Here is a 60948-nt window from a genome sequence, read left to right as displayed (position 1 = left end):
GGCCTCAAAAGCTATAATGAGGTCTGGGAGCATGTCATGGCTTCCAGATCCTCTCGATGTCATTGGGACTAAAGGGTAACTAGAGGTGCCCTTACTGGCTGCACTCCTTGTACCGCAAGGTGAGCTTAGGTGTTTCTGGGTGGGAAGGCTTTGAGGGATGGCAGTCAGGGTAGGAACATGAGTGTTTCCTTGCCCCTTTGTTCCCTTTTCTGTGTGTTTCCCCAGTGCCACGGTGGTACTCTGGCTAGGGGCACTGGAGGTGTTCTGTGCCCCATGTTGCTGCCTGTTGCTTGGGGTACTTCCTCTTTGGGAGGAGATACACAAGGCCCCCAAAGCTGTAATGAGTTCAGGGAGCAAGTCTTGGCTCCCTGATCCTCTTGATGTCATTGGGACCAAAGAGAAACTAGAGATACCCTTTGTAGTGCTTGTCTCCTGAGGTGAGTTTTGGTGTTTCTGGGTGAGCATGCTTTGAGGGATGGCACTCAGGGTAGAAATTCTACTGTTTTCTTGCCCCTTTTTACCCTCTTTGGTGTTTTTCCTGGGTGCCATGGTGGTACTCTGGCTAGGGGCACTGGAGGTTTTCCATTCCAACCTTGCCCCATGTTGCTGCCTGTTGTTTGGGGATTCTCCTCTTTGGGAGGAGCTACACCAGGCCCCAAAGGCTGACATCATTTCAGGGAGCAAGTCTGGGCTCTCGGATCTCCTTGATGTCACAGGGGCCATAGGGAGACTAGAGATACCCTTTTCAGTGGTAGTACTTGTCCCCTGAGGTGAACTTAGGTGTTTCTGGGTGGGCAGGCTTTGAGGGATGGCACTCGGGGTAGGAACTCCACTCTTTCCTTGCTCTTTTTTACCCTCTTTTGTGTGCTTTCTGGGGGCCATGGTGGTGCTCTGGCTAGGGGCACTGGAGAGGTTCTGTTCCAAACTTGCCCCATGTTGCTGCCTGGTGCTTGGGGTTTCTCCTCTTTGGGAGGAGCTACACCAGGCCCCAAAGGCTGACATGAGCTCAGGAAGCAAGTCTGGGCTCTCTGATCTCCTTGATGTCCCAGGGACTGAAGGCAAACTATAGATACCCTTTTCAGTGGGAGTGCTTGTCCCCTGAGGTGAGCTTTGATGTTTCTGGGTGGGCAGGCTTTGAGGAATGGCACTCGGGGTAGGAACTCCACTCTTTCCTTGCCCTTTTTTACCCTTTTTTGTTTGTTTTTTGGGTGCCATGGTGGTGCTCTGGCTAGGGGCACTGGAGGTGTTCTTTTCCAACATTGCTCCTTGTTGCTGCCCGTTGCTTGGGGTTTCTCCTCTTTGGGAGGAGCTACACCAGGCCCCAAAGGCTGACATGAGCTCAGGAAGCAAGTCTGGGCTCTCTGATCTCCTTGATGTCCCAGGGACTGAAGGGCAACTAGAAATACCCTTTGTAGTACTTGTCCTTTGAGGTGAGCTTTGGTGTTTCTGGATGGGCAGGCTTTGAGGAATGGCACTCGGGGTAGGAACTCCACTCTTTCCCTGCCCCTTTTTACCCTCTTTTGTGGGTTTTCTGGGTGCCATGGTGGTGCTCTGGCTAGGGGCAGTGTAGGTGTCATTTCCCAAACTTGCCCCACGGTGCTCTCTAGATTTGGGGGTTTCTCTACTTTCTGAGCTTGATATTTTCTTGCATGATGTCTGACCCAAGGACAAGTCTCTCCTCCCAGCTGCCTTTGAGGTCACTGAATGTGTCTGGGTACTGCCACGAGAACCCACAGTGGAGTTTCTCTGTTTGTCAGACCCACAGTAGTTTACGCTGCCCAAAGTTGTTGGGCCCACAGTCAAGGGTGGCATCGGAGCTGCCCCTGGACCTGGAGCTCCCACGTGTCCAAGCTGATGACAGCTGACAAAGCTAGGGGCTCCAGGCTTCATCCCACCAGGAACCCCAGAACTTGGTGGGACGGTGGCTCCAGGGGTGAGAGGCTGCTTACCCTGCGGAATGTGTCCTCGCACCCTTGGAGCTGGAGAGCTGGAGCTTGCTACAGGTGAGGGCCTGTGAGGACAGTAGGGCTTTGGGCCCTGGTGAGAGTGCCGGAAGCTCCTACCCAAGGTGGAGGGAGGCCCCAGATGTGGGGGCTGTGAAGGCAGAGTGGTGTTCACGGGTGTGACCCCAAAGGGGGCCACTGGCTGTGCAGCCAAGCCTGCCAATGTGCTGAGAGAGGGCCTGGGAGGAAGGGCCAAAGCAGCAATTGGCAGGCTGGGGGAGAGCGGACCTGTAGGATTGGTGATGGGAGGATGGCTCTGGGAAGAGACAGCAGAGCTGAACCACACTGGGGTGTGGGCCACCATGGTTGTGCTGCTGGGGGGATGGGGAAAGGTCTGGCTGAGGCCCACTGATGGCAGAGGCCTGGCCCCTCCCAGTGGAGAGGGGACCCCCCCATGGGTTTGTGGGGCCATGGCACAGCTGTTCCCAATGGCCTGGGTCTCACCCATCAGATGATGGTTGATGCGCTGCAGAGCTTTCCTCTTCTCCCTGTCTAGGTCCTCAGCAGTCACTGGACAGGCCAGTAACAGAGGTGGTGGCAGCTTCAGAGGTTCCCGTCGGCGGCATTGCAGGAGAGGAAACTTGCGTTTCCGTGGCCTACTGGTGTCTCCCGTGGGTGAGGACTTCTTCTTGGGCAATGGGTGTCCCGCCCTGCCTTCTGCCACCTTCTCACCCTGGGCCTTCTTTGGGGGAATCCCTGGGGATGAAGAACATCCCAGGGGCGGCTCCCCGTTGGATGGGTCTGGAGCCCTCCTCTTCAGGGCTCCGAGACCTCGCGTGGAGCTGTAGGAGCTGCTGATGGGGTTTCTTTTGGGGCAGGAGCTCATGCAGATGGCCCGGGAGCTCTCAGCTCTGTCTTGGGAGCTCTGGGTGCAGAGGTTTCTCCACAGAGGCCCAGGCCTGGGCACAAAGGCAGGCACACAGCTATGGGCCCCCAGGGGCCTAAAAGCAGATGCTCTTCCAGTGACCTGAGGGCGCCCCCTCTGATGTTCTCTCTCTACAGGGTGCTCTGCTTGCTCAGCCACCACTGGGCCACTGTCTCCAGGGGCTGTGATCACAGTCCTCCCTGGGCAGGGTTCTTGGGGTGCTGGAAGCTGGCAAGGAGCCACTTCCTGCCCCTGCACCCTACAAGGCGGCTGTCTGAGTCTGCAGCCTGGGATGCAGGAATTCATGAAAGCTGCAGTTGACAGCAGCGTCCTCCTCAGGAGACCTGGTATGCGGAGGGAGGAGGCAATATCCAAGTCTCCGAGAAGAGATCCAAGGGTCCGCAGGACCCTGGAAAAGCACCGAGCAAGCACTTTTCGCAACTGCTGAGGAGCAGTTGCAGGATGGCGGCAAGATGACCTGCCAGTGGTGCCACCAGCCCAGGAAGCCCTTAGTGGCCAACCAGTATAGGGAAGTGGGCGGGGCCCATGACCGGGCTTCTTGTGGGACCCTTCTGGCAGGTCTCTGCCCCTCAGCGCCGGGGACAGGGGTGAGGGACAACACTTGCTGTGGGAAGTCTCCATGGCAGACTTAGCGAAGGCGCTAGTGGGTAAGTCTAGCGTCCGTCGCAGTCGCAGAAGGCCTTCTTCGGCTGCTCAGCAGCTTCAGGCGAAACGGCTGTCAGACCTGTTAGACCTGTTGCCAGCGCGCAGCTGAGGAAGGAATGAGTGGAGAACACGGAGCGCGTGAGGAAAACCGTCAATACTGGGCAAGAGGCAGGCTTGCGCCAGCAACCGACACGCGCGTGCAAATTCCGCGTGCATGCAAATTCCGCGTGCATGCAAATTCCGCGTGCATGCAAATTTCGCGTGCATGCAAATTCCGCGTGCATGCAAATTCCGCGTGCATGCAAATTCCGCGTGCATGTGCAAAGTCTGCCTGCACGTGCAAAGTCTGCCTGCACGTGCAGAAGTCTTGCACCAGATGCGGAAGAAATAGGCAAGGGAACTGCGTGCCTGGTGCGTGTGTGGGTCCTAGGGGACTGTTGAGTGCTGACACTGGGATGTGATTCAGATCCGCTGGTCCGCTCCTGACCCAGTGAGGTTTCAGGATCATCTTGGAAGGTTTGTAGATGCTGGGTTTGAGGGGTGGCAGCTATGGCAAGGCCAGGGATCTCTCCCCTCAGATTGGTGCAAGGACCCTGCCCCTCCCCAGAGGCAGCCAGGATGGCAGCACAGATAGGCTGAACTCCAATGGACGTGGGGGCAGTCAGAGGGCTGAGAAGGCTCTTGCTGCGGGTTGAGCGTAGCTCTTGGGGCATGGGGTGATGAGCGGGTGTTTGATTGGCAGTACCGGCGCCTCCGGTACAGGGACAGGTCGGTGCCTCTTCAGGAGTGCTCTTCTCTGAAAAGGCGGGAAGTGGCATGGCCCCAATAGAAGCGCCCCCCATACCTCCAAGCTTGGAGCAGGGGGTAGCCTCCTGTTTAAGTGTTTAAGTATGTTTAAGTATGTTACCCTATAAAATTTAGGAGTCAAGAGTACTTGATGTTATATTTAGCAGTTAACATTTTAACTTTGTAAGCCTATTAGATGTCTCTAACAAACTTATTTAAACTTAATTCTATATATGTTAAATAAAATTTACTTATTTTTAAAATCAAAGATATCAGAGAAATGCACTGAACAGTATCAGTTTTTTTTTCAGTTGAGGAAAAATCCTAGAAACAATGGATGTTAGACATTTTATAGACATTCACATTTTTTCAACAACTGTTTGATGACCTAGAAACAAAACTGCATTGGTAACTTTAAAGACAATGTTACTTGTTGTTGTTGTTGTTTGTTCACCCAGCATGGACAAAAATGTCATGTACATGGTAAAGAATGGTTACTAATATCTAGATAATCAATCCTTGACAGAACACACTGTCCAAGAAAAATGGGAACCAAAAAGAAAACACTTTTACATTGTATAAGAATTGCCATTTTGTGTTGCCAAACATTCTAGGCTAAGCAACTGTTGATGGGTAGAGGTGGAGATTTCCCTGGGAGAAGCATTTCTTACATGATGTGGAGTCTCAGGGCAAAATGGAGTCTGATTGGTTATTATCCATATAGCCTGGCCCATTACAATATAATTACATGACCAGAATAACTCTATATCATGTGCAATCAGAAGAATGAGAATTTGTACTCCATTTAAGTATGATGTGTCAAAATGACATTTCATTATTACCTATAATGAAAATGACAAAATCAGAATGTGTCTCTAATTAATTAAACCTTCATAAGAACCATTATAAACAGCAGTAACAGCAATGTACATGCACGGACACATCCAAAACAAATGGCCACTTACACAGGTCGTGTTTTAACTCCAGATTTGAAAACCTGATGTTTTAATTTTGAGGTCTGGGATAAAAAAAAAAATCAAATTTTGGCCTCCTCATGATTGATTCTACTTCAGATAGGCCAACTCTTCCATCAGGTTCTCAGTCAGCATCTCCAGTTCAGCTCTGGCTAGGGTCAGCTCATCTGGCACCTTTTGCAGGACATTGATGTCAGCCAGGTCATTCTTCTATCTGAAATGTAGTTTAGGATTGCAATACACTGATTTGGACAAAGCCAGTGTCATCTCAGGGCTATCTGATGCACAAATCTATGTGACTCTTTTCAAATAGCAGCACTGTAGTGTGTGATATGTGTTCTTGCTTTTGTAGCTCCCTTCCTTCTCTCCGTGCCTTCCTTTTTTCAGGATCATGATTAAATTTTCAGTTGGAAGGAAGGAAAGACAAAAATCATGAGATGATGCTTTTTCACCAGCAATGAATCCCACTAGCACTGTGCATCCCAGGAAGGGATTCCACTTTGGCTAGCTGTTCTGGCCTTAAAAAAATAGCAGCCCCTATATTTGTGCAGTTTCTAATGGTGTCCTAAAAGCAACTGAAAATTAAATAATAGTTATCCTTTTGCTGAATTTTCTTCATGATTTATTCATTTTGAAACATTGGTACTTCTTCATTATATTTTGCCAAGATTTTATAGGTTAAAGGCCATCATCCTTGCAACTTCCTGTGTGAAAATTTTGTAATCCAAAAAGTGTGTATTCCTTATGTCAGGAAGTATGCAATATGGAGGAGGAGATGAAAATATAAAAACAAGTAGATGGATAAAATTTTAGGTGTATGTGCATCAGGAAAACAATTTTTGCACTTAACCCTTATCAGATACATTATTAGTTCATTGAATGCATTGAAAATTAAAGTTTAGGGCATTGGTAGAGTTATGTTGAATTGTAAGTCATTAAAACTATAGTGATCCATAGACTTAAGAGGAAGCAACTTATTTTACCAATGTGTAATGTGAATTGTGTTTGAGTCTAAATACTTTTTGGAGTGATCATCCTATTTCCATTTGTCCATACATCAAATATATGGAGAATGTGAACTTCAGAAGATTCAAAATATGTACTATCAATGGAGGCAGAAAAACAGGGAATAAGAGGACATGGTAGGAAAGGTAAATTATCACTTGTCTATTCCACTCACTTCATTCTGAATCCCATGCAGCCTATTTTGCATTGCCAATCTGCAAGATGAGCTAGGCATTGCCAATCCTGGCAGAAAGGATCTGGCAAAATAAAGGAAGTCATAGATAACAAAATTCTAATATGCTAGTAGTTTACAAATGTATTTTTGACACAAAATTTGAGTGGTAATGTTAAATGCTGTTTCACTAAGAATTACAAAAAAAGAAAAAGAAAAAAAAAAAAGAAGTAGTGTTAAAACTATAAGCCAAGAATGCAAAGTAAGGGATTATGGTAAAGCCCTACTTTCATTTCGGGTTCTGAAAACAACCCTTTAAGTTAAGTAGTATTATTCTCATTTTATAGAAGAAACTGAGATTCAGAGAATTCACCCAGTTAACATTTGGCAGAAGGAGAGTTCAAAGTCCTGGCTGCATGATGCAAATGGCAGTAACTGAAGAGGCTGTGTACAATCCTAGGTAAGACTTTATTATACATTAGCTTTTTCAATTAGTCCTTCCCTGCATGCCACTCTATTGATCAATGTTTCTACCCTTCCTTAATGTTACTTCATTTCTTCCCTTTTATTGATATGTTTTATTTCCTATTGTGGTTTCACACAACTGAATTATGGAAATAAAATGTTAAGAATAAATTTATCCAGCACCTCTTTTTTTCCCAGTAACTGAACAACCTTAAAAGGTTTTAATCCTCTAAACTTTTACTGTGTAAATGTTATTATAGTATTATAGATCTATCTTTTTGAGTTTTCTTTGAACACACACATATCAATTTTAAAATAGGACTTTACCTTGTTTTAACATACTCTAGCAGTTACTCATTACTTATGAAATCAAGCCTTTCAGTGTATGCCCTATGTATTCATGTAAGCATGTTTGTATTTCAGACACCCTTGATGATAGGTTAGCTGGGAATCAAATTCTACTTTGATTACTTTGGCACAGTTTAAGGATACAATAGAATTTATTCTGGTTTCTACTACTGGTATTGAATAATAAATAATACATTTATGATTTGTTTTTATAAACATATTATTCTTCCAATTGTTGTAAATTTTCTTGTTCCTAGTATTCTTTTTTAAAATGTCTTTTATTTTATTTTTTTATTTTTATTTTTTTATTGGTTGTTCACAACCTTACAAAGCTCTTGACATATCATATTTCATACATTAGAATCAAGTGGGTTGTGAACTCCCATTTTTACCCCAAATACAGATTGCAGAATCACATCGGTTACACATCACATTTTTACATACTGCCATATTAGTGACTGTTGTATTCTGCTATCTTTCCTATCCTCTACTATCCCCCCTCCCCTCCTCTCCCATCTTCTCGCTCTACCCCATCTACTGTAATTCATTTCCCTCCATGTTTGTTATCCCATTCCCCTCATAACCTCTTATATGTAATTTTGTATAACAATGAGGGTCTCCCTCCATTTCCATGCAATTTCCCTTTTTTTCTCCCTTTCCCTCCCACCTCATGTCTCTGTTTAATGTTAATCTTTTCTTCCTGCTCTTCCTCCCTGTTCTGTTCTTAGTTGCTCTCATTATATCAAAGAAGACATTTGGTATTTGTTTTTTAGGGATTGGCTAGCTTCACTAAGCATAATCTGCTCTAGTGCCATCCATTTCCCTGTAAATTCCGTGATTTTGTCATTTTTTAGTGCTGCGTAATACTCCATGGTGTATAAATGCCACATTTTTTTTATCCATTCATCTATTGAAGGGCATCTGGGTTGATTCCACAGTCTAGCAATTGTGAATTGTGCTGCTATGAACATCGATGTGGCAGTATCCCTGTAGTGTGCTCTTAAAATGTCTTTTTATAAATATTTTTTAGACATTGATGGACCTTTATTTTATTCATCTCATTTATATGTGGTGCTGAGGATCAAACCAAGTGCCTCACACATGCTAGGCAAGTGTTCTACCACTGAGCCACAACCCCAGCCCCCTAGTATTCTTAAATCTATAATATGCCTAATTGAAGACTTATTTTTATTGATCTTGCTTAAATTATGATTTTCAAACATCTCAGAGTCTGTTTTTGATTATCATTCCCAACCACATTTTTTTTCTAAGGAAAATTCTATTTGATATACAGCAAAATCTTATTTTGTCCTCTAATTTGCTGAACATTTACTTTCTTCACTTCCATATCTTTATGTATATTTGGCTTCATTGTCTGGGGTTCTGTCTTCCAACTGGTCTAATCTGTTGGTGATGCTTTCTATTGAATTTATAATTTGGTTTACTGAGGATTTCTGCTTCCCCCCTCCCATGATCTCTATCTCTTTATTGGTCTTTCACTTCTTGTATTTTTCTTTGATTTCTCTCTTTATACTATCCTTTACTTCACGTATCAGTTTAACTATATACAATTGGAGCTCCTTCTTGGACATTTCTTCTACTGTGTTATCAGTGGCTTCTATTGTTGGGGCATCTTGGTTTTTTTGGGATGCTTTAGTCCCTTGTTTTTTCATGTTGTTAGTGTGTTTTCCCATCTAAAAGTAAGGATCTAAGGCAGGATACATTCTATCCTGTAGCTATATAGTGTCCCTGAGGTTTCCAGCACTTTGCACCCAATGAACACAACGTATAGCCTTAAACCTAATAACTCCCACTAAGGCATCTTCTTCTTTCTCACATTGAACCAAAATGATGAGTTCAATAACTATCTATAGTATAACAGAATATTGTTAAAATGATTTATGATTTAAATGGTGAATGAGAGAAAAGAGGTAGTGTAGTATGCAGTATTCATGAAAGAGGAAGATAGAGGCTAAAAGTAAAATTTCACAGGAAGAGTGGAAGAGTAGCTGACAGAGATTGGCTGTAGGTTGGAGAAAAGTTGAAAAGAAAATAGGCAAGAGAGAGGAAGAATATGAACAAAGAGAAATAATTAAATATATAAGAATACATCAAAAATGCAAAACCCCAACCATATATCATTGTTCTCCACACACTGATGCATAAAAAACATTCTGTTACAAATATGGTAGAAAGATTAGTGAATCAGAAAATAACATAAAATAAAATAAGTCTTGCTGGAAAGTCAAACTGTCTCTGTCAGTGTTCAACAATTTCTCAGCCCTGTCTCTGATATCTCTTGGGATCACCAAACCCAGATCAGGCCTTGAAACCCAAGTCTCTCTTCCACCAATCTGGGCTTTAGATACTTCAGGATTGGCCATACTGAAGTCCCAAGATCTCAATGCTGCTCTATTAAATTTCTATTAAATTTATGATTTGCAGAGAGACCACCAGGATAAACTCATGCAAAGGAGTAATGCCAAGATGCAGCATCAGCAAAATAATGGCCACCAGCACTCTCAGTAGGAAGACTCCAGGCTCCTCCAAACCTGCAGGCACCCCTACACTGGACCTGCAGGTACCAGCTGGAGTCCCCAGACAGAGGCTCTTGTGGTGGTAAACCTGCTGGCACCCAGGCCCCCGGGCCTGGCTGGTGTCCCCAACATGGGTGCAGCCATGTGCAACCAAACCTGGAGTCTCCTCCAAAGCAATCCTCTAGGCTGTGGTAGCAGCGGTAGTGGCAGTGGTTGTTGGCAGCAGGCAGCAGGTCAGCAGTAGCAGTGGCTGCACTGGCAGCTACAACTGCAGCGTGGGGGCATAGTCTCCAGGCCATCTCTGGGGGTCAGCAGCAGTGTTGGCTTCAGTTGCATCTAAGGCAGTAGTTTCTTCTGTGGCAGTAGCACCCAGAAAAAAAGACTGCCAGGAGATCTCAGGCTGGCAGCAGTGGAATCAGAGGCAGCAGCAATGATGGTAGCAGTGCTGGCAGTGGTTGATTGACAGGAGACTTCCAGTTCAGCCACAGGGACCATGGAGCTAGTGCTGGAATTCACCTCCAAGGTAACAGAGGGCGTGCCCAGAGTAGAGACCTCCCAGCAGGGCAGTGGCATCTGCCTTTTTATTTCTTTACATATTTGGAATACTTATCTTGTTGGAAGGGTATCTGGCAAAATTTTTCTCTCATTCTGTAGGTTCTCTCTTCATGGTCTTAATGATTTCTGTTGCTGTGCAGAACCTTCTTACTTTGATGCCATCCCTTGTACTAGTTCTTGGTGTGGTTTCCTGAGCTTTAGGAATCCTATAGAGAAAATCATTCTCTTTGCTTATAGGGAGGAGTTTGACCTTATGTTTTCTTCTAGAAATTGCAAAGTTGTTGTTGTAATTCTTGGGCCTTATTTCCATTTCAAGTTGACTTTTGGACAGGTTGAGATATAAGAATTCAACTCTCTGGTGGGTCTGTGGCCTCACAGAATCTCTCCATTCCACATGCCCTCTTCCCTCAGCCTCTGTATTCCATCCTCCATTGTCTTCTTGAGCATCTAAGTCATATCCACCTGCTGAGGGGTGGACATCAGTTTTTCCTGTCTTCAAAGAGGTCACAGAACCACAGAAAATACCATAACTCAAGTGGTTTTATGTAGCTCCATTTGTGACCTCACAGTTACATAGGTTCCAAGTCCCCCATGAGGTTCACAGGGCTAAGGTCAAGGTGTCAGCTGGTCTTTGTTCCTTACTAAAAGCTCTGGTGAGGAAACTCTTCAAGGATCAGTATGGTTGTTTTAGAATTCAGTTCCTATCTCCTTGCTGACTGTCATGAGAGAGCCACTTTTAGCTCCTGGAGCCCTCTCCCAGGTCCTCATATGTGTCCTACAGCACGTCTCATGCTTCTTCCACTAGAACCTCTGATGTCCTCTCTGCTGCATCTCCTCCACGTGCCTTTCCTGTAGCATCTCTCAGACTCAAGGCAGAGGAGTATCTCAGCTTGGAATTTTACTATGATTTGATTGGTCTACCCAGGACAATCTCCCCAATTTCAGATGTTCACCTTAGTTACATCAATAATGTCCTTTCTGCCATATGATACAAAGTCTTCACTCTTCCAAGGATTAGGGCCTGGGCATCTTTGGAAAAATTTTTCAGTCCCCACTTCTTCTTGCATTGAAATCAGTGAGGAGCAGGATACAGCACTTCTGAGAAGGTGATAGGCAGGGAGGAGCCAAGAGTGCTGAGATGGGGTCCCTGGGAATGCCTACCATGAGGGGAGTTGGGGGCTCCCATCTTATGCAGGTTAGCAGATATTGGGAAGGGGCAGCAGATGATCTGAGAACCTCAGTGTGGAGCACTTGTTCACCCCAGCTGCTGACCCCCAGGGAAACCCCCAAGGGAGGGGACTTCAGAGGGCCTGTGTCCTCTAGGAGACCCAGTTTCCGTTAGAGCTTGGAGGTGAGGACATCTTGAGAGGTCTTTGGAGGTTTGTTTTTCATGAGCTGAGATTCAGAAAGTGCCATGGGAGATTCCAGTTTTGGGGAGAGGGCATGAGAAGAGACAGGGATGTACAGAGCCTCAGGAGGATGACAATGCAGGACATTGGAGGGGACCTACCATGGCTAGCCAAACAGGGAAAAGACACATGAGGTTAGTCCTGGGGGATTCATGCTCATACCATGGCATGTGAGGTGGGCTGGGAGAGGGCCAGGTATGGGAGCAGGTGGGTCTGGGCCTTTTCTCTGAAGATGGAGATGAGATGTGCATTGTAGGGTCTTAATGCCACTTGGAACCTTTCTTGCCCCCTGATTATTAGGTGGAGCATCTGAGGTGAAGATTGGCTAGTCTGTGCATCATTTATTCCTCAACTGAGGAGAGTTGGGTGCTCACCCCTAGGCTCAGGTGTGCTGACCCCTGCTGTTGGAGGTGCAACACAGACACAGAGCCCTGTTCTGTCCTGCTGAGGGGACAGAGGGCCAGGGAAAAGAGAGGCTGTGACCTTGACTGATAGTCTCAGCGTCCATATTCATACTATTGTGGATATTTGGTGGGCAGTGAGTTGCTGTTCCTAAGTAAGAGATCATTTTGCTTTAAAAACCTTAGTGAATAGGGTGTTTCCAAAAAAATATTTTCCAAAAAGTGAGAAATAAGGAGTGGAAGAGATATTTCTACTTTTCTCATGTCCTGGCTGTGGTCCCTAATGGTCTGGGGCTGCAAGTTTATATGGGATCCTCAGAGAGGGACATAAGAAATTATACAACTGAAAGAACTTATTCTTACATCCTAAAGAAATATAAGAAAATATTGAACCAATTAGGCCTATGGTCACCATTGTATTATTCTTTCAAAGCTTGGAATCTTGATCTTTTTCATGTAATTTGGATATAATTTAATTTAATACTTCCTAACAACATGGGAAATATTCACAATACAATGCTGGACCAAAATTAAGTTTCTCGGGGAGTGGTGGCACATGCCTATAATCCTAGTGGCTCCTGAGGCTGAGACAGGATGATCCTGAGCTCAAAGTCAGCCTCAGCAATGGCGCGGCACTAAGCAACTCAGTGAGACCCTGTCTGGCTCAGTGATTGAGTGTCCCTGAGTTGAATCTCTGTTACCCCTTCACCCCCCAAAATGTGTGTGAGCCATATGGTGGTGCATGGCAATAAACCCAACTACTCTACACCCAGAGACAAGATGATGGCAAGTTCAAAGCCAGCCTGTGCAACTTAGTGAGACACTGTCTCAAAATTGAAATTTAAAAGACAATGTAGCTCAGTGGTACAGTATCACTTGATTTGAGTGTTAGTACAAAAAAAAAAAAGGATGTAGGAGAAAAAAGTGCATGTTTTGAGAATGCCTCAGTTGAGGGTGTGTTAGTGTTTGTCAGCTTCATTGTACTACAGTTCAATACCTGAGGCAACTAATTTATACATGAAAAGTTTTATTCAAGGCACAGTTTGGAGGGTCCAAAGCCTGTACCTGTATCAGCTCAGTTCTGGTAGGACAGTGGATGGTGGCCTGCCTTGGTGTGAGCATGTGCCAGAGCTAACCTGTGACATCACCATCTAGGAAGCAGAAAGAGACTGGAGACCATGCCCCCAAAACCTCTGTGCCTTAAGGGCCTTCCACTGGGCCTCAACCCTTAAAGTTCACAGCATCTGCAATACCACTGTGCTGAGGATCAAGCCTTCATATAGGGACCTGTGGGTGACATGCAGGCCTATATCAAACCATAGTGGAGGGAGCGTACGTGTGTACAAGTGTGTCAGTCTCTGTGGACATTTATTCATCCATTCAACCTGCAATGCTTTCGAGATAAGTTCTTGCAAATGACAGAGATGTTTAGGTAACGTACTTTGAAAGATCGTTCAAGAATTTCCAGAAGAAGTACAGGAGAAATTTTATTCACCTTTTTTTCCTTTCTTTTTTTTTTTTTTTTTTTTGGTGTGTGTGTATGTGGTGCTGGGGATTGAACCCAGGGCCTTGTGCATGCAAAGCAAGCACTCTACCAACTGAGCTATATCCCTAGCCCTTGGGAAATTTTATTCAGGCCCCAGGCCCCAGGGTTTCAGGACCTTGCCACAGATGAACATGTCATCAATTTTTCATGTATCTCACCTGAGAAAAAGTTATGCAAATACTATCATACTTGCTGCATTAAGAAGGAGCACTGGAGGCTGGGGTTGTGGCTCAGTGGAAGAGTGCTCGCCTAGCATGCATGAGGTACTGGGTTCGATCCTCAAAACCACATATGTATAATAAAGAAGGAGCACTGGAAAGCATAGGAGCAGAGGAAAAAAATTCTACTTTTCAGCTTTCTGGGATGTTGTTGTCATGGGCTGGTGGAAGGGGTGGCAGAGAGGAGGCAATTCCCTCAGGCAGGGCACAAGGCCTCCTGAGCTCTCCTCTCCTTCAGTCTTTGCAGCATTCAGGACCTGGACACCTGTGGAGTTCAGGGTGCTCAGAAACTTCCTCATTACCATCTGACACCCAGCCCTCTCCTTGGCTGTTCAGGGAGGATCCAAGAGCAACGTAGCGGCGCCCCCGTGTGGTCGTTGAGAGGATTTTTCTTGGAATTGGTCCCCTCCACCCTGTAATCTGGAGGAATCAGTACCACGCTGAGGCGGGAATTTGAATCCTGGCGGGTAAGGAGCCCTAGGAAGTGTTTTCTGATCCTAGAACCCAAAGGCTGGCCCCCAGAGGGAGGAGATGGGAGAAGCTAAAATCGGCACCCAAAGGCGAAATCCGGGTAGATGATGGATGGTCTGTGACCCACTGCACATCCCACTTCACTACATGGACGTCAGCCAGCCGCGGGGTCTGCATTCTCACAGCCCAGCAGCCAGAGAACCCCAAACGCAGATGCAGCTCGCTAGCCTCCCGCCAGGCGCCCATAAGCACCTTCAATCTGCGTTTATATCAACCAACAATTTTTATTTTCTTTGGGCCAAAGTGGGCGTGACTTGTAATCTTCAGCGATCCCAGTAAAGTCTCACGCCACAAACCGCCGCCCAACTAGGGCAAGAGAGTGTGCTTCCTGGCTTATGTAAATCAGAGCTGGGTGGTTTCTGTTTTCTATTCAGAAACTGAGCAGTGGCGCTCAAGGTCAGCAGGTCAGCGCGGAGAAAGCCCGCAGTATTCTTGTGAGTCCAGGGGCCCTAAGGGGAGAGTGGAGGGTGTTTAGTGATGGCAGAGAAGAAGGGGGCATGGGGGCAGGGGAGGTGCAGAAGCTCTTTGCTCAAAGACTACCTGAAAGTCTTGGAGAGGAAGGGGCAGCCAGGCCTAGGTCCTACACAGCCCCAAATCCTGAGCCAAAGACCTGCAGGGCCTCCTCTGAGGCTCTCTCCTTGCAGTCATATGTCAATGTCCTGGAGCAAAACTAGCATGTAATTATTAAGGCAGTCAGTCTTTGGGGGAATAAGCAGAATAAGACAGATTGTTGGAGCTGCCACACCTAAGAAGTCCTGGAAAGAGGGTAGACAACAGGGAGGAAAGGGTTTGGGACCAGCTGTCAGGAGAGCTCTGTTCCCTCTCCCACTCTGCATCACCACCACCTTGGGGACCTTCACTAATGAAAATAGCCTCTCAGGAAGAAGACTGGACCCTAGTCCTTCAACCCCTTTTGTGCTTAAAAACAAACAAAACAAAAAATTTGACTGTTAATAAAAAGGAAAGTAAGTCTAAGAGCTTGCCAAAACATCTCCATGAATGGCCTTTCCACCCACAGAAAAAGTATAGAGGAGGGCCTTAGGGAAGAGTTAGGAAGGGTAGGTAGAGTTCAGTTTTATAAAGGCATTTTAGGGGCAACAAAGATGAAATGAACAGTTTCTGATCCTGGAGTTGTCTGCAGTCCAGGGGGATGTCATGGATGGTAAGAGGGATTCAAGTCAAGGCACAGCTAGGACCATCATGGGCCAGAACCCTGGTTATGAGACTTTCCTACATATTTACAGCACTAAAGGAATTTTAAAATACACTGCAGCCTACTTCCCACCTAGCTTTACCTATTGAATATGTTTTGGACGTGGCCTGGGCACAAGGATATTAAGGACTCTCCAAGTGGTTCTGCTAAGCAGCCAAGGTACAGAACAACTGACTCCATGTTCCAAAGACCAAGAAATGTGTGTTGGGGACAAGGCAAACTTCCAGCAGAAACAGCTGTCTGGTAAGCATATTTATTATTGTTAGTACCAGAAGTCAGACTTTGAAAGAGTGCAATTCAGTGGTTTTTGGTACAGTCATGCGGTTGTACCACCATCACCACTGTCTTCATGGGATTATTTTAAGGATGTAGTCAGGTCTGATGGCTGGAAAGCAAGCAGGAGCAGTTGCCAGGGAGACTGCTTAGCAGTAGCATCCTGTTCAGACAGGGTAAGGAGACCAGGGGAGTCTGTTTTGACCTCAGCCTAGGGGAGATATCACCAGGGAAATGGGGGGAGAGGGTGATGCTAGAGAGCAGATTGTGGCACCTGTGGGCTTTGTTGGGAGAGTAGAGGCATCCTGTGTTAAAATCAGCAGATGCAGCAGCTGAGGATTGGCTTGAGGCATTATGGTGACAACTGGAGGTAGGCTCAATATTTAGGAAGAAGCATTTGCAGTATTCCTGGATGAAGGTAGATGAAAGTCTGGACTAAGGTAGTGTCTGTGAAGCTGTAAAAGGGTTTCAGAAGCTGACTGGGGAAGCCATACAGGCAGAGGTAAGGGCCAATTAGAAGTGACCAAGGGTGGTGATGCAGTTAAGTGTAGTAGGGAAAGGGGGTGGGTCTGTAATGGTTGGAGAGGTGTAGAGTGGGCTTATAGATTTGTCTGATTTGAGGGTCAAATGGGCCCAGAGATGCAGATGCCTTATGGTGGGCTTGCAAAGGGAGTCTGGTTGGTGTTGGATTGGCCCATGGAGAGCAGTCTGATGGGGCTCATGCATTGCTGTGGGATAGCTAGGGAAGTTACAGGATGTGGCCAGAGGAAAGGAAACCTGGTTGGTTCTTGGAGTCAATGGCAGGAGAAGGAGCAGATTAGACTGGTTGAAGCCTCTTAGGGAGTTTGGAGCCTGAATGATGTAGTGCTGAAGGGGCTTCTGGGAGTAGAGGAGGCTGAATTCTACAAATAGCTCTTGTAATCTGGTTATTGGTGAATGTACTTGATTGAGGGCGGTATACTGGGAGAGTAACAAGGCTTGGCTCTTCAGGAAGTGTGCTATGGAAGGAACAAGCTAGAGCTGACCATATAGGGTAATGTGTTACAAGAACTTGGGGAGACCCATGTTTCTCTGTGGGCGGGATTCCACTAGGTTCCCAGTGATGTGGCAGTGTTTCTAAGGTTGGGCCAAGGCAGTTGCTCAGAATCTGACCCTCAAGCATTCACCTAGCTGCCCTTACCTTCACATCTAAGTTACCTGGGAAATCCTAAATCACAGGCTCTTTTCTGGACCTTGAGGCTGTAGGGACTTGGTGGATAGTTCCCAGAGTCTTTGGAAAGGTTTAGCTTGGCCTTGTGCTTGCAGGGAATTTCCACTTTAAGCATAGCTCCTCCCTCTCTGCTCCTGATTGGTTAGAGTCAGAGGTCTGTCCTCATTGGGTGAGTGCTTATTGAGCCACACCCCTTGCCTCTCTTCCCGGGAACTTTGAGGCTAGTCCTGCAGGTCAGCTGGGAGGGCGGCAAAGTCGCGCACTATGAGGCTGAAGCCTGTCGTGCTGCTCCTGGCTGGAGCCGCCATCTGTGCATCTTTGGGTACCGCCGCTGGTGAGTGCGCTCACTGTGGGTCTTCAGAGCGGGAAATGCTTGAGAGATCCAGGGCATCCAGCGGCTTCCAAGGAGTGTGGAGCCCACTTGGCGGGCTCTGGGGGGTTAAGGGGGGGTCCGGAGCTGGAGGCGGCCTGTTTCCAACAAAACCTCAACTCAGCTTTTCAGGGTGCATTCCTCATCACCTTCCGCAAGTGGATCTGTGCCTTAACTCGCTTCCCTCCCTCTGCTCTGAGCCTGGTGCTTCCTTTTCGAACATCTTGGTTCTTAGGATGCCTTGGAGTCCCCAGGTCTGCCTCCTGCTTTACTCTTTGAGAGGTATTCAAGGACCCTTGGAGGTCTGCCTTTCATGGAACCACTTCCCACTGCAGGGCGTGTGGGGGGGAGGCAGTTTCCAGAGTCAGCTGCGTGTTCTCACTTGAGTCTTCAGTACCTGGAGTTAGGGGTCTTCCTTTCTTCCTGCCAGGAGCTTCTAGGGCCATCCCAGCCTCCCACTGTCTTTCCTGTCGCTGTGGGTACTGACTACTCCAAACACTCAAGTGAGGGAGGTTAGAAGCTGAGGACTTCTGGGCCAAGAGATTGTTCCAGTGACTTCTCTCTTCTCCACCCTCAAGGTCCCCTGGCCTCCTGCTGCCTGAGGGAGGGGGGGTATTCTCCCTGCTTGTACTCCCCCTTACCCTATAACTCCTATGATCTCACTGGATTTCTCCAACCTCCTCAGCTGCAAGACTCACTCACCCCACCCTGTCTGTCCTGGTGCCCTCCCCCTCCCTGCTCTCCCCTCCTGCCTGCAGTTCTCTGATCTACTTCTAAGGTGTCTGCCCCTCATCTTCTCACCCTCCCCTCTAGATCCTTTCTCCTTCCCTGTTAGTCATTGCCTAGAGTAGCTATACCTAATGCTGCTGTAACTACCCCCTGCCCACCCACCCTTCCCAGGCCTGAATTTTGCTGTTAAAAAAAAAAAAAAAGATTTTTAGTTGGAGTGGGGTTTTTTTTTTCAAGTTTTCTTTTTTTATGGGATGCAATGTGAAATTTTGATACATATACACATTTTATAATGATCAAATCAGAGTAATTAGCATATCCATCACTCCAATATTTATCATTTCCTTGTGGGCAGATTATTTAAAATCCTCTCTTTGAGCTATTTTGCAACATACACTACATTATTATTTACTGTAATCATCTTGATGTGCTATAGAACTGCATGGAAGTTATTTCTCCTTTCTAATTGAAACTTTGTATTCCTTGATCAGTGTCTCCCCTCCTCTGTCTACTCTCTATCTGTGCTAACCAGCACCCCTCCTGTCTGCCCCAGTCTCCACATATAAGTGATATCATTTTGTGTCTGTTTTATTCTCTTTTAATGTCCTCTAGGTTCATCTTTATTGTCACAAATAACACAATTTCTTGTTTTTTCGGGACTTTTAAAGATAAATATATTGGAGATTGATCTCAGGGTCTTGTGTCTGCTGGGCAATCCCTTTATTCCTGAGCTTCACACTCAGCCCTAATTACTTTTTTGTTGTTGCTATTGTTATTAAGAGTGATTAGTATTTTTCCTATGTATTTTCCCTAATGTATTGTTCTTTTGTTTTTGTCTTGTTTTGTTTTGTTTTGGAGGTGGGTCTGCTGCTGTTTCCCAGGCTGGCATTAAAATCCTTGGCTCAAGAAATTCTCCTACCTTAGTCTCCCAAGTAGCTGAGATTACTGACATGCACCATAGTGCCTGGCTCTTTGTCCATTTTTTGTTTTCTATTTTTTTAAATTGATATGATAGATGTACTTAACGGTAGAGTTTGTTTGCATATACATACATGTACACAATATAACAATGTAATTGTCTAATATCATTCTCCAGTATTTTCCCTTTCCATCTCCTCCTCCCTCCCCTGATTCCTTTCCTCTACTCTAGTGAGCTTCCTTTGATTTTCATGAGACCCTCACAGCTTTCTTTTGGTTTGTCTTCTCTAGCTTCTACAAAAGAGAGAAAACATATGACCCTTGACTTTCTGAGTTGGATTTATTTCACTGAACATAATATTGTCAAAATTCTATTCATTTTCCTGAAAAATGCAAAAATTTTATTCTTCCTTTGGCTAAGTAAATCTTCATCATTTATATATACCATATTTTCTTTTTCCATTCATCCAGTGATGGAAATCTAGGCTGGTACCCTATTGAGACTACTGTGATTTGTGCTGCTATAAACATGAATTTGCATGACAGTATGACGACTTTGATTCTGTAGTACAAATATAGAGGAGTGGTACAGCTGGGTGGTGGTTCCATTCCTAGTTTACTGAGGAACTTCCATACTGATTTCCATAGTGGTTTTACTAATTTACAAATGAACTAACATTGCTGTTCTTTCTCCACATCTTTGTCAGTATTTCTTTTTTTTTTTTTGTATTCATGATGGCTACCATTCAAACTGGAGTCAAATGAAACTCAGTGTAGTTTTGATTTTTTACATTTGGCAATATTTTTATTTACTACATATGCTACATATATAATACATGCTATAAAAACATTTTTAAAAATTTAACTGTCAAGAAAGTGTATAGTGTTATAATACAATGGAAAATGTTCATATGTTATATCAAATTGGTTTGCTTATCATCCATTTCAAACCACTAATAGTGAAATTTTACTTGTGGAAAATTAAAAATGATCTATTTGCATAATTAACAATAAAGAAGTCCAATAAATTAATAAGAATTAACCATGTCAAACATTGGAATCCAAAAAATGGGCTTTTGCAGAAACAATTATATAAAATATAGCAGCCAATTTCAGTTTATTTTGTCCTCTTCACATTCTTAATTGTTTTATTTGTTGTACAGATGCTTTTTCATCTGATGCCTTCCCATTTATTAACTCTGGGCATCATTTTCTGAGCTTTGAATGTCCTGTTGAGAAAGTCATCACCTGAATCTGGGTGAAGTGTTGAACCTCCTTTTTCTTCTAGGAGTTGCATAGTTTCTCGTCTAATTCTCATTTTTGGTCTTTGATCTATTTTGAGTTGACTTGTGCACTGTGAGAGATAAACGCCACCTCCCAATCTTCCACATAGGCAAAGCCTGTTTTTCAGCATCATTTGTTTACAGGGTTGTCTTTTCTCCAGTGTGTGTTTTAGCGCCTTTTTCAAGGATCAGATGACTGTATCTGTGTGGGTTTGTTTCTGTGTCTCCTGTTGTGTACCATTGGTATAAGTATCTGTTTTTATGCTAAGTACCATGCATTTTTTGTCACTATTGCTCTGTAGTACAATTTGAAGTCGGGTGTCGTAATCCCTCCAGCATTGCTTTTTGGGCTCAGAATTCCTTTGGCTGTTCTGGGTCTTTCAATCTTCTAACTGCACAATAAAACTTTTCTCTAATTCCATGAAAAAAATGTCTTTGGTATTTTCATGGGGATTGCATTGAGTCTGTGTCTTGCCTTTGGTTTTATGTTCATTTTAGCAATATTCATTCTTCCTGTCCATGAGCATGGGAGGTCTCATCCATCTTCTGTGTCTTCAATTTCTTTCTTCATTATAGAGGTTTTTTTACCCCTTGGTTTGAAGTATTCCTTAGTATAAAGATGCACCCTCCGTAGCTTTGAAGGACATCTCATATCTAAACAATAACAGAAGGCTTTTTATTAATGCTTCTATCTCCTTTCTAGTTATTGGTCTATATAAGTTTTCTATGTCTTCTTGATTGGATTTTGGCAGGTCATATGTGTCTAGAAATGTATCCATTGATTCTATGTTTTCCAATGTATTGGAGTATAAGTTTTCAAAACTGTCCTTATAAACCTCTGGATTTCTGTAATATCTGTAGTGATTTCTCCTTTTTCATTTCTAATTTGATTAATTTGGGTTTTCTCTCTTTTTCTTGGTAGTTCAGCTAAGGGCTTATTAATATTCTTTATCTTTTCAACAAATCAACTTTTCATGTCATTGATCCTTTTTATTGATTCTGTATTCTCTTTTTCATCAATTTCCCTTCTGATCTTAATTATTTACTCCCTTCTACTGGTTTTGGAATTGGTTTGTTCTTGTTTTTCAAGGATTTTGAGATGCCTCCTTTGTTTAACGGGGATCTTCTAATTTTCTAATATAGGCACTCACAGTTATAAACTTGTGTCTTAGTTCATAGTGTTGCCAAGGTTCTGGTATGTTGTATCACTGTTTTTGTTTCTCTCTTGATTTCTTCTATTACTCATTAATTATTCAAAAGTGTATTGTTCAGTCTCCACATGTTTTTATAGGTTCTGAAGGTATTTTTGGGGGTTGATTTCTAATTTCATTCTATTATGATCAAATAAGATGCAAGGAATTGTATCAATTTTTAAAATTTGGTGTGGGTTGCTTTGTGGCCTAATATATGGTCTGTTTATGGGAAAGGTCCATGGGCATCTGAGAAGAATGTACTTGGCTGCAGTTGGATGAAATAGTCTCTAGAATCTGTTAAGTCTATTTGATTTATAACATTTTTTTTCATTATAAAACTCTTTACTAAATTTATGTCTGGATGACCCATTTACTGATGAGAGAGATGTGTTAAAATCAACCAGTATTATTATACCAGGATCTATCTGAGTCTTTCATGTGAGTAGTGACTGTTTTATATAATTAGGTGCACCACCTTTTTGGTTTTAACTTTTTTTAAAACATTTTTTAGATGTTGATGGACCTTTATTTTATTCATTTATTTATATGTGGTGCTGAGAATCAAACCTAGTACCTCACATGTGCTAGGCAATTGCTCTACCACTGAGCCACAACCCCAGCCCTGGTTTTAACTGTTTATTATAGTTAAATCTTCTTGTTGGGTTGTTCTCTTTACCATTATCTTTGTTGTTCTCTTTACCATTAGGAAGTGACCTTTGTCTCTTGTGATTAATTTTGTCTTGAAGTCTGCTTTGTTGGGTGTGAGAGTGTAAACTCATGATTTGGGGGGACTTCATTTGCATGGTCTGTCCATTTCCATCCTTTCACTTTCAACCTGTGGTTCTCTTTATCTAGAGGATGAGCCTCTTACAACAACATACAGTTGAGTCTTGTTTTTTAGTCCATCCTGCCAGCCTATGTAATTAATTGGAGAGGTGAGATCATTTACATTTGATGTTATTACAGAGAGGTGTCTATAAATTCCTGCCATTTTGATTTCTTTCTTTTTTAAAAAAATTTCTTAGTGTTGATAGATCTTTATTTGATTTATTTATACGTGGTGCTGAGAATCGAACTTAGTGCCTCACACATGCCACGCAAGTGCACTACTGCTGAGCCACAGTCCCAGCCCCCATTTTGATTTATTTCTAATGTTTAATTTGCCCTGTTTCTCATTTGTGTAGGGACACTTCAAATGACACTTGTCCATTTTTGAACTCTGGGGTTGTTTTTTATTTCTTCTGTGTGAATTATTGGCTCAAAAATAACCAGCAGAGGACTCATAAATTCTATTTTTTTTTTTTTGCTCATTTTGAAAAGTTTTCCTTTCCACTTAGATTCTGAAGGAGAGCTTTGCTGTATATAGCCATCTTGGCTGACAGTTATTTTCTTTCAGGGCTTGGAACGCATCATTCAAAGCCCTCCTGGATTTTAGAGTTTGTGCTGAGAAACCAAATGTAATTTTGATTGAATTGCCTTTAAATGTGACCTGGCATTCTTCCCAAAGGCTTTTACCATTTTTTCCTTGCTCTGTATGTTAAGTTTAATTATATGTTCTGTAGAGGTTCCTTTTTGATGTTGTCTGTTTGGGATTACAATACCTCCTGTATTGGATGGCCCCTCATTCTCAAGGTTTGGAAATTTTTTTTATTATTTCCCTGAAGAGGTTATCTATGCCATTAGCCTGTCTCCTATAACTCTCTTCAATACCAAGGATTCTTAAATTTGGTCTCTCAGTGTTGTCCCAAAGTTCCTATATATTCTGGCCACCTTACTTAGTCTCTGAAATATTGTCTGAATGTTCAAGGCCTGCCATTTTCTCTTCGAACTTTGAGATTCTGTTTTTAGCATGACCTACTCTATTAAAGAGACTTTCAACTGAAGATTTTAATTGACTTATTGTGAACCAAGATTTCTGTTTGGTTCCTTTTCAATATCTCTATCTCCTTATTGAACTTCTCTTTCATACTCTTCACTGACTTTCTTAATTCATTCAGTGGTTTTCCTGTGTTGTTTTGAAATTCATTCATCATTTTTGTAATCATTCTTTTGAATTCTTTATCTGATATTTCACCCACTTGAATATCTGTAGTTATTTTATGGTGAATTATGAACTTTAGCAGGTGTTGTCTTAGCTTGGTTTTCATGACTCTAGATTTCCTGTGTTGGGTTTTATGCATCTGTTAGGATAGATTTCTCTTTTGCTGTTATGTGTGGGCCTTTTTAGGCCATAGCCTTCTCTTACCACAGTGTTCTAGAGCACTCTTGACTGAGAACCCTCAGCAGAGTGGTACCCACAGCCTTTGTGTTCATTCTCTCTCTTTTTTGCAGTAGAAGTGGATGTCCAGGAGTGGGACCCAAGGGCCCCCCTAGCCATTTCCACATAGCATTGGTGTTTAGGTGTATTTTTTTTCTCTTTTATTCTTTGTGTGGTTAGTTTTGCTGAAGTTTGTGTGGTTAATTTTTGCGTGTGCAAGTTATGTAGTCTCATTGCTGGTTTATTTCAGCAGCAGAGTGTCTACCCTGTGACCTGTAGTGTCCATGTAGATTCCCAGCACTTCACAGAAAAAGGGAAAACAAAAGTCTCAACCACTGAAACAAATAATGCACAGCATTAAAACTAATACTAAAAGTGCACATTTACAACACTATTACTACAAAATTAGGAATAGTGGGGTCAGCAGTTGCCAATAGAAAAAACATAAATAGCCATGACCTAGATCCAGTAGTAAATAAACAATGGGTATCAACAATACCAGCCACAGAACTAATCCTTGCAACAACATGAATAATGTGAGCAGGAGTTATATTAATTAGGCATTCTAAGAGATGGTGAAAATGCTTTTTGGAAGAAAGAAGAATATGGGTGTGGTGGTGCAGGCTTATAATTCCAGTGGCTCGGGAGCCTGAGGCAGGAGGATGGTGAGTTCAAATCCAGGCTTAGCAATGGTGAGGCTCTAAGCAACCCTGAGAGACCATGACTCTAAATAAAATCCCCCCAAAAAGCACTAAGGATGTGTCTCAGTGGTTGAGTGCCCCTGAGTTCAAGCTCCAATTCCAGAGAGAGAGAGAGAGAGAGAGAGAGAGAGAGAGAGAGAGAGAGAAGAAAATAGGATAGTAAAGGAAAGTTTAGAATGTTCAAAATGTAAACAGAGTGAAAACATAAGAGATGTAGCAAGTGATGGTTGTAAAGAGGGATGCCAGAAAATAGAAAAGTAAAGGGAGAGAGAAAGAGAATTTGGCTGTTAGTGGGAAAAGAAAGGAGAAAAAGAGAACAAGGGAAATAAACAAATTAAAATAAAACAAAACCAAAATATAAAAAAATAACATTTTAGTTCTCAAAGACAAGGGAAAATAAGTAGTGTTAAAAAATGCTAAAAATGAGAAAAAAAATGTAAACCAATATGTATAGGTATATATATATATTCATGAAATATTCAGCACAATAAAAACACCAAAAAAGGATACAACATTTTATGATAAGTAAAAGAATTTTCCTCTTTTGGGCTATATGAGAGATGGAGACCAAGCTCTGGGAGTTGTTAACCCCTTCCTCTTTTTCTATTGCTCTCAAAAGTTGCCAACAGGAATGGTCTAAAACTGAAGCTGGTTGAAATATCTCTCAGCTTCTTACCAGTGTAAGGGGTGATAGAATGGGAAGGACTGATGACAGGAGTTTTCTCTCACAGACCAGATTGATGCACTCCTACGGTCTAGCCTGCTACAGAGTTCCAACTGGGGAGATCTGGTGGCTGTGGCTTGAAGCCTTTGGAACTTGGTTGGATGGTATTTGCTCTGGAGACAGTAGATCAACACACTTTATGTCCAGGCATATGCAGATCTCTGCTGGGAGTCTGGATCTCTGGAGCCTCCCAAGAACTCGAGGGGCAGGAGAGCCAACCCTACACAGGTGTCACACACTCAGCTGCCCACAAATATGGCCTTCCCAGGCTTAGTCCCTGAGTGTGCTCATGCCCTCCTTCAGATTCCCAACCCTCTTCAGGGAGGTCACGTGAGCCACCAGACTGAATGGGACAGTGAGTTGCAATTCTCGCAGTATTTCTGACTTGAAGTCCCCCACCCACACCCGACACACACAGTGTTGTGTGTGCCTGTTTCACTCATTGTTCTAGGTACAACCCAGGCCACACTGTGGGTACTCATCTGGACAGTATAGAGATATTTGTTAGGATCTCCTGGGCTCTGGAAGCAGGAAGCCGCAGCATGGCCTCCTCAGAATGGTTCCTGTCTCAGCTGTCTGCTTGCCAGAGAACTCTTTTCAAACTCCTGTTCACTGTGCGGCCAGTGGAACAGTTAAATACATGCTGTTTTTCTGATCTACAGGTTTTTCTGTGCCAAGTATGTTTTATTCTGTGTCTTTCCTCCCCTCTGTGGTGAGCCAGTGCCACTGCCACAACCAACTTGGTTCCAATGTATTTTTACTTTTTGTTCAATGCACAAGGATTTCTGAGTCTTGAATAGCCTCTGGCTGTCTGATATTGAATTTCAGTGAATTTCCTCTTTTACCTAACTCTCTGAAAAGCAGTACACCTACTGTTTGCATCCCAAGTCCCAGAGAAAGTGGAAATGCAGACATCCTCTAATCCACCATCTTGAATCTCACTTCTTTGGCAATTTTTAAATAGGGTTGCTTATTGTTTTGTTATGGGGAACTTTGTGTTCCTTGTATATTTTGGGGAGTAGCCCTTATCTGATGTATGATTTGCAAATACTTTCTTCCAGTGTGTGAGTTTCTTTTCACTTCTTAATTATTTTCTTTTGGGGGCAGAAGCACTTTGGTTGAATGCTTTTCTATTGGTATATTTTTCCTTTTGTTGCCTGTGCTTTGAGGATCATATCCAAGAAAGTTCTATGCAGACCAATGTCAGGGACTTTGCTCCTGTGTTTTCTTCTGGTAGCTTTGTAGTTTCAGTTGGGGTGTGTGTGTGTGTGTGTGTGTGTGTGTGTGTGTGTGTGTTTTGGTAAGCGTTTTTCCTCTTTTTCTCAGGATGGTCTTGAACTCATGTGCTCATCCTGCCTTGACCTACCACGTAACTAGAACTCAGGCCTGCTCTACCATACCCTGCTTCAGGACTTACATTTAAATCTTGCATGCACTTTGAGTTTGATTCTCATGTAAGGGCTTATATGAAGGTCCATTTCCATTCTTATGTTTGTGAATAGCTTGTTTTTTTCAACAGCTTTTATTGAGATACCAATTTCATATTCTGTACAGTTGGCACCTTTGTCAAGAATGCATTCACTCTACACGTGTGGGTTTATTTCTGAGTTCCTTTCCATTGGTCATCATGTTTGTTTTCTTGCCAATACCATGATGTTTTATTTATTGTAGTTTTAAAATCTATTTTTTAAATCTGGTTTTATGATATTCCCAGCATTGTCCTTTTTGACCAATACAGTTTTGATTTGGGGGGGGGGGTCTATTTTTGTCACCTTTTTGATTGCTGTGAACAAAAGACCTGACCAGAACAATTTTAGAGGAGGAAAAATTTACTTGGGGACTTGCAGTTTCAGAGGTCACTATCCATAGATGGCTGACTCCATTCCTTGGGGCCCTAAGTAAGGCAGGACATCATGGCAAAGGAGTGAGTTGGAGGAAAGCAGCTCAGGACATTTCACCAGGAAGCTGAGAGAGTGAGCTCCACCCAACTACACAAAACATGTACCCCAAAGGCATACTGCCAATGAGCCACCTTACCTAGCCACAACCTACCTTCCTACAGTTACCACTCTGTAGCTCCTACCTGGGATTAATACTAGTTAGGTTAAGACTCTCATAACCAAGTCATTTCACATCTAAGCTTTCTTGTATTATCTCGCACATGAGTTTTTGGGGGACACCTCATATCTAAACCACAGCAGGGTCTTTTGTGGTTCCACATGAATTCTAGAAATTTTTTCCCATTTCTTTGTTGAATGAAATTTGTTTTTTCCTTTCCCTTTTTCTTTTTCTGTGGTGCTGAGATTAAACCCATGACCTCAAGCATGCCAGGCAACTGCTCTGCCACTGAGCTCCACTCCCAGCCTGATGACCCTGTTTCTGGTGGAGCCTTCTGTCCTTGGGTCTTCTCTTCATCCCACTGCTCTGAGCCCTCCCCAGCAGGAGTCTTGGTGCTGACAGTCATTGGCTCTGAGCACAGTGCAGGACACCTTGACCTCCCTGCTGTTCTCAGCATCATGCCCTCTTTCTCCCAGTGTGGGCATCTCCCTCCTGATGGTCTCTTGCCCACTTCTTTATCCAACCCTTGCCCTTTTTATACCTCTACTCTCCACCCTACAGGTGCTGGACTTTGTCTCTCCCTGGTCCCTCTGCACCTCTCTGCTGTGGGACCTTTTCCTCACCACCCCTGCCTACCTGCCTGGAGCCCTCACCAACTTCCACCTGTCACAAGCCCCTTCTGGTGGGACCTTTGCAATCTATAGCCACTCTCATCTGCCTTCATCCAGAGCAGCACCCCTGTCTTCCCCCTAACCCTGGTTCTCCTAGGGTCACCTCTATGCTGTGTTCAACCCCCACCCCTAGTCATTCCTTGACCAGGCTACTAATCTCTCTTGCCCTTCCCTCCTCCCCTTCCCATCCATATTAGAAAAAGGCTCTTGGTCCTCCTGCTCTTTGCCCTTCTCCCTCCTTTTTGGGGTTCCTTTACCTTAGAGGGCTTTGGCTCCCTTAACCATGTGTCCAAATCTGTGTTTTGGTACTTGGTTGGTCCTGGTGTTCCCCAACTATGGCCTCTCCCATCACCACTTTCGTCCTGTGATGTTTTTTATTTGTTTGTTCATTTCTTTGTGTTGGGCATTGAATCTGGCCTCAACCATGCACTCCACCTCTGAGTAACACCCCCGGCCTCTATGTTTTCCTAACCTGATACTCTTTTGGGGTGTGACCTGCTCCACTCCAGCCCTTCCACTGTGAAGGGCCTCCCCCAGGTTGTGCAACTTGTTCCTCTTCCTTTATACACTTTGTATAGTAACCTCAAGATCATCCATAGTGTAACAACTAACAGAATGCCCTTCCTTTTTAATTCAGAGTAATATTCCTTTGGCATATAAGCCACATTTTGATGAGGTGTTCCTCAGTTGATGGGTACTTGGGTTACTTATATCTTTTGGCTTTTTGGAACAATGCTGTTATTAATGTGGGTGTGCACATCTCTGCATTTACCTGCCTTCACTACTGTTGTGTTTATGCCCAGAAATACAGTAACTGGATTATACAGAAAGTATCTTTTGAGCATTTGGAGGTACCCCTTACTATTTTCATAGCAGCTGCACCATTGTATGCATAGGTAAGCAATTCACCTGTGCTGCAATTTTCTATGTATTTGTGAAATTGTTCATTCCACATTCTTTTTTTCTAAATGGTAGCCATCCTCATGTATACAACATGGAGTCTTATTGTGCTTTTATTTTCATTTCCCTAATGACTGCTGATGTTGAGTATCTGTTCATGTGCTTCTTAGGTATTTGTATATATACCAGGGAACTGGCTGTAGAGATATTTTGCCCAATTCTGAATAGATTCAACTTTTATATTATTTTTGAGTTGTGAAGATACTTTTCTGTTTGTTTGTTTTTGGAACTGGGATCAATCCCAGGCTCTTGCACATACTAGGCAAGTGCTCTACAGCTGAGGATTTCTACCCCAGCTCAAGTACTGCAAATATTTTTACCCCATTCTGCAGGTCACCATTTCTGTGGGTATACTTTGGTGTTCAGATGTTTTTATGTTAATTATTTTGATGGGTCAAATTTATCAATTGTTTTCTATAGTGTCTGACAAGTGCTTGTGGTGTCATATCATTGAAAATTAGTAATTCTTTTTCTGAAGATTATTGCCAATACATTTTCTAACAAATATGTTTATCTAATATATACATACATGTATGCATATGTATATACATACATATATATATTATTAGTAATATGAATTGAACCTATAATCTCTCACATGCTAATAAGAAATATAACACTGAGCTACATGACAGGCATTTTAAAAATTTTATTGTGATATAGGGTCTCTGACTAAGTTTCCCAAGTTGACCTTGAACTTGCATTCATCTGCTTCAGTTTCCTGAGTAGCTGGGATTACAGGCATATATCACTATATGTAGCTGCCAATGTGTTTTCTTCTAAGTTTTATAGTTTGCATTTTGAGTTTGTGTGTGTGTGTGTGTGTGTGTGTGTGTGTGTATGTGTGTGTATACAATCTGCATATTGAACCCAGGCACTTGGACAAGCTAGGCAAGCACTCTCTCATTGAGAGTTAATTTCTAGTCCAGAGTTAATTTCTATCTGTGAATAAGTAAAGGGTCCAACTTCATTGTTTGTGAGTGGAAATCCAATTTTTCCAGCATCATCTATTGAAAAGATACATCAGATCTTTGAAAACACTGCCAGCTGCCTTTTCCCAGGAGATGCTAATAGGACCATTTACCTCCCCTTCCTAGGGCCTCCAGATGTTGATCTTTTATTTGGACCCACCAACTACTTTACATCCCTTTATGGTACAACCCTGCTCAATACTTTTGGGGCCACAACTCTCCCTTACACTTCCCCAACCTGCCTGTCCCACCTTATCCATGAGAAGTCTGCAGAGAGGCAGCACCCCTATTTCAGCCCCCTGCGCCCCTGCCCTATCCCCTGCACATGTGTGACCATGGGTCCACCCTCCCTCCACCCTTCCTGGGCCTTCCCTGCTGTGCACATCTGGACCTCCTGTTCCTCCTGCCCCTGCAGGCCAGCCTCTCCTCTTGAACTCTCTCCTATACACTTAGGCAACCTGTTCCCCTGGCTTATATGCCTGCCCCTCTGCATTTCCCCTTTCTCCATCCCTCACTTCCCCTCTCCTTCATCTTTACTTTCCTATCTGTGTTGTATTGGGAACCTTTCTTCTGTCCCTTTGTCTGTGTGTGTTTGCTGCCTCCTCAGGTGCTCAGGACAGCAGAGCCTTTGTGGTGAGCATTGGTGAGCACTTGTTTCCAGGCAGAGGTGTCATCTGTTGCTTCCTCTTCCACAGGGACCTACAGTCTTCACTATAACCTCACAGTGAGGTCCCAAGGTGGATCAGTACAATCTTCTGCTGATGGTTATTGGGACCATCAACTCTTCCTTCACTATGATAGTGACTCTAAAGAAAGCCCCAAACCCCAAGGGCCATGGTTAGAAAAACCCTTGGGAACTGAGAGGTGGAACACAGAGATCCAGGAGTTGAAAGAGCACATCAAGAAAGCAAAAGCAGACCTGGCAGAAATCAATGCCCAGCAGGAGCAGAGAGGAGGTGAGTGTGGGTGCGAGCAAGGGTGACATGAGCTTACTCCAGGAAGGCTGGGGCCAAAGAGCAGGGACCTGTCTCTTCTCACTGCAATTGATAGTGATGAGACACTGAGGAGAGCCAAGTTGAGGTCCTCTGTGGGCTGGAATTTTTCACTTGGAGGGCAGGGAGGCAGAGGGGCCAGGGAATGGAGAAGTGACTGTTGAGTGGGGGCAGGGTCTCATTCCCTTCAGGAGATTTGGGGTTGCAAGATTGAAGAGGACAACCGCACCAGGAGCTTCTGGATGATCTACTATGATGGGGAGCCCTTCCTCTCCTATCACCCAGAGACGCGCAGCTTGAGAGTGGAGCCATCCTCAGCTCAGACCTTGGCTACGGAAGTGAAGAATTCCTGGGATGCAGATGGCATTCAAAGCAAGGACATCTGGGCCCAAGTGCAGGGAGAGCTTTGTGGAAAACTTCGGACTTATCAAGTCTCCTGGAAGGGCTCCTCCCTCTCCCCTGGAGCCTCTGCCCAGGGGACCTTGTGTGAGTTTGTGTTGTGATTTGCCTGTCCTGTCACACCACTAGATAGAGTCGGGAGGGTGTATGTGCGAGACACTAGTGAGCCCCCACCTGCCTGCCTGCCTGCTATCATAGAGCTCCCACTTGTCCCCACAACCCTGAGTCCCCCAAAATACCCCTGATGACCTCACATACCAGAGTCCCTGTAACAACCTCTCCTCAACATGAACATGTGGAGTGAGAATGTGAGGCCAGAAGCCCATCCTTCTGTCAGACGACTCAGGCTCCAGGCTGAGAACAGACTTGTATAAGGTCTGGGGTCAATGAGGTCTTAGGCCAGAGTCAGAGATTGGAGAAGACCAGCCCTATTCCCTCCCTGAGAGGGACATGAGGTTTGGTCCCATGTCTGAGTAGCTCTGCCCTTTCTTCTCCAGTGTCACCAACAGTGAATGTGACCTGTGGTGAAACCTCTGAGGACACCATCAACGTGACATGTTGGGCTTGTGGCTTCTATCCCCAGAATATCTCTGTGACCTGGCTTCAAGATGGGGAACTCCTGAGTCAGGACACCCAGGACCCTGTGGATGTTTTTCCCTATGGGAATAGGACCTACCAGACCTGGCTGTCCACCAGGATTCCCCAAGGACAGGAGCAGAGGTTCAGCTGCCATGTGGTACACATTGGAAAGAACACCACTGTCCCTGTGTCCTGTGGTAAGCTTGGGGTTCCCAGCAGGGGTTCCCAACCACGTTGGTCAGTGACCAGGGTGGTGAGAAGGGAGAAGCCTTGAAGTTCTGGTACCTAGAGTGGAACAATCCTGTTTTCAGGTGTTGGACTTTGGAAGGAATGGCCCATCTTCCTATCTGTTGCTGTTCTTCTGATTATGACGGTTATGATTCCTGTTTGTGTCTATTGCTACAAGAAGAGCAAGACGCCATCAGCTGCAGAGGCTTCAGGTGAGAAAAGTGGTCATTGGCTGTAGATGTGAAGGCCTGCCTGGGATGTAGGGCCCCTTATGCCTTCTGCTGCACAGAGAGCCATGGACGTGACCAGGAACAGGGGTTGGAAGGCTGTGTATTTGTGGGGGTTGGGAGCCATGTCTCCAGTTAGAATCTTTAGTCCTGCCAAAAGCCAGGCAGTAACATCCTTGAATGTCCTGCTGTGGCCTCTTCTGGCTGTAGCTGTGGCTACTGCTCTGTCCATGTCTCTTTCTCTCACACTTTGCTGGCTTGACCAGGGGTTTGGGTTGGGAATGGTGGGCTGATTGGTGTGGACTAGATTATCATGGCCTGAAGGGGACACAGAGTCAACGAGTTGTGCTCTTTGGATGCTTAGAAACTGAAGAGGATTCCACAGAGGTAATGCCTCTGGTCCCTTCCTGTCTGCCTTGCTCTCCCCCAGTCTCTCCAGCTGACATAATCAAAGACCCATAGGGCCAGCACCCCACCAATGCAGTCCCTGGAGGCCACATAGAGCAGGCCATGGCTCTGCATCCCAAGCCACCACCTCTGCTCTGTGGGTAGTTTCTCTAGTCCTTCCTCAGAAGCTGTCTCCTGAGTGTGTCTTCAGAGTCACTGAGCCTCCCAGTCTCTATTCTATTACCACCACACAGGTCTTCCTCCTAGAGTGGCCTTGAAGATGACATGGACAGTAGAATAGCTGATGTCCTTGACCATCTGGGGAGAGGGACCAGCCCATTCTGGGGCAGTTATAGTTACAGTTTTTCCTATATCTACCATTTTCCAGTGCAGCCCCTAGGAGTGTTGGTCACCACAGATAGGGCAGACTGCCCCAGAGCAGAGGCCCATGCAGGTGACTCCTCTAGTAAGGTAGGCAGCTATGTGCCATCTGCTGCTCCCACCTGTGGCCTCTCTGACAGGTGCAGCAGGGGAATGTTAGTTCTACTTTCCTCTGGTCAGAAATGGGGAATGTCACTAGGGCAGTACCTGGGAAGAGTGGGAAAGGCCTGTTGCTTATTTCTGCAAATTTCTCCTTTAAATGTTGAATCTCAGTAAGGACATTCCAAGTTTCAGCTGTATGGTGTGAAAGGCAGTTCTCCAGTGCCCATGTGATGATGTGCACTAAATGTCACCCTTGGAGATCCCTCTACAGGAGTGCCCCCTGTGGGAGACCTGGATTGTGACCATGGCCATTTAAGGATGCAGAGTGTGGGCTGGCAGTCCATACTGCAGGATCTCAGGAAGGCCTTTAATCTGCTTTGGGGAGAAGACCCCTATGGGCTGGGAGGGTTGTGGCCTGCAGGATTCATGCCAGGAATGGACATAGGGAGTTCAGGGCAGCCTTAGGAAAAAGGAACCCACGGGGAAGAGCTGGGTTCTCAGGGGTGGGTAGACCGTGCAGGTAGGAGGAAGCAAAAGTGCAGATTGAGAGCCTGGGCAGGTGATTCTGAGTCTCCTCTGCATGGGCTGTTGTAGGCAGGGGAGCAGCAGATCATGTGGCAGGCATACTTTTCCAGGCTGGGCCTTCTGGTGTCCCTGGGATTCCTGGTGGACTGTCCAGTTAAGAGCTGCTGGCTCACAGCTGGGAGGGAGGGATGCTGAGCTGCAAGTGGGGAAGCCCTGTTGGGTGACCACCTGCCTGTCCATGGGAGGAGGTTTGGGAACTAAGGGGAAGAAGGGCTCTGTGTGAGTGAGCCCCTGTTCAGCCTGGCAGAACCAGGAGCTGCCCTCTCTGGGAGGCTCCTACTGTCTATGGAGGAGGGGGCACTGGGCTTCACTTCCAGATCTAGACTCTGAATCCTGAAGCCCTTTCACTCTCTTCCATGGTGGAAACAAAGACTGGTGATGTTGCCGATAGACACACAGAGGAGCCTGATAAGGCAGAAAAATGGGATGAGAGAGAAAAAAAAGTCAGGATATTTACTTCCCTCAGAGAATGGCCAAGTCTGGTTTTTGAGGAACTGAGGAGAGAGAGGTGTAAGGGAATAAAGAGCAATGTTCTGCCACCAATTGAACACTGACTGGTTCTCCTTCTTCCCCAGAGCAAGTGAGTCTGCAAATCCTGGATGGGCTGCAAAGACCACCAAGTGACCATACTGGATCCACACAGCTGGGGTGTCAGCCTCTGCTGAGAGCTCCTAAGGCATCTCAGGGAGCTTAGCCTGTGCGGCCCTGCTCTGAGCAGCACTTTCCCTCCTTCTCAATGATGTGGAAACACGTTGATTGACTTGGGACTGGGGAATGTATGTAAGGTCTTTTCTTCTTAGTGGAATATAGATAGGTGGTCCATAAATGGATTTGCCTTCCCTAAAAGCACTCTGTACCATGATGAAGCAGTTAACTTGGTAAGCTGGTGGAAGGGCCTTTTGACTAAGTCATTATAGTGCCAAATAGGTGGTAATAAATTACAGGACTGGGGCAAGCTTGTCACCCAGTAGGTGAAGAACTGTGACCAGCTGAGGTGTTTACTCAAAGCAAAGAGAATACAGAGCAGGGAATAGAGTAAACCAACTCTAATTTGTGACTGACATGAAAACAAGAGTTATCAGAGTTTTTATGATTAATAAATTTATTATTACCATGATATATTGCAAAATATTATTTTCCAAAGACTTTGCCATTATCACAATAAAAATAAAACCCCTCTGATTCCTGTGAATTTATCTCTGGGTATCCAAGTCCAGTAATGATCTCACTATCTGAGCACTGAGAATGCTTCACTTGTTGCTATGCCTCTGTATTGCTGTACTAATGTCATAAAATCTTGTTTGATTTCCTTGAAATATCTGGATTAAAATGCCACTATTAGGCTAGTGATAGATCTCAGTAGTAGAGAACTTGCCTAGCACATGTGAGGCCTGTGTTTGATTCACACCTTTGCCTCAAGAAACCCTAAGTTCCACTATTTAACTTACCTGTATTCATCTAACATATACAATGATGAGAGCCAGAGTCTGTGGCATTTTGCAGATGCTGCATGAGCGTGCTGACTTCAAGGTCTGTGTAATTTTCCAGTGTTCTTTACAACATCTGGGGCATTGGTGCCAATGTTTCACAACCTTTAAGCACAGCTGCTCTGTAGCCTGGAAGAGATGAGGTGAGCTGGGAGGAAGTCCCACAGGGCATCTTGAACTTTCCTTTCTCAGAAATTGCTCAGCAAGAATTTGAAGATAGCAAGGACACAAAAATTCGACTACAGCCTCCAAGGAAGACCTTTTCCTCTTTTATAGCCTAATGTGAACAGCATGCACATATCCTGAGCTCTCTTGTGTGGTTTACATTGTACAGTGACTGAGGCAGTGAGCCCTGCTGTGATCAGATTACTTCCTTCCTTTTTAGCAAGTGTGTTATTCTGGTGTTCTAACTCCAAGATGCAAGGGTCTCTCCAGAATGTCAGAGACACCTACTGCCCACACAGTGTTCATACCCCTGTGTAACATAGGCCACCTCTGCAGCTCCTGCACCCTTAGCACAAGCCCTCTTCATACTGCCACTCAACTATTCCAATTTCCAACCACTTACTGTGCATGTGTTTTTCAATTTAATATTCAGATCTATTCCCTTTACTCTCATGTTTGCTAATCAGGATCATAGTCACATGTTAAATGTGCAATTTTCAAGTCATCATTTATTGATATACATTTTTATTATGGCATATAGAGATGCTATGGAACTTTTTGTTTTTATTATATCTAAGTTATACTTGCTTAAATGGCCATTATTGGTGCTTATGGTTTTCTTCCTTGATAGGTGATGGTAAGATATAAAATTGTACTCTGTACTTTGGTTTCCAGCTGCCAATTAATTTGGACCATCCCTCCCACAGAATACAACTGAAAATCTGAGGGCAAAAGCACCTACCTGAAAAATATGGCTAAAGGGGTAGATGGGCTAAGAAAGCACTGAAAGTGTACTAGGCCTGGAACCAGAAGGCAGAAATCTAGAATAAGAAGTTAAGTGCACTGAGCTTTTGTGCTGGTGGTGTCTGCTGGCTGGGCCAGTGCCTGGGAGCCTCTCAGGGTTGGAGGGCAAAGGCTACAGTTAAAGGGTGCAAAAGGGACATAGGGGGCAACAGGGATCCCTTGTGTTGGGATGGGCCCAAAAGGCTATCCTTTAAGATTCTATCAGCCAATTCTTCTATGGGTTACAGTTGTATTTTAACATATGTGATCCAGAGAATCTGAATAACAAAAAGTACATTAAGGTGTTATTTCCCACCACTCTTATTTTAAAATTTTTTTTCTTTTAACTTTTTTAAGTTATCAAGATCTTTATTTTTATCTATCTATCTATCTATCTATCTATCTATCTATCTATTTATTTATATGTGGTGCCAAGAATTGAACCCAGGGCCTTACACGTGCTGGGCAAGCGCTCCACCACTAAGCCACAACTGCAGCCCCCAGAAATCTTGTTAAGCATTACAATTGAGAACCTCCTCAATGTTTTCAAGGGAGAAAATAAATAAATATAGAAGGTTTTGAACAGAGATATTGAACTCTCATAATTTGCAAATAATAATATGTTGAATTCATAAAGTCTCAAATTATTACAAATTCTTGGAATTAATAACATAGTTTCCTATGGTTGCTAGATTAATATATCTATTTCAATGTTTTATATTCCAGAAGTGAACAGAGTATAAATTTAACAAGAAATCATTGACATAGTAAGAATACATTTTATACACTTCTAGAATGAAATCTACAATTTTTCCTCCAAATAGCAAATGGGGTATTTTAACAAAGTTATTCAGTAATTAGAGCAGACAGTTAACTAATTGAAGACAATTGCCAAGATTCTGGCTTGTGATTCAATATTTCAATGGCATTAATTTCCAAAAATGTTTCAAGAATTCTAATCAACCTCAATCAAATATCCACTAGGCATTGTATGGCACTTGGTTAGGGGATTCTAAGCCTTATATAGAAATATACATGAATAATAGCCAAGACACCTTTAAACAAGAAGAATAAGGGACTGTATTCTCTTAGTAGATATCAAGACTTACATTGCAGTTATCATAAGCCGAGAGTAGAGTGTTGATACAGAGATAGACAAATAGATTTGTGAGTAGAAAGACACAAACCAAACAATACACATGAAGATATTATGAGACTACAGTGTGTATCAGAGAGAGAGAGAGAGAGAGAGAGAGAGAGAGAGAGAGAGAGAGAGAGATACAAACTGGCACTATATGTAATATAGTGATATCTGAGATATCTACACAGCAGACTAAGATATTTCCTGGCTCTAGAGTGTTGATATATAATACTGATAACATTAGAGATTGATGGGTAAAGGACAAATTTTGAAGAAATGATTTTAGTGCAATTGTTTACCCATATGGAAAAAAATGGAATTGTACTCATCTCTTCCAAAATATTAATTAACATGGTAGACTACCTTCACTACCTTAGCAAAGGGAAATGTTTTTCATCCAAGTGACAATAAAACATTTACTCTAAGGGAAATGGGATAAAATTAAAGATATTAAATTTGAGATTCCAGATCATTTGGACATTTTCCATTCCTAGTGGACAATGGTAATGACTAAATGTTCTTCAGCAAAATCTCATTAAGAAGAATATACCTTGGAATACATTATAGGGATCTTTCTTAAAGGCACCTAACCTTCTTTTCAAAGGATGGCATCTGACATATATTGGCTTTGGTTGGAACTGGGTAAGAGTTCAGAAGACATGGGATTACCCAGAACACTTAGCAGTTCTTACACCTACATGTGTCAAGTTGCACATAAACTCCTTGATGAGGAGAGTGTTCTCCCAGCACTCTGAGGAGATATGGTGAGGAGAGAGTTGAGCAGGTTATATGTAATCTTTACATACCACATTCCCATTTCTCTGAGCCACTGTAGATGCCTCCCTCTACAATTTATCTGAGGTATCTGCACAGCAGACTAGGATATTTCCTGGCTCTAGAGTTTGCTCCAATTTCTAGCTGGTTTTGATTCACACCCAACAGTGAGACTCTCTGCTCTGAGCCACTGCTTCTTCCATTGGCTGCTCATTGGAATCCCTGGAGAGTTTCACAGACAGGATTGGTACTTGAATTACTCTTCTGGTGAATGAGATTGAAGGGTATAATTTGTGATCCTGGCCTGGGGCTATTTAAGGCTATCCCAGGTGACTCAAAGTGAAGATGAGTTTGAGAAGCACATGTTATCTGACTATATTCATATGTCATTCTGGAAGAAGAAAATCTACAGGAACAGAAAACAGCTTTAGATTGTTATCAAGAGTTGGATAGGAGAGTGATAAACAAGATTCAAAAGAAAATTTTAGGATGAAGGATCTGTTCTTTGCAGAACAGATGTAATACATTTTGGATGTATTAGGGTGTTATGGTTTGAATCTTAAATGGCCCCCCCAAACTCTTGTGTTTAAAGGCTTGGTCTCCAGCTGACAGCACTTTTGGGAGGTGGTGGAAATTCTAGGAGCTGGGACTTGGGACCTAGTTGAAGGAAGTAGGTAAGTGTGTGGGAGTGTATCATTGAAGGGTAGATATTGTCCCCAGTGCCTGTTGCATGTTCTCTCCTCTCTCTTTCTCTCTCAAGGAAATTCTTAATACACACACACACACACACACACACACACACACACACACACCTTCTGTAAGTAAAACTTATATTCTCAACAATATCACAAATTTAACTGTGGCCAGGGTGTATGTGTTTCATTTTTAGGTCATTGACACCAAGAAAGAGTAATCCTCATTAACTTGTGGCTGTCCTAACCTAGTAATTAAACATTTTCTGGTCTAGTTTCTTGTTCACCTGTGAAAAGAAGGAGCTGCATTTGTGGTCAGTTCTGGTCTTCTGGGAGATCCTTCCTTTCTTTCTGGATTGAATCTCTATGTTAATTCATGCATGTTTCCTCCCCTCTACTAAAAAATCATTCAAGATAACTAGAGTGTAAAGATTCAGAAATTCTTAGTCTATCTGGCAGGATTCCACTTCCAAAGATGACAGATCAGCCTGTTTCAAACCAACCCATCCCCTCAGGAACAATGGTGAATTGGTCAGTAGGTAAAAACATCCACATGAAGGCACTGGAGAGTGATCAAGGCAATGAAGCCCCTGAGACCAGAGTTTAGACAGAGGAAAACCCCAGGTATGTGAGCACTACATTTGTCAACTCTCTGCTTCAAAGTATATGTCAAGTTCAGGCTGGTAGCTGGGAGCCTGGGAAGCAGAGTGGGATTTTCAGAAGATTTCACTGGTAGAGAAATTTAACATTGGAGAATACAGTTTTACAGAATGAAAATGAATGATCTATTGTTATAGCAAAAAAAGTGGATGACCTCACCAAAAACAAACAAATTTGAGCAAAATAAGGGTATATGGAATCATTTATCTCAAGCCCAGCAAATGGATTTGGAGAAGCCCACAGAATGAAGGCTCTCACAAGTGATTTGTCTGACAACAGAGATTATCACAAGAAATTTTTCTAATCTGCAGCTTGCAACTTCAGACATACAAGCACAGCAAGTAGCACAAAGACAGCTAGTAGTTTATGGAACACTTGCCTGATGCTCTCTTTTGCAAATCCAATCCAAGGAAGCAGCCTGGTATGTTAGGGTAACAAGTTTACCTGGTATCTGCCAATGCTACAGCCACCTGCCCATCAGAGCTCACCAGCCCCTATATAGTGCCACAAGTGCCCAGGAACTTTCCCTTACATGATTTATGTAACTTTCCCCTGAATTCCTCAAGTGTATCCTTTGATTTTCCAATAAAAAAGACACCAACATTGTCTGCATGTGTCTAAAAGGTCAATTCTATTCTGTGCTGATTCTCAAATAAAACCTGTTGCTTGAGATTTGTCATTCTATTGTATTTGACTTCAAACCAGACACAAAAGAGTGGATTCTCTGTGATTCCATGTGCATAAATTTTTAAAAACAGACCAAAGTAATTTATGGCATTTTAAGAGAGGAAGGCAGCTACTTGGGTGAAGGAAAGATAGTGTCCAGAAAAAGATGGAGAAAGGCTTCTGATCTGTGTCTGGGCTGGGAGTGGTTTCAAGTGCAGAAACTAACACTGAATTGTGAATAGAGAACTTTTATCTGCATGTTTTAATTTAATTTTTAAGTTTATGTAAACAACTTGGAGGGCTGTGAAATGCTTGAAACCCTCAATAGAAAACAGGCTGAAGCCAGGTACGGTGGTGCTGGCCTGTAGTCCCAGCACCTGGGGAGGCTGAGGTGAGTCACTTGAGCCTAGGAGTTTGAGGACAGGTGAACAACATAGTGGGAACAGGGTCCAATGAAAAGAAAAGATAGAGGGGAAAAAAAGAAAAGAAAAAGAAAGAGTCAAAGGGTGTCAAAATCTGTTTAGACCAATGACACAGCAGGGAGAAACGGCCCCAGGCCTCCTGGTGGATTTTTGATTAAAGCTTTGTTTCATTGTATGTATTTTATTCTATGAGAAAATAAAAATTGATCAAACAAGAAAATATTTTAAAATACACAAAACAGAAAGGTGTAAACAAACCTTTGGTTTCCACTGGAGGATCCTGGGTAACCTGGCAGATGAGTTGGGCTTGCGTGTGAAGGGACCTCTGGGGCTGTGCTGCCCAGAGACCCTGCTGTCTACACAGTCATTTCTATCTGGGTGTGCACACAGAACTACACAGCCACAGTCTTCCATGATGAGTTATTTTAAATCTTGTATTTGGAAACTTATAATAGTTGATCAGCAACTTTGTCTGAGACTTCAAACACTTCTTCAACACTGTTTGTGCCAGCTGTACACTATTTCATTATTTTAAAGAACATAAGCAGTCCTCTTCTGTATCTCTGTTTTTTCTTTTTGTTGGTTTTGTTTTGCTTTGTTTGTGGTTGTAGAGGTTGAAGCCAGGACCTGGATAATGCTAAACACATGCTCTACCGTAGAGTTATATCCCCAGAACTCTTTTGTATCTTTTCCCCCCTTATTGTAAATAATGCCTGATTATACCATCTAATATCTAAAGATTCTTCTATATTTTGGGTTTTTGTTTTAAGATCAAGTTCAATTGCTTCTCAAAGCATTGTAGTAACATATTCATCCATGGACAGTTGACTGTTTCTATAGGCATGGATTGTGTTGGCTTTCAGTGTCCTATATGTATCATAAAAAGCCATTGGGTGGGGGCCTTAGTTCCCATGGGCAGGTTCTGGCTTCTGCTTCAAGTACAGTTTCTGGTTATATATACACTTAGAGTCAAACAAAGAATAAGAATTTAAATATGAAGCCAACATTTACCAAATAATAAAGTACATGTTAAAACCTGGGATCACTGTGCATTGCTGAATGAAGAGGGAACTTCAAGGGTCCCTGAGATGTAGGGACTGTTGGGCTGCAGTCCCAAATAGAGAGGTCCTTTCTACCCCAGAACTCACAAAAACTTCCAGGCAAGAGCAGTCCCCAGGGAGATTGCTTAGCAATAGCATCCTGTTGAGATAGGGTGAGGAGGGTGAGGAGACTACAGGAGCCTGCTCTAACCTCAGCCTAGAAGAGATGTCACCAGGGAAATGGGGGGAGAGGGTGATGCTAGACAGCAAGTTGTGACACTTGTGGGCTTTGATGGAAGAGTAGAGGCATCCTGTGTTAAAATCAGCAGATGCAGCAGCTGTGGGTTGGCTGGGGTCAGGCACAATATTTAGGAAGAAGCCTTTACAGTATTCTAGAATGAAGGTAGATGAAAGTCTGGACCAAGGTAGTGACTGTGAAGCTCTAAAAGAATTTCAGGAGCTGATTGGAGAAGCCAGAGAGGCAGAGGAAAGGGTCAATTAGTAGAGATCAAGGATGATGATGCAGTTAAGAGAAATAGGAAAATGCATGGGGAGAGGTCTATAGTGGTGGAAAAGTTGTAGAGTGGGCTTATAGACCTTTCTGATTTGAGGGTCAAATGGGCTCAGAGTTGCAAATGCCCCAGGAAGTCTGGTTACAGCAGACTGGCCACTTCTGTCCCTAACATTTCATCCTAAAGTTATCTGGGAAGTTGGTATAAGCATGGTAGTCTCTTCTGATGTGTCTGGACTAAGGTGTCAGTAAAGAATAATCATTATAGGTGTCCATATGCCGTGCAAACAGCAAACATCTTCTATTCCAGGAAGCTGGCACCCACTAGTGGCGGGAGCAGTTAGGGTCAGTGACCACTTCCCACCCACCCTGCTGCTGGGCAGCCTGGGCATCCTCTGGAAGATGCAGCCAATCCCCCAGCATGTATGCTCTCTCCATTTCCATCTATTCACCAGAAACCATGGGAAAGGTGAATAATTCTTTCAGAGAAGGCCTCTGTAGAGTACGCAGTGACCATGTCCACAAATCCCATGCTCACATCAGGTCAGGACTTAGCAGGGCTCAGATCCAGCATGTGTCATAGGCCAGAGTTTTTGTTTTGTTTTACCTTTTGTTGGAAGCAAGGTAAGTGGGGCAAGATGCACTCAGTGAACAGAAAAGAAATGCATCTTGTCCCTCTCCTAAGCCTCTCATCTGATTCATATGCACTTGAACGTGGGAGTTTTTGAGTCTTCATGCACAAATCCACAAATGCACAATGCCCACGCCCCCAGCAGAGAAATCACAAAGGGCATCAGCTTTGATGCCAGGAAGACCTGGCTTTAAAATCTGCCTCTGTTGGAGACTAGCTGGGAAATATTGGGCAAGTTGTTTTATCTCTCTGAGCCTCAGTATCACTGTCACTGAAATGGGATTGCTACTATCTTTCCTGTATTTTATGAAATTTATATGCACACACATTGAGAGAGACAGGCTGACTAATAGAGATGCTTCTTCTCTTCCTTATGTAAAAAAAATAAATAAATACAGGTTGGCATGATGCTCCAGTGTGATGTCAGGGACCCAGGTGCATCCTACCTGTTATCTCTGATGAATCCAGACATCATGTCTGCTTTCCAGCCACCAAGAATTAGAAGGGCAGAAGAAGAGCCTCCTGTTACACATAAGAAAGTCACTTCCCAGAAGCCACACAGATTTATTTCTGCTTATATCCGTACAGCTTAGTGAATCAAGCCAAAGCCCATGCTTTATCAAACCTTGATGGGAATGTCCCACATGGTGGGACAGATGCTGACTTTGAAAAATAGAAAGTATTAGCAAGATGATGACAGGTTGTCTATGGTGAGCACATCATTGTATTATAATAAAAAAGGTAACAGCTACTTTTAATGAAGCAGTTATTGTACATCAGGTGCTACACCAAACATTTTATATTATCTCATTTAATCATCAGAACAACCCTGCAAGGCAGACACTGTTGTTCCATTTTTTACAGATGAGGAAACTGAAACTCTCACAGGGCACAGGACTTGCTCCGCATGGCTCTTAGGTAGTAGTCTGTAACTGACAATGGAGCTTCTTTTCCCATGAGGTCATGTGGACATAGTTTATGTTAACTGATATGTACTGATTTCTTTGTTCATTCCAAGTAAATTTACTTGATTTAAAAATACTCCAACCAATGAGCTATCAAACTTCTGGAGTCAGGTAGTCTGTGTTCCATTCCTGGCTGTTCCACCAGTTGTGGGAACATGGACAAGCTGCTAATCTTCTCTGAGCCTCAGTTGCTTAATATGTGAAATGGGAATAACTATAGCCCATGCCTCTTAGGGCTGTTGTATGACTGAATTGAGATCATTCGGACCAAGGTGCCTGGTCCGTGATGAATGCTTATTTAAATGCAGACCATTGTTATTGTTAATAAAATAATTTTTATTTATATCAATATAATTTTATAACCAGTTTTAACAGGTGTCGGGCAGCTTGGGACACAGATCTGGCAGTGGAAGGGTACACTGAAATAATTAGGTGCTAAATTGGGATGGATATCAACCCTACCCTGTGCACAGTAGGACATGCCAGTCCCTTATTGAATAAGAGGACTTTGCTGGTCTCACTCCAAAGGCCTGGGAGGTAATGGTGGCAACAGAGAGCAGGATCTTTCCTCCTTGCAGTGGGACCAGCGTAGTGGCCTCCTGTCCAGCCAGGCGCCATCATTCCTTCAGCCTTGGACGGTGTCCTGCTGTTTGCCTTGGGCCATTCCTTTCTTTAGCTGCTCAGCAGCACAGCTCTCTGTTTCCCACTCCTTCTTCTGGGCCGTCTCTCCTCTGGGGCCTCCTTGCTGAGGTGCCTTCCGCTGAAGGGCTGGGGCTTCCCCTAGGTGCACACCGAGCTCTAAGTGCTAAGTGCATCCTTAACACCTCTGATCCTGGCTGCAGGCTTCCCCTTAATCATGTTTAACTGACAAACCTGAAGGCAGTGGGTGACGCTAATGTTCACCCAGGAAACTGCAAACAGGGAGGACACGGAGCACTTTGGAAATTACCTCTCAGCCCCTGGGAATAAAGGGTCACTCGGAGAACATAGCTAGCCAGCCCTTCCCGCCTCTTCCCCAGGACCCTCTCACTGCTGCTCCGGCCCATTCACGTAGCCTCCAAGGGCCTCGTGCCTAGGGTGGGACCTGCTCCTCTGCTCAGAGGAAAGGTGTCCTCCCTATCCAGACCCTACAAGCCCCATTTTTCAAGATCCTAAGCAAAAGTCATTGGTCATACCAAATGGATTCTGCCAAATGTGTCTGCCTTCAACCTCTTGGATAAACCTCGTGCAAATGTTCTGATATGTTATAGTCACTCCAACTCAAAAAGTCTTTTGGGATGAGTCTAATCTTATTTTGATATTGATTAGGACTCAAGGTCATTTAACTTTTTCCAAGTTGGTCCTGGAGCAAATGCTATCTCCGCTCTCACGGCCATCTAGGAGCTGACACCTGGCCAAAGACCCAGCAAGGGTATGACTTGGATTCCCTGGTGAACTTGGACAGGTCACTTTTCTATGACTTTCTTCTAGGAAGGTCCACAGCCCGTGTCTGTAATGGAGTGCGGGCAAGGCCAGATCAGCACAGGGAGAAGGAGACCCATACCTTCTCTACCAAGACAGCCCTGCTAATTCAGCTTGAGAATTTCAGCCTCAAAGCTTTTGCTCTGTCATTACAAAAAAAAAAAAAAAATTTATTTTGCTTACTTGTCCCACTTGAATCCTGTGTAATATCATTACAGATTTATATGTCTGATTCTGTGACCTGGGGAGAAGCTGGCAATTCCACTGTGCCCATTTTTACTCCTGGGTTTCAGTAAAGGTCAAAGCAAAATTATTTTATCAAGTGCATCACAGAAGGGGAAAATCTTAATCTTACATTATACATATGCAGCACTTGACCTTCTCTGGAGATGCGGCACCTCTTAGCTACACTTAAACATAATGCAGCTCTTCCTCGATGCACACAGGGAGGATAATTAGGTACCCTGGCCTCCTGGGTGCAGAGGAGGCTGCGTGGTGAGGCTGACCTCCAAGATGAGAAGGAGAAAGAGCTGAGGCAGGTGGGCGTGGGGTAGGGGTGAGCCCTTCAGAGCTGCTACTGACCCATCCTGATGACAGGGCCATGTGGGTGGGTGACACTCTGACTTGGTCCTTTTCTTGCTGATTGTGCACCTCTGGCTAAGTAATTGCCTTCTCTGGGCCTCACTTCCCCCATCACAGATCTAGGGTGTGCCATCTTCCTGGAGAGTCAGTGATGACGTGGGCATTGGGTGGGAACAAGTGCTGGGATTGATTAGCAACGTCTGCCTTGGCAGGTGAAGGGGCTGGCTGTAGTCCCTGTGCTGTGTATTAAGGTCCCTGATTCAGGGTATTTCTCAGGTCTTTTCCTACCCTATGGTCAGTGATTTGTGAACTCACCAAAGCCTTGGGGCCAGAAAGCCTGGAAAAGGAAAAACAATAACAACCTTCGCTAAGAAGAGTTCTATTTGCCTTGTCAGAGTTTGGGAGGGGAAATGAGATTTGTGGGATGCCTCCGAACATGGCTGCTTTTCTACGTCTGTGTTTCCATCTTGACTCTGGAAAAAGCAGAGGGCGCAGGTGAAGCAGTGCACATTCTAGATGTGGGAACTCCCAGACCTGCCAACCTGCTTGTGCCTAGGGGGCCAGCTGGTGCTCCGGCCCTGGACAGAAGAGAAGGCCCTGTGCCTCCTTCCATTGTCCAGCCTTTAGAAACTCAGCAAGAGATCACCTTCATATATCTGAAGAACCTGGCTATAAATTATTTTCTAACAGAATCTATCAAGGTTGGTGTCAGGGGAAGTCCTTAAAAATAAGGTTTTTCTCAAAGGGTAAACACTTTGGTTTGAAAACATAGAAGTAGCCCTACTGCCAGCATATGTCCTGCTTGTTCACTGCCCAGAGCCACCAGACTGGTAGCATTTTTAGAACACTGGCAGTTGGGCTCTGATAGGGGGTACAGACAGGACCAGGGGAGGGGACAGCTGGGGATTCCCCAATTCTTCTGTTGAAGTGGGGTCCCAGTGGTGATCGACAACCTGGCCCCTTAGGGTGGCCAAAGTGATCTGCCCCTCATCTTCCCCTCTGTTGAGCCCTGCTGACCTGGGGAAGCACCTTGCTGTGACAGGGAAGTGGGCAGGGGACACCCTGCCAGCCGGATACAGTGGTACACACCTGTGATTCCAGCAGCTTGGGAGACAGAGACAGGAGGATTGCAAGTTTGAGGCCAGCCTCAGCAATTTAGCAGGGCCCTAAGTAACTTAGGGAGACCCTATCTCAAAATTAAAATATAAAACAGCCTGGGGAGGTGGCTTAGTGGTTAAGTGCTCTTGAATTTAATCCCTGGTACCAATAAATAAATAAGTAAATAAATAAATTAATAAACCAACACACCAATCAAGGACATACCCCCCTTCTTGCCTCCAAAATGGGCTAACCTTCTCCTTTTCTGTGTTCTGGCCCATAAGCACACACATGATTCCCTGTCTCCTGTCTGGCTGTGGCATTTCCACTCTAAAGGAAGCCCAGGCCCTACCCTGGAGCCCCATGCTTAAGAATTATTGCTTCTGAGTTGAAGACCCTCTGGGCCCCTTACATACCTGATTCTCTGAACATAACCCTCTTCTTACCCAATGTAAGGAAAACAACTCTCTGATGTCTAAAGCAGGGCACATAGAAAGTGTCCCCAGGGTGTGGATATGTTTTGCATGAAGGAGACCATGCATATAAAAGGACACACACTTATTCTATCAGTATATAAGTTATCGAGGGATAATGACAGTGGTAAGGAGGCAGATTGAGGGCTCTCCAAATGCAATGGTGCGTAGGCAGCCTGGGCTTGAGTGACAGGCTTCCTTTGCCAACCTCAGGCCACCTGTACTCTGTCTTATCATCTCCACAGCTTCCTTCCTCTGACCTTCTGCTATGTGAAAAAAAAAATCTATATTCAAAAAAGCGATGTAAGTTGACTGCATAAAATTTGAAAAATATAGATCAGAAAAAAAATAAGAAAATCATCCGTAATCTGAGTACCATAAAATAATAAGTGAAGCATTGAAATGGTATTCACAGATACCATTTGTTCCCATTATTTGTGGACATGTTTTTTTATGGATCAATGTATAATAACCAATATTTCACATGTCACTGAGCCTTACAAAAGGGAGTCATAAGGAGTCTGTTAAATAAATGATGGCGCACCCATATACGGTTTTTAGGTGGTTACTAATTCTTTCCTGCTATGACCAACACTGCTGTGGATATCCTTAGAGTTATTTTTTTTTTTTTTAGCTATGGGTGATTATTTCTTTAAGATGGATTCCATAGAAAGAAGGACTTGAGCATCCTTCTAAGTCCATTTATATCTCTGGGTCCTTCTTTTCCACCATGCCAAGCCCTCAGAGGGAGGGCAGGCCTGCAAGGTATCCTGTGGGGACCCTCCTCTGTCCCACTCCTTCCACCCTGTTTACTCCCTTGAAGGTTTGAAGAGCCTGAAGAGTGCAGGCCCAGGCCCTGCCCCTTCCCAGTCTCTTCCCAGTGGCCATTTCCCCATTAGCTCCCCTATTGCCTCCTTTCCTAGTCCAGGGCTTCCCCCCTGTGTGCAGCCTCCAGGGTGCAGGGTGTCCCCACAGGAACAGTTCAAGATATTGATGCTTCTGGGCTGGGCTGGGCTGGGCTGGGAACAGGAAGGGTCTGCTAACTGCCTCACAACCATGCCCACCAGGCCCTCCCCTTTCCCTTCTGTTCTTAGGCAAGCTGAACCAAGTTCAGTTGAGTCCCCACTAGCTGGGTGACATGAGAAAGACCTCAGATCCCCTCTGTCAAAGGATGGGTTGTCCTTCCCAGCTCAGGTCTTCTCCTGCTTTCTCTCTTCCCCCTGTGTTTGTCTTCCAAGTGTCCAAGCACTCCTTGCTCTGCCCACTGTTGGGCTACAGATGGGGAAGCAGCCCCGTGGGCTCTCAGCAGCTCCTGGCTGTCCGGTTGTTTTGTTGGGCTGGGGGCATGTAGGTAATGCTGCACCTTCAGGGGCGGTGGTCACCTGTCTGAGGTCTCTGCCCTGTGGCATCCTAAAGTCCTGAAGGCTCCCTTGGCCACACTGAGGGTCCCTGAGTCTGAAGACTCACCCACCCTCCTCCCTGCAGGGCTCCTCCAGTTCTGTTTTTGGGCTAGCATTTAGGAGACAGATTTAGGAAACAGTACCGTCAGATGCAAGAGGAGCCAATTCAGTCCTCTCCTCCGTGTGAGCCCCGACCCTACCTTGTCTGCTTTGAGCCCTCTCCTCCTGTCACCTCCAAACCCCTCAAAGTCACAGGGACAGTGAACCCAACACCGGAGCACTGGGTGTGCAAAGAATGACTCCAGGGAGAAAAGAACGCCCAACTTAAGAGGCGGAAATGTGGAGGGTGCACTTTTGGGCATCAGTAGGGATGCAGGGACACAGACTGGCAGCAGGTCACAGTCCACCTGGAGGGTTGTCTTGTTCCTCAAACTGACCCACATCCCCTCTACCAGTCAGTATGACTCTTGCTCATTCTTACATCATCACTTAGATATCACTTCTCGGAGACTCTCCCAGATGGATTTAGGACTCTGCTGTGGCCTCCCTAGACCACACTGATCTCATGGGTTGGAATTGCCCATGCAGAGGCTGCCTTCCCCCACTAGAACCTCTACTGATCAATCCCAGTGCCTAGCCCAGCTCCCTGCATACAATAAGTAGTTAATAAATACTTTCTAAAAAAATGAGCAAATTGATGAAAATATTTAGCCTGGATCCTTGCAGAAAACATCTCGTTGCTATTTATTCCAGGAATTTTGTCAGCTTCATGCTGATCTTCACTAGCTAGGAGAAAGAGGTTACCTTGGCATCCTTTGATACTGTGAGGAGCCTGAGGTTCAAAGGGTGAGTTAATTAAAACTTCACACTCCAGGACTGGGCTAGGGCTGCGGTTCAGTGGTAGAGCACTTGCCTAGCATGTGTGAGGCACTAGGTTTGATTCTCAGCAACACAAATAAAGAAATAAATGTCTATTGATAATTAAAAAATATTTTTTAAAAAATATCAACGTATTATAAAAAAAAATTCACACTCCAGGAAATGTCAACATTTTGGAATCAAGGTCACGGTGGCTCTGTTCCACCAGGTGGCCTACAGAAGCAGTTCCCAGACTGTCACTGTGCCATTGTTACCTTGCGGGCTTGGTGAAACTTAAGACCCATCCCTGGATTTCCTAATTCAGCAGGTCAGGATTAAGGTCCCAGATTCTATATTTCTCCAAGTTTCCAGATAATGCGGATGCTGCTTGCCTTAGTTTGGTCTCTGTAACAAATTCACCACCAACTGGGTGACTTCAACAACAGACAGTTATTTCCTCTCAATTCTGGATGCTGGGAAGTACAAGATCAAGATGCCAACAGATCTGGTATCTGGTGAGGGCCCTCTTCTTGGTTTGCAGATGACTGCCTTCTGGTATTTTCACAAGGCCGAGAACAGAGAGAAAGCAACCTGTTTTCCATCTCTTCCTATAAGAGCACTAATCCCATTTATGAGGGCTCCATGTCATGACATTATCCCACAGGCCCTACCTCTGAATACCCGCATGTGATTCTAAGGGGGGGAGGGCAAATGTTCAGTCCATAGCAGTGCTAGTCTTAACCCACAGCTTGAGAACCGCTGACCTTGATCATTAGAAGCTACCCGGGCTTGCTTTCTGGCTACCCCCACTCTCCAACCACTGTCTTTTAGCCAGGATTGCAGTGTCCAGTCCTGGACTTGTTTCTAAGGGCTTTGATGCCCAAATCAGCTTCCCACTGCTAGAAAGGGCCTTGGCTCTGGTGTGTAATAGGAAGCAAACAACAGTGAGGATCTGAGGACCTACCCTTCTCCTCTTGGGACCTTATTCCTCCACCTATCTTGACCCATGATCTCCCCTTTCCGTCATGGCAAAGCCCCCCCCCCCCACCTTGACCCCACTTCTTCAACAACTTCCACCCTGCTACATTCTACGTTCATGGCTGCTACTCTCTGAGCAGCCGAAGAGCACTGCAAGTCACAGTCTGGTCTATGTCATGAGGCCTGCTCTATTCATCAATTTCAGCAAGTGTCACCATGAGTGATACAAGTGTCTGACAGAGCTAAGTGTCCCAACTGCACAGGCCATTACGGCTGGCACCCGGCCCAGGGAGGCAAGAACTAGAGGCTTATTTGGCTTCACATGCCCAGGTGGATATAGAAAGGAAAATGCCCCCGCCCACCTCCCACCGTAGGCCTCTAAATGCTTTGTGGTCCTGGACACAGCTACAGCTCCTGCACAGTTTCCCAGGGAAGCTGGGGTCCTGTGTCCCTAACTCTTGGTGCACTCCTTTCCCTTGGCCTCAGGCTTCCATTCCTACATCCGCTCTTCCCCAGATGGGATTTCCCCAGAATTCCCAGCTCCCTTCCACTCTCTCCTTCCTCTAAAGACCTCTGGCACAAGCACATCCTGTAGACTTTTTATCAGTACATGGCCCTCTCTGTCCTTCCCTGCCCAGCTCAGCTCCCGGGGATCAGAGTTGGACATCCATACTTCTGTGTCTTCTGAAAATTTCCAAAATGCACTGAATGAAGCTGAGTGCAATGGTGCATGTTCAAGGCCAGCCTCAGCAACTTAGCAAGGCCCTGAGCCACTCAGTGAGACCCTGCCTCCAAAGAGAAAAGAAAAAAGGCTGTGGATGTTGCTCAGTGGTTAAGCACACCTGGGTTCAATCCCTGGTACCAAAATAATAATAATAATAATAATGAAATAAATGTAGTAAATGAGATTTTCTTTGTTTATGAAAGGTATACATACACACATACATATATGTATATAGTTGAATCAAAGGTTTGGACATATAAATACATATATGTGTGTGTGTGTGTGTGTGTGTGTGTGTGTGTGTGTGTATAACAGAAAAGCCATAATCACCAGTAATACCACCACTCACATTTTTCATTTTAGTGAGCATGGTGTGTGTGCATATAATGAAGTTCATACTACATATATAGTTTTGAAACCCATTTTTCAAATATTTTCCCAACAAAATTTTAATGGTTGTATAGTATGCCATTACATTAATGTTTCATGATTTGTTTAGGGAATACCTTCTTTTTAGACTTCTAAGCCCTTCTTTCTTCCCTTCTCCCTCCCTTCTTCCCTCCTTTTTTGTTATAACACTGTGATGAACATCCATGAACAAAACTGTCTTCTCACATCTGCTTGCTTTTTCTTTAGAATAAATCTTTAGAAGTAGAATTATTGAATCAAAGCTTGGAATATCTCGAAGCTTTTAATAGGCATCATCAAATAACACTGCTGGAAATCTATAAGGATACACACTTTGTATGGAAGTGCCCATCACCTCACACACTCTTTATCAAGATCATATTTATTGTTGTTGTTATTATTGTCATAGCTTTTACCATCTGGGTCTCGTCACAGCAGGCCTTTGGTGAACATTCAGGTCAATTAGCCATGGAATGAGCATGCCTATGTGCTAAGCATGACAGAAAGGACAATATAGAGATGACAAGACCTTGCGCCAACTTTCAGAGAGCTGGAACAGTAGCTGGATGAATGGATGGATAGATAGATGGTCACCACTTCTTTGCTCTCAGCTTTCTCAGCATTGCCATGAATATAAGGAGAACTGGGTGCTCCCATAAGGCCCTGGGCCCCCATGGTATGTCCCAATGTTATTCAGGGGAAAAAACAGAGGTCACTTTTGAGAGTAAACAGGGGAATCCCAGCACAGGCACCTCAGTGGCACCACGTGTCAGGGAGACCCTTGTCTGGATTTTCAGAGTCAAGAACCCATAGTGTTAGCCACCAGTAACATGAAGGTGACGGAGACATTTGGCTGCAAGAGGGACTCTAGATGCCAGGATCAATGAGAGGCCACAAGACCTATGGGAAGAGCTGTGCAGAATTGTGACCCATCTCCTCCACACCCACCTCTTCCCATACCCACAATTCTTAGCAGCAGCCATGAGAGGCACTTTGGCTTCTTTAGAGAGTGGGAGCAAAGCATGGAGGTAAGGGGAGGTCCAGGGAGCAATGAGTCCTGGGCTGAAGCCTGTGCCTCACCCCTCTCACTGTCACCCCGAGAGGCAGGCAGACCACCCAGAGCCAGCTGCTGGGCTGCACCTGCTTGGAGAAAATGGCACCCGTTTCTTAAGCAGCGGATGGATATTCATTGGCATGAACCTTTGCAAACTCATTTGGGGAAAAAAAAATTAGATCAGGAGAAGTAATCAGATTATTAAAAATAAAGAGCAAGGACAGGAGGCAGCGGTGGAGGGAAGAACCACATTTAAAATGCAAGGAGAGACTTTCTTCCTGCAGAATAGCTCTGACCCCCTGGACCATGCACTGGGAATAGTTAAGCTCTCCCATATTTCTGCTGCATAAAAATGTTTTCACAGACAGCCTGCTCTGTAGCTGGTACCTAGGTGTCCCAGCCTGCCACCGACTACCAACCCGCAAACATGCAGGGAGCTTCTGCTGCTGCTGCTGAGCCTGAGGATACAGCTGGCCCATGGTGTCATCCCAGTGGAGGAACAGAATCCAGCCTTCTGGAACCAGAAAGCCGCCGAGGCCCTGGATGCCGCCAAGAAGCTGAAGCCCCTTCAGACCTCAGCCAAGAACCTCATCATCTTCCTGGGGGACGGGATGGGTGTGCCCACGGTGACAGCTACCCGGATCCTAAAGGGACAGGTGCAAGGCAAGCTGGGGCCCGAGATGCCCCTGGCCATGGACCACTTCCCATATATGGCTCTGTCCAAGACATACAACGTGGACAGACAGGTGCCAGATAGCGCTGGCACTGCCACAGCCTTCCTGTGTGGGGTCAAGGCCAACTACAAGACCATTGGTTTGAGTGCAGCTGCCCGCTTTGACCAGTGCAACACAACACGAGGCAACGAGATCATGTCTGTGATGTACCGGGCCAAGCAAGCAGGGAAGTCCGTGGGAGTGGTGACCACCACCACAGTTCAGCATGCCTCGCCAGCTGGCACATATGCACACACGGTGAACCGCAACTGGTACTCAGATGCAGACATGCCAGCCTCGGCACTGCAGGAGGGCTGCCAGGACATCGCCACGCAGCTCATCTCCAATATGGACATTGACGTGATCCTCGGCGGGGGCAGAAAATTCATGTTTCCCAAGGGCACCCCAGACCCTGAGTACCCAAGTGACACCACCCAGAATGGAACCAGGCTGGATGGACGCAACCTGGTGCAGGAATGGCTGGCAAAGCACCAGGGGGCTCGGTATGTGTGGAACCGCGAGCAGCTCATTCAGGCGACCCAGGACCCAGCAGTGACGCACCTCATGGGCCTCTTCGAACCTGAACACTTAAAATACGAAATCTACCGGGATCCAGCGCAGGACCCCTCCCTGGTGGAGATGACAGAGGTGGCCCTGGGTCTGCTGAGCAGGAACCCCCGCGGCTTCTACCTCTTCGTGGAAGGGGGCCGCATCGACCACGGGCACCACGCGGGAACCCTTTCCAGGCTCTGACAGAGGCGGTCATGTTCGACTCTGCCATCGACAAGGCCGGCCAGCTCACCAGCGACCAGGACACGCTGACCCTCGTCACCGCCGACCACTCCCACGTCTTCTCCTTTGGCGGCTACACGCTGCGGGGCAGCTCCATCTTCGGGCTGGCCCCGCTCAAGGCGCAGGACGGCAAGGCTTACGCGTCCATCCTGTATCGCAACGGCCCCGGCTACGTGCTGAACCGACCCGACGTCACGGAAGTTGAGAGCGGCGCTCCCACCTACAAGCAGCAGGCAGCTGTGCCCCTGTCAGAGGAGACGCACGGAGGCGAGGATGTGGCGGTGTTCGCGTGGCCCGCAGGCGCACCTGGTGCATGGGGTGCAGGAGCAGAACTACATCGCGCACGTCATGGCCTTCGCCGCCTGCCTGGAGCCCTATGAGGCCTGCGACCTGGCGCCCCCAGCAGGCCAGAGCAGTGCTGTGGGTCACCGCCCTGTGGCCACCATAGTGTTGCTGCCCTTTTGGTTGCTGCTGTTGCTGAGGATTACGCCCTGACACCCAGGCCCTCTGAGACCCACCCAGGAACTCTGCAGCTGGCATCTCCCACCAACCGCTACCAGTCCAAAACTGGGCTGCCTATCCTGATGCCCCCCGCCCTTTGGCTCTTACCAAGAGATATAGAGGGATAAGGCAGACTCAGACAAGGCAGCACTGCCCATCCCAGCCCCGGACCCTCCATGGTCAGGACACTATGGTACCAAGGCTGAGACAATGACATCCACTGCCATCCCTGGGTTGCTCTTGAACTCCAACCTCAAATCCTAGGAAAACGGCAAGCTCAGCCACCCAGTCCCTCCTGTGCCTATACTTTGAGAAGGACCAAGTTAGGCACCAGGCACCCTCCAAGGGATCAGGACTCCACCAGACCCACGGGTGCCTTTGTTGGCCTCAGACTCCAGCAGTGGGATGCCAAAGACTCAGGCATGTCCTGGAACCAGGAGACCCTGCATCTCGCTGAGCCACCTCCACACCCAAGCAAACTGCAGATGGGGCTTGCCCTGTCACTGCATACAGGGGCAGTCCTGTGCAACCAGCAGCTACATGCTCACCCCTCCCCAGAGCCAACTCTAGGCTGGAGGAGTGGGACAGGCCACCAGAGTGGCCCTTGGACCCTTTACCTGGACATCTGGAAGCTGAGTATACATCTCTGAACTAAGATGTTTCTGCCCTCCTGGGGCCTCCATTCCCCTGGGAGGGACAAAGCAATAAATATACAACACTGTGTTATACAATACAGTGCCAGCTTAAAAAAAAAATGTTTTCAGAGGCCTCCATCGAGGGAGGAGGAGCAGAAGCAACGTGCACCCTCCACCTTCAAAAATTATAAAATAATGTTGGGAGGTTTTCATCTTATCTTCCTTAGATATCAAGAAAAATTGTGCGAGCTAAAGAGGCTCTGGTGAGTGCTGAGTGACAGGTTAAAGGGCCCCAATAAAGATTAGATGGTCCACTATCTCCTGAGGAAATTGCATAAAAGTGGTTATTCCCTCTTGCTTCTATTAATTTCCTCTTCCTGGCTGCTTGGAAATGCTTCATAACCTGATGCTGCAGATGGGGCGAGAGGCGGCGCCTTCCATTATCCCAATCACTGCTCTGTTTATGAGACACTTAATCTGTTTCTTTATAAAGTAATAGTACTGTAGGTGATGGATTCAGTGTCACTGGGCATCTTCGTGCAGGGACAGGAGGGGAGGGGCGTCCTCAAGAGCATTGTAAGCAGCGGGTAATTTGTTACATCTTGGAGGCGCTGAGAAGTTGGGTGGTCGTTTCAAGGTGACCTTCTGGATACCAGCTAGAGGTGACGTGGATCTGCCTCTTGTTGCTTGAAGCAGGAGAAAATGTGTGTTTTGCCTAGCAGAAGGAGCAAGACATTGGTTTAGGGGTGGGGTAAGGGTCTTGTCTCTTTCCCTCTGCTCAAGTCAGGGATGGAAAGGAGGTGTAAGGGGGGTACCCAGCTGCTTTGACTCTGCAAATTTAGCCTGGATCTCTTATCTGAACTCTGAGCATTTGCAAAGAAGGGCAGAAAACCCCTCCCCTCTTTCTTAAGAAAACAAAGCAATTGTGGGCCACATCCATGTCAGCAACACACAGCCTCCTTTACAGGTATCCCTCTGAACAAGGTCTTCCACTGATGCACAGCAAGCTGTTTGTGGCTCTTCTCTTCCCACCCACCTCCTGGAATAGTAATGAAACTCTCCCTGTTGAGATCCTAGGCTAGACCCTTTCTGACCCAATTTCCCTTCCTAATTCTCCAGTTCCTCTGGCTTTGTCCTTCTTGATCAGGGTCTCTCTGCCTTTGGAAACTTGCCTCCTGGCTGCCACAAAAAGACATTTCTTAGAAATATCACTACAAGGAAATATCCCCAAAGGTGTGCATCCTGGATGACGGGTCCCCTGTTCACACACAGCTAGAACATGCGCACTGCTGTAGCAGAAGCAGCGACCCCTTGCCTCCCTCATCAGGGGTGAAGTTCCCCAAATCCCACAACCCCATCTGCTCACTGCCCTCTCCTCCAGCTTGACACCTGGCTGGTGGCAGAAATGAGGAGCTCATAACTTTAGGAATAGCACTGACCATCATCCTGTATCAAGAATGGCAACCCCCTGAGGTTTGAAATATTAAAGCAAAGAACTGTGTTATCCACCTTGAAATTGGTTGAAAGTGCTAAGGTGTATTTGGTTAGGTGATCACAGTGTTTATTATTTTTGAGACAGAAGATGTGCAGGCTCCTGGCTGCCAAAGTCCCCACCATTCCCTACTATATTACCCATCCCCAGCTGCATTCTGTGTGTGCCAAGTGACTTACCTGACCTTGAGGGTCATTTGCATTTGCTTCTCTTGGCCTATGTGTTCTTTGTCAGCATTAACTGCAAAGCTCCAATTAAAACTGTTTTTTTTTCCCCAAGGGAAGGCATATTTTTTAGTAAAATAGTAACATGGTTAACTTCTATTTCTTATTAGTGGTGTCTAATACCAGATGAGTTACAGAGGATTTGTGGACCAGCCTGCCACTTTGAACCATTATCTAAAGCATTCATTCAATGACAAAATATAAGGCCAGCGTGGTTACAAGTTACAATCTGAAGGTTGGACAAGTGAATTTAGGAAGAGTGCTTCTTCATAAATTAGGAGATGCCTAGACACAGATTTTTAACAATATATTAATGAAATCTGAATATTGAGGAAATCCATCCATTCTGTAATTATAGGCTAAAATATATTTTATAGATCTAATGACTCGCCAATTAGCCAAACAGAAATAACCTACGCAGAAACGCCTTCTTCCCATTTGGCTCCAGGATTTATTTGCCCTCTTTGGAACTGCAAATTTATATTCTGAGTTTTGTATTCTAACTTTACCATCGGGATGGAGGGTTATCAGCATTGGTGGCACACACATTACTGGTGGCTGCATTTGGTATTTGAGTTTCTTGAATTCTGGGTACCCGGGGGAGTTGTGAGAAGATAGATGTCTTGTGGATCCTTTTATACAGATGAGCAAACTGAGACTCTGGGAGATTATATAACTTGCTAGAGTTCACCCTAGTAAGAACAGCAGAGACAGGAAGCAGATCCAGAATTTCCAGGGCTCACTTCTCTGGGGAGGAAGAGTCAGACCACCACCCTTCTGGCACCTCCCACCCCACCTCTGTCTGAGCCCCTTTCCCTAAAGTCCAGCTGGGACCCACTCTCCTCCATTTCCTCCCCGTGTGGCCTCTCGGAACTGCCATCCTCCATCAGAAATCTCAGAGAAAGGCGCTCTGCAAATCCTTCTGCCACTTGTGGATATCAGGATGATTGTGCTGTTAACATATTAAATGTAAAGTGAGGAGGGCTTTGAGTGCTGGAAAGAAAGTGAAAACACTTCGTTCTTCTTAGGCTGATACATTAAGAAAATGGCAGGGACCAAATACAAATGCCTGAGTCTTTCTGCAACCAGGTAGCAGGGCCGGGGCTTGTCTGTGCTCCTTGGCTCCAAAACTTAGAGGGGTCAGAATTGTTGGAGAATGACAACAAAAAGGGCTGGGTGTTCTACAGAGGAAGACAGTGAATATGGAAAGATGAAAAGGAGAGGTGGGGTGGTGGTGGGGAGGAAGGTAGGGGAGGCTTTTGCTTGGTGTTGGTAAGATAGATTAGGAAGCCAAACTCTAGGGCATTCAGGGTCTGTCATTCAGGGTTTTCTGCTTTGGTGTTTTATTGATTGATTATTTAGTAAATAGTTGAGATAATTTCTTTTTTTTTCTTTCTTCAGAGAAGTTTCTTTTGAATGTGCTGAGAGAGGTCAGCAAGTGGTCTGTTTGTACTTGGGTTACAGCAGAAATTGTTATTTCCTGACAATTAGGAAGTCACATCTAACTGTGTATTCATGGAAAGTGAGTCCCAGGGGATGCAAAGAAGGGCTTTTTGGTGAAAAAAGACATAATATTCTATATCTTATCATTTTGTGAAGTTCTGAGGAATGCTGCAATTAAAAAACAAAATTAACCTTGTGGATTCACACTTTCAAAATGTCTTACCACAGACCCCTTTTGCAAAAACAATAGGTGTTAAAAAACCCAGAGAACTTGTATTACACAGAATACACCATTCCAGAGCATTCCATTTCACAAAGGTTGCTTCTCAGGATGGGCTCCCACCCCAGGGCACATTCAAAGTAACTGAAACCATTTACTCACTTTAAGTGAGCATCAGACTGGGAAAACATTCACAGCCAAGGAAAGAAACCATTCTTCCTTATTGTCTGGGCAGAAAAGTGGTGGATGTTTTTCAGAGAGCTTATATGTCTATCATCACTATCATTTCTCCCACTGTGATATCCTGGGTAACTTTTGTAACCTCTCCAGGTCCCAATTTCCTCATTAGCAGAATGGAGATAATAATAGCCACCCCATAGAGTAAGACATGTAAAGCACTTAGCAAGACGAGTTAGCAGATGGTGGCTACTGCTATTATTAAAGAATTCTCGGCACTTTTCAGGAGGGAACAATATATTTGGGAAGATGAGTTTTGTATAAGTAGAAGCCATGCTCATGGTACTTCTGGTAAGGTAACAATCACATTGTATTGTAACAGTGTGACTCTAATAGATCAAGAGGTCCTTAAAAGTGGGCCACATCCCCAAGCTCAGGTTCTTGGGAAGTGGACAGTAAATGTTTGCCACATGAATGAGTGAGGTGTGTTGAAGAAACAGTGAGTTTTATCCAGTCTCAAAGGAGGATGAGCCAGAGCAGGTCTTATGGGGACAGGAAGAGTTTGGGACTGAGAGAGTGAGGAAGGCCTCAGAGAAGTAGAACAGGCAGGCTCACACTTTTTGAGAGATCAGCAAGGAGACCAGCTGTCCAGACTTGAGGGTTTCTGTAGAGGAGACATGCTCAAAGGCTAAGGGGCCATCTGAAGGCAGATGTTGCAGGACATGACCCTAGGCTGATCCCACAGTGAACTAGAGAGAGCTGCTTCAAAGTGAGATCATCTTGGGTAGGCACCGAGCTGTAGCAGGTGTTTCCAACCTTTCCCATTGCCTTCTGCATGACAGATGATACCAAGTGCATGACACATTCGCTGGTGCACGGCGTGCAAAGCCGTTCTTTTCCTGCCCCACCCCTGCAAGCACATCAAAATGCAATTAAGGGAGAAGGATGTTGTTAAGGCAGTAACGTTGAAGCCACTTTAATTTCTTTTTAAAGAGTCGCTCATGGGTTTCAGTCCTTTACTGTCATTCATAACACCTCACTGTGTCTTTCCTGTGTGTCGCAACATGGCATTTGAGAACCATAGATCTGGTCCACAGTCTACCAGGACCCCTTTCCTTCTGAGGCTGTAGAGCTAGATTCCTCCAATGAATGGCTCAGGGCAAGGCCCTGGCTGTTAAGCAGGTGGAAAGGCGAGGAAACCAACTGTGTCCAGAGCACTTAGGTCCCAGGCAAAGAGCTACACAGTAGATTCATTTTTATTAATTAAATCTTTGACACACCTAAGAGGGAAGAATCATTTTTCTCATTGTTCCAGTGAGAGAAGCCATTGGTTCCAGGAAAGTGTATTTCACTATGGGTGGTTGAAGAACTGGAAGTATTGAGAAGTTTCTCCAAATGTGGTGCTCACCATATCCCATTTAGGAGGGCAGAATCCTTTACTTTCCAATGCCAGGAAGCTGCTACTGTTCCATTAATTCTCACATAATCTCTTTGTGTTCCAGCCTGTCCTGCAGGGACATTCAAGGCCAGCCAGGAAGCTGAGGGCTGTTCCCACTGTCCCTCCAACAGCCGTTCTCCTTCAGAGGCATCTCCTATCTGCACCTGTCGGACTGGCTATTACCGAGCAGATTTTGATCCCCCGGAAGTGGCATGCACTAGTAAGTGTCTCGTAGGGGCTTTTGGCTGGGGGGGGGGGTTGGGGTCCTTGACAGTGCCCATGGTGGACCCCCCGGGTAGGAGAGAGAAGACATCCTCTCCTTGCAGTGCAATGCAGAAGTGCTGGCCGTGGTGCTGAAATAGAAAGCTCTTGTGCTGCAGGGTATGGAACCCTTCTCTCTGCTCAAGGTCAGTATTATGCTCTTTCTTCTGTACTCCTACCAGGTGGG

At 45.0% G+C, this 60948-nt stretch overlaps 1 protein-coding gene, 1 long non-coding RNA gene and 1 pseudogene across 4 annotated transcripts; all 3 read left to right on the top strand.

The window, feature by feature from the left end:
* The first annotated feature begins 14847 nt into the window (after nt 1-14847).
* On the top strand, nt 14848-29080 carry LOC308649111. Of its 2 annotated transcripts, none has more exons than XR_014022001.1 (3): nt 14848-14915; nt 15726-15937; nt 28885-29080. It is a non-coding gene; the product is annotated as an uncharacterized lncRNA (long non-coding RNA). The 2 variants fall into 2 exon arrangements; XR_014022002.1 differs by lacking the exon at nt 28885-29080 and adding an exon at nt 17672-17971.
* Nucleotides 29081-30836: 1756 nt separating this feature from the next.
* Nucleotides 30837-35074, top strand: LOC308649110 (MHC class I polypeptide-related sequence B-like). The gene is made up of 5 exons (XM_081294478.1): nt 30837-30968; nt 31179-31490; nt 31901-32179; nt 32294-32422; nt 34468-35074. Exons 2-5 carry the CDS (start codon nt 31247-31249, stop codon nt 34584-34586), a joined length of 771 nt encoding a protein of 256 aa, XP_081150604.1. The 5' UTR covers nt 30837-30968; nt 31179-31246; the 3' UTR covers nt 34587-35074.
* An 18218-nt stretch (nt 35075-53292) lies between these two features.
* Nucleotides 53293-55383, top strand: LOC308649173 (intestinal-type alkaline phosphatase-like; annotated as a pseudogene). The gene has a single exon. The product of its transcript is annotated as an intestinal-type alkaline phosphatase-like (transcript).
* The last annotated feature ends 5565 nt before the right edge of the window (nt 55384-60948 follow it).

The sequence above is a fragment of the Spermophilus citellus genome, assembly GCF_964194105.1.
Source record: "Spermophilus citellus genome assembly, chromosome: 5".
In the NCBI taxonomy this organism is placed as follows: Eukaryota; Metazoa; Chordata; class Mammalia; order Rodentia; family Sciuridae; genus Spermophilus; species Spermophilus citellus.
This window is presented reverse-complemented; position numbering and strand designations above follow the sequence as displayed.

What these genes read in the sequence shown, in the direction of transcription:
- LOC308649110 (XM_081294478.1), top strand. Translation starts at nt 31,247, where the DNA reads ATGATCTACTATGATGGGGAGCCCTTCCTCTCCTATCACCCAGAGACG. An exon ending in CTCTGCCCAGGGGACCTTGT is followed by an intron (nt 31,491 to 31,900) that starts GTGAGTTTGTGT and finishes TTTCTTCTCCAG; the next exon opens with TGTCACCAACAGTGAATGTG. An exon ending in CACTGTCCCTGTGTCCTGTG is followed by an intron (nt 32,180 to 32,293) that starts GTAAGCTTGGGG and finishes TCCTGTTTTCAG; the next exon opens with GTGTTGGACTTTGGAAGGAA.